This window comes from Apium graveolens, chromosome 4, assembly GCF_009905375.1.
Source record: "Apium graveolens cultivar Ventura chromosome 4, ASM990537v1, whole genome shotgun sequence".
Taxonomy (NCBI): Eukaryota; Viridiplantae; Streptophyta; class Magnoliopsida; order Apiales; family Apiaceae; genus Apium; species Apium graveolens.
In genome coordinates, this window is record NC_133650.1 from 304,446,389 (window position 1) to 304,518,477 (window position 72,089).

General features: G+C 34.9%; 3 protein-coding genes across 7 annotated transcripts; all 3 read right to left on the reverse strand.

Moving 5' to 3' along the window:
* Positions 1 to 4,746: 4,746 nt before the first annotated feature.
* LOC141721500 (uncharacterized) lies at positions 4,747 to 7,003 on the reverse strand. 2 transcript variants are annotated; one of them, XM_074524444.1, is made up of 5 exons: positions 6,984 to 7,003; positions 6,794 to 6,878; positions 5,551 to 5,724; positions 5,271 to 5,339; positions 4,747 to 5,064 (listed from the first exon to the last, which is right to left on the reverse strand). In XM_074524444.1, the coding sequence occupies exons 1-5, from the start codon at positions 6,986 to 6,988 to the stop codon at positions 4,948 to 4,950; spliced, it is 450 nt and encodes a 149-aa protein (XP_074380545.1). In that variant the 5' UTR covers positions 6,989 to 7,003; the 3' UTR covers positions 4,747 to 4,947. The 2 variants fall into 2 exon arrangements, 1 of the variants encoding a protein (XP_074380545.1); XR_012574759.1 differs by lacking the exons at positions 6,794 to 6,878; positions 6,984 to 7,003 and adding an exon at positions 5,803 to 5,944.
* Positions 7,004 to 8,235: 1,232 nt separating this feature from the next.
* On the reverse strand, positions 8,236 to 33,059 carry LOC141721501 (uncharacterized). 4 transcript variants are annotated; one of them, XR_012574760.1, is made up of 12 exons: positions 32,891 to 33,059; positions 31,395 to 31,676; positions 30,715 to 30,874; positions 30,450 to 30,614; positions 27,190 to 27,257; positions 26,974 to 27,058; positions 25,815 to 25,997; positions 25,540 to 25,614; positions 25,239 to 25,342; positions 22,937 to 23,154; positions 8,961 to 9,120; positions 8,236 to 8,870 (listed from the first exon to the last, which is right to left on the reverse strand). XR_012574760.1 is itself a non-coding variant. In XM_074524445.1 (10 exons), the coding sequence occupies exons 2-10, from the start codon at positions 31,628 to 31,630 to the stop codon at positions 23,016 to 23,018; spliced, it is 1,215 nt and encodes a 404-aa protein (XP_074380546.1). In that variant the 5' UTR covers positions 31,631 to 31,676; positions 32,891 to 33,059; the 3' UTR covers positions 22,932 to 23,015. The 4 variants fall into 4 exon arrangements, 3 of the variants coding, with proteins under 3 accessions (XP_074380548.1, XP_074380547.1, XP_074380546.1); XM_074524445.1 differs by lacking the exons at positions 8,236 to 8,870; positions 8,961 to 9,120 and having other exon boundaries at positions 22,932 to 23,154; XM_074524447.1 differs by lacking the exons at positions 8,236 to 8,870; positions 8,961 to 9,120; positions 25,540 to 25,614; ... (5 more) ...; positions 31,395 to 31,676; positions 32,891 to 33,059 and adding exons at positions 18,319 to 18,660; positions 18,915 to 18,983; positions 19,190 to 19,363; ... (2 more) ...; positions 22,163 to 22,327; positions 22,418 to 22,577.
* On the reverse strand, positions 15,745 to 16,972 carry LOC141719999 (uncharacterized). The gene is made up of 3 exons (XM_074522361.1): positions 16,881 to 16,972; positions 16,618 to 16,774; positions 15,745 to 16,410 (listed from the first exon to the last, which is right to left on the reverse strand). The coding sequence occupies exons 1-3, from the start codon at positions 16,970 to 16,972 to the stop codon at positions 15,745 to 15,747; spliced, it is 915 nt and encodes a 304-aa protein (XP_074378462.1).
* Positions 33,060 to 72,089: the final 39,030 nt, after the last annotated feature.

Genomic DNA, 72,089 nt, shown 5'->3' on the forward strand with positions numbered 1-72,089 from the left:
GACACATGTAGAAACACACGCACACACACATCAACATTATGAGCAGTTAAAGTGAAATTTTTTTAGGGGATTCAAATGAAATTTATACTTTTCCATGAAAACTTTCATGAATATCGTTCTTGTATCAGCAAATTCAACCATTAGTTAAACCAACGAATTTGAAAAGGAACGTTCAATTTCCATACTACTCAATTTCTTCACAAATATTATCATAAAAATTTGCACTCTCTCATTCCTTTTAACTTTTCTCTCCCACCTCAATTTTTTCTTCAATTTTATTTGCGAAGATTTCATTCCATTACATTCTTGGTTCTCCTCAACCAAACGGAGCATACATTTTTCACCGCATAGTACAGAGCTATGTAAAACTTAAAAGCCTAAGTATGCTTGTAATTGTGTAGCAAAGACAACTAAAATAAGGAACAAATTAAATGAATCAACAATTAAGCCAGATGCTCAACTAACTTTATTATTAATTGCAGGAGTCTTCTTTATTTCGTCCTAAGTACATTTATAATAATCCTAAGTTCGTATTAAGTATTTGCTTAGTTAAAAATTAAAGTTTCCTAAAATGTACCTGAGCGGTGATTAATAGAGAAGTTCGCGAGCGAACTGAGCCGTTCACGAAAAGCTCGAGCTCGGCTCGTTAAGAGCTCGGTTCGGCTCGGTTCGTTAAGGGCTCGAGCTCGAACACAAAAATGTGTTCGTTAAGAAAATGAGCTCGAACCGAGTTTTTGGCATGTTCGGCTCGAGCTCGACTCGGCTCGGTTCGGCTCGAGTGCTGCTCGGTTCGACTCGAAAAAAATCAAAAAAATATATTTTAATTTTTATATATTTGATTATTATGAATTTTATTCATATTTTTTATAAATATTTTTAAATTATTGAACCATATGAATTTCAGAATATATATTTTAGTAATTTGAAAAAAATTCAGATATTAAAAATAAATTTTTAATTTGATATTTTAATAATTAACAAGTAATTTTACTACTAGTTTTTATTCCCTAATTGGTGTTTCAATTTTTTGAAAAATATTTATGAATGATCCAACCGTACAGATGTTAAGATCTATATATTTTAGTGATATGACAAAAATTTTAGAAAAAAATAACATTAATTAATTTTTTATTTTAATAGTCAACTGTTGTTTTGACATGTACTTGTAACTAGTGTTTAGTCTCGTATTATTGTTTTGATTTCTTTAAAATTATTTATGAATGATCCAACCGTACGGATGTTAAGATCTATATATTTTAGTGATATGACAAAAAATTTAGAAAAAATTAAAAGTATTTAATTTGTTATTTTAATAGTCAACCGATGTTTTGACCAGTACTTGTAACTAGTGTTTAGTCTCGTATAAATGTTTCGATTTTTTAAAAATTATTTATGAATGATCCAACCGTACGGATGTTATATTTTAGTGATATGATAAAAGTTTTAGAAAAAAAATTATTTTGTTTATTATTTTGACAATTAACCAATAGTTTGAATAGTACTTGTATCTAGTGTTTAGTCTCACATTAATGTTTCGTTTTTTTAAAAAAATATTAATGAATGATCTAACCGTACGGATGTTAAGATCTATATATTTTAGTAATATGACAAAAGTTTTAGAAAAAAATAAATTTATTTTGTTTGTTATTTTGACAATCAACCAATGGTTTGAACAGTACTTGTAACTAGTGTTTAGTTTCACATTAATATTTCATTTTTTTAAAAAAATATTTAAGAATGATCCATTCGTACGGATGTTAAGATCTATATATTTTAGTGATATGACAAAAGTTTTAGAAAACAATAAATGTATTTGGTTTGTTATTTTAACAGTCAACCAGTGTTTTGACCGATACCTGTAACTAGTGTTTAGTCTCGTATTAATGTTTGAAATTTTTTAAAAATATTTATAAATGATTAAGATCTATATATTTTAGTGATATAACAATTTTTTTTGGAAAAAAATAAATTTATTTTGTTTATTATTTTGACAATCAACCCATGGTTTGAATAGTATTTGTAATTGGTGTTTAGTTTCATATTAATATTTATATTTTTTTAAAAAATATTTATAAATGATCCAACCATACGGATGTTAAGATCTGTATATTTTAGTGATATCACAAAAATTTTAGAAAAAAATAGAAGTATTTAATTTGTTATTTTAATAGCCAACCGGTGTTTTGACCTATACTTGTAACTAGTGTTTAGTCACGTATAAATGTTTTGATTTTTTTAAAATTATTTATGAATGATCCAACCGTACAGATGTTAAGATCTATATATTTTAATGATATGATAAAAGTTTTAGAAAAAATATATTCATTTTGTTTGTTATTTTTACAATCAACCAATGGTTTTAAAAGTACTTGTGTAACGACCCGCACTTCCGGACCATTAATTCTAAATCAAAACTAATACAAAATACAATTTACTAATACGAAAATCTATTACAAAGGTGTCTATTACAAAAGCGCAGCTAACGGAAGCCCAAAATTTAATATACTCCAATCCTAAGTCCTCGAACTCCAATGCTATCCAACTTGAAACTTAGACGAAACCTGAAATTGTAAGAATGAGCTATACAGCCCAGCAAGAAACCAATCGATCCAACTAGTAGGCCAAGCAACTTATACATATATAACAAAATACGATATTTTATACGATACGATATACGAAACACACACTTTCGCGATATATTCTTATTCTTATTCTTATTCGATACACACAATACACATACCACATAAACAACAATAATTCAAAATCCTTAATCCATGCCACGACCACTACAACCCGGTGATAACGGTCCTAAATTTTCATAAAACTGTCACTACAATCCGGTGACTGCGGTCCTAAGTTCTTATTCGATATTTTCACAAACCATGGCACAAATCAGAGATCCAAAATTATCGTCTAGACATCACACATATACACAATAATACATATACCGTAACACATCATACTTTCAAATATATAATCACTTAGCCCAAATTTTGATAATCAAATATAAACACGTAACATATAATTTTGAAAACACTAGTAAGACCGATCGAAAACTTACTTCAAAACCTGACCAGATCTGAATTTAGCCTTTTTGACCCTCTAAACGACGTTATCTTGAAAAATACGAAACACGAAAGTTCTAGAGAACGAAAAGATCTTTCCGAAAAGTCCAGGATCACTGAATTCTGACTCACGATGAATTTTCTACAAATTTTACAAGACTGCTGATTTATGCTGAGGAGAGCCCTACGAATTTTTATATTAAAAACGAGGAAGACGAATATGGTGTATTTATAACGATACCAAACCCTATATCTTTATCTACAAGTTATCCATAATAGAATTGGATCCAAATTTTAGGCCCATTAGTCTAATCCAATTTTAAATCCTAGTCCTTTTCTAATTTTAATATATTTTTTTCTATTATTCTATTATTGATCGAATTCTAAAAATTACGGGATATTACAACTTGTAACTAGTGTTTAGTCTCATATTAATATTTGGATTTTTTTAAAATATTTATGAATGATCCAATCGTACAGATGTTAAGATCTATATATTTTAGTGATATGACAATTTTTTTAGAAAAAAATAAAAGTATTTGGTTTGTTAATTTAACAGTGAATCGGTGTTTTGACCATAATTTTTTACTTGAGCTCGGCTCGACTCGACTCGTCTCGGCTCATGTTCGGCTCGTGTTCGCCTCGGCTCGATTTTGTTCGATAAAAGCTTGTGTTCGGCTCGTTCGTTAACGAGCTCGAGCTCGAACACGGTTTTCTTTTCGCTAAGAAAGCTCGGCTATGCTTGGCTCGTCAGAAAAAAATTAAAGTTCGGCTTGGTTTGATCAAAACTCGGCTCGGCTCGATTCTTGAACATCTCTAATTGATTAATGTGCTCTAAGGGTCTAGAGTTCTCTTCATTACTCAACTTCACACGCACAATGTGTATAACTAGTAACAGTATAATTTCTTGATAATCACAAAAGTGTGTATATTAGCATGACAAGCATGTATATGTAAAGAGAGGGGAGAGGTGCGCGTGAGAGAGATACTTACATCACATAATAAAATTAATGTTTATGAGAGAGAGGGGGGGCGAGAGAGAGACTAATGCTCATCGGCGTCAATTAGCTTATAGAAACTGATCGGCGGCAGCCGGAGAAGAATGCAACAAGTAGAGTGTCAGCTTTTAACCGGCCAAAGAAAACTATTTTCATGGAAATAAATTATTTGTGATACTGAATTGGGACTTTTAACATTACAAATAGGAAATAAATTTCACCTCACTCTCCTCAGTTCACATACAATAAAATGTTTTGATAAAAATTCCTCTATTTTGATATTGAATTCAAAGTGTCCTTCCATAGTTAATTAACATTAACAAGAAGAATATATAGAATATGTTCGAATTTTCGATAACGATAAGGATGAGCTTAAGGTAATCAAATATCACCACTGAATTTCATTCCCTTAAATCTTAGAAAGACAGAATCATTTGGATGGATCTTAGAAGTAGTATATGTGTTTTAAAACATGATTTATAATTTCCTATCGAAGATATGTCGAAAATTAGAGACTGTTCCGCAAGACGTAAGTATATAGTTGGCAGAAGAGAAAAACATTTAATATGCCAAATAAAACAATCAATTCCGAAAGTACTTCGATTTCAGGATGGCATAGTAGAAATGCGATTTATTTAAAGAAACATAAACAAAGAACAATAAAATATGAAGATGGCAGGATATAAAGGTCACACAACAGTCTGTTATTATTATAGGCAAATTCAGCAGCAAGGACTTGAGAGTTCAGTCTCTCAGACACAACAAACAGTCATTTAGGAACACATAAACATTGTAACGCAACAGTTGGAGGTTACTTAACAAAGAACAAAAGGAAAAGGAACAGCTGGAGGTTCGCAGTAACATAGCAAGAGTTACACAGACGACTAGTTCACACACTTAAAACGAAGAACAAATTTGACATTCCCGGGAGCAGCTTGTTCATTTGGGATATAGCTCCATGCCCCTGACACACAGTAGCGACCCACCACAGCACGAAAGCTCTGGAAAACAAATGTTAGTTTATTAAGCATCTGGGTAAGAGACTAAACCACAATCATCCTCCCCTTTTAATCCCCCTACCCAATCATATTAAACTGACGATTGATATGCAAGATAAACCAAAACAAAAATCCTAAGCAAGCTGATGTGTTTAAATATAAGTTTAGTTTATAGAAATTTAGTTCCTCGTAAAGAAATGTAAGATTACCTGCGGAAGGAAGGCAGGGACAACAGCGGTTGGCGACTCTTGGGATCCTTGAAGCACCAGCTTGATGTCCTGCAAAAGCCACGCATTGCATTTTTATTATATGTTTTAGACTTTTAGCATCTCCACAAGCTATTTGACAAAACATCCATCAAACTACAAGAACACGGAAAACCCAAACCTTAAATTATGCATCATCTGAAACTTAGTACTTTCATTTATATACTGATGCATCTATCCATCTAATATGAAGTAGTATTAATCAATTTACTGATTGCTGTACCTTGAGTGAGCAGCATAGTATAAACTCCTGATTCTTACGCAGAAGATCCAGAGGTCCGTGTGGTATGATTGCTGCCTTTACAAATGATAGCACGTCAGGGACATCAACATTGACCGGGAAGTTAGACAAATCCGAGCAGGTGATTAGAGGGATCTCCTTGAATCCTCCAGATAACTGCAACGCATTTGATTAAGTGGATACATATCATCCCATGTATATATAAGGAACAAAAGCTTAATGGACTCCCATTACCTTCCATTCAATTCTGACATGCTAAAGGGACAAATCAGCAAGTAGATGGAATTTAAATACTAGACAGAGGAGTACAATTTTGACCATTCATTTGGGACATGCCAAGTTGCGAACTTCTTCAGAAGTTAGAAGTAAGACTATAAAAAAATATTGCCCAATTATGTGCCTATGATCTAAATACAATTTTATTCTCCTTTTATTCCGTAGGTGATGAGGTGATGATGACGTTACATTAAACTCGATTGGAAAATGTATTATATGAGTATGAAAATTAATGCATAAAGTGATGGTGTATTTGTTTCTTATGTAAAATTATATTTTTATTTTTTTTTAATTTCCCTTCAGATATTGCTAGGCCAATTTCTGCGGCAGATTTCATTGAATTTTTTCTATCTACTTTGCAGGAAAGATGAAAAATTACCATATCTTTTAATAGCCTCTTAACAGAAAAAATGAATGAAAATAATGGGATTTGGTAGGTCATATTACAGCATCTAATAGTTAGAATTCTACACTTCATAAATATATCCTATGGTATGCATAAAGGGTGCAAGGAACACAACGCCTCCACATATATGTACATACGAGAGTAAGGTGCTAAAATACATAAAGCTATTGCTAAATTATGAAATCAAAGAGTGATTTTTGTTGTTAAAATAGAACTTGTGATCCGATGCATGATTTTAAAATGACACCAAATATATCTAAATAGGTATATTTCATTTGACTAATCTTTAATTGCACTATTTTATTTTTCACTTCACTTAAAATTCTCATCTATTTCCACTTTCCCACTTGCATGCTTATGTGGCAAAGATAGCAACATCTATACTTGATTTTATATTTAGCACCAAGTATAGCATTTTGCTATTTTGCATCCATGTTTAGCCACTCATTGGAGTGAGCATTTTTCTTGGATGCTATATTATAGAAATAGTACCACTATTGGCCTCGCTCTAATAGAATGTGATAACAGTACGGAACTTAATACCTTCATCCTTGGGATAGAGACACAGTTGATTTTACTTGATGTTTTAAGGGGCAACTTGGCTATGGTCCCAGAAATGAAAGGCGGCCTAGATGAATAAATAAAAAGAGATTAGTGGCCGAGTCAAAATTGGTATCATAAACATATTGAAGACCTGGTTAGCAAAAAAAACATATTGAAAATTTGTTCTTACTTCATTAGCTCAGAAGAGTACCCCTTGGAACTACGAGCAGAAGCAGACCAAGACAGGTAAGAGTTGACTATAGACTCACTGTTTGACAGCAGCAACAAATTCTCACCCAAATAAAGACTACATTAGAAAGTGTCGATTTTGTACGTCTTGTAAATCTATCAACAAGTGTGCTTACCGGAGTAATTTGGATGTTTCATATCGTGAGAAAACAAAATTTTGTACATACATAATATTATTCATGGAACACATTTTTCAAGTTTTTTTTACTGTAATCTGCTTGTGTGCAAAATCATATAAAAGGACAGTCGTGCATTTGTCGGAGAAAGTATCTCACTAGGCATCTATTTTATGATTATAAATTTAAAACGTGAATAGACTAACAATATTAACTTGTGCAGTTGTGCTTTAAAGATTCAAATGTTCTGCCAACATGAACATTAATATAGAAAATGATTAAAAAATAAATGGATAGCAAAAATAATCACCAGTATAGAAAGTGAAATGATCAAAATATTAAATGAAGAATTGCATATCTAATAGAGGAGAGAAAATGCATTTAAATGAAGAAGAAAAACATAGGATAAATCTGGAATGACATACATATTAAAACGTGTCAACCCTGGGGAAACATAGAGATTCACTCCATTTATGATCTTCCTAAACAAGATAATGTTATGCACATGTTTCAACTTTAGTCTTCACTCTTGTAATGATGATGGACGAGACACAATATAATAGTTTCTGTTAATCTATTTATTCCATCTAAAAAACAAAATAAAGATATAAAAAATATGGCACAGTAACATAGAAATTAATCAATTAGACAAAAGCTAGCATTCATAATGTCGGGTGATATCAACCTGACAAAGAATGCGACATACATTAGCGGTCGTATGCCCTAGATTTTAAATATGACATTGGGAAGAAAATTCACACAAATATCATAATAAGTCAATGAACATGACAAAATTGAAAATTTGCAAAAAATAGTTCCAAATAATAAAGAAACTAATAAAACACATATAATTAGCAGTTGATTAACTTTTATAGTAACCAGAAATCACACGATTTGTTGTTTCTTACACTCTCCCACTGTAACTCATTTATAATGAAGTTACTAACTTCATTTATAATAGTAAATATATTTGATGATTCTTCGAAGTATATTTAGTGAAGGAATTTAATATAAATATTTTAGAAGAAAAAAAAACTTTTTGCTGCCTTCTATTTTTCTTCATCCTGATTATCAAAGGGATGCAGCATACTTATTTTTAATGTATACGAATTGTAGAAAATTCAAAATAATAGGTCAAAAATAAGAAAAAAGCTAGCATATAAATTCCCAGATGGTATCAAACTAACAAAAAATGCATGCCCTAAATTTTTAAAAATGACTGAGAAGAAAAAGCACACAAAGATCAGAATTATTTAATGAATCTAACAAAGTCTTGCAATCATCAGTATCTTGAAAATAGAAATTAACAAACCTTATTTATCAATAAAGCATTTGATAAATGTTAAAACAACCAAGAATCACACTGTTTCAGCACGAAGTCGACAAATTAACAAAAAGTCAGTATAAATATGCTATAATTGAAAATTAGTTATGGTAATTCTAATGAGACGAGTGGTAAATGGTAATAAATAAAACAGAAGTTAATGCAGGTGTATGATAAATCAAGTTATTAGAACAAGCGCTTGTATATTGGGAATAAGTCTTACATTTTCCAGTAGATTCCGGGAAAATTCCTTCTCCCTGTTCAACTGCTGAACCTCTGTACAAAAGTATTCATTCTGCAACAGAAGTAGCCTCCTTGTTGCAACCGTCTTCACATTATCAAAAACAGATCTTGGAACTTCCAAAGCCATAAAAGATACAAGTGAAGCCTGTATAAAAAAGGAAGCGCAGGTAAACAGTGAAGAACTATAAACTTAACTGTAATTGTAAGTACTTTTCTAGAATCTAAATATGCCTACATATTGCAGCAGCTCGCAAATAAACTCCTTCTCCTTCAGCAACAGCTGCACCTCACCATGAAGAACCTCATTCTGTAAAAGCAGCATCTTCCCAATTGCGACCAGCTTCTCATTTAATAAATTAAACACAAAGGCATCTTTTTTCTTTTTCTCATTTAACCTGTAGAAGGCAGAGGGAAAAGGGGCTACAATAAATCATTTAATCTTTTGGGTTGCCAATACTCTGAAAATGTACCAAGAACAGAAACAAGCGATAACAGTAATTTGTTGTTTGTTTGTGGGATGATTAGTCAGCATTACAAAAGTGATTTTGTCATTTGCTTTGGGACCCTGCTAGTATTCGACCACATTGGTTTCGTTTTTCAAACATATCTCAAAAATTTGAACAAAGTAACCTAGACTAGAACTACTTCAATTTCCATTCAACTAATAGGACACCTCTTCAATTTAACCTTTAACAACTACAGATAAAAACATATTTTAATCAGGCTTTCAGTAAATAACGAGGAAACACACACATACACATATCAATTTTGTGTGCAGTTGAAGCGAAAAAAATTTAGGGGAATAAAATGGAATTTATACTATTCCATGAAAACTTTCATGAATATCATTCTAGTAGCACCAAACTGAACTATTATTTAAACCTACAAATTTGAGAAGGAACATTCAATTTCCATACTACTCATTTTCTTCACAAACAGTATCCTAAAAATTTGCACTCTCTCATTCTTTTTAACTTTTCTTTTCTACCTCAATTTTTTTTTTCAAACTTTATTTGCGAATATTTCATTCCATTACAATCTTGGTTCTCCCCAAACCAAACAGAGCAAAAGTTTTTTCCCCAAACCAAACCGAGCAAAAGTTTTTCACCGCGTAGTACACATTTAGCTAAAAGCCTACAAATGCTTGTAATTGTGTAGCAAAGACAACTAAAATAAGGAACAAATTAAATGAATCAATATTTAAGCCAAACGCTCAACTAACTTTATTATTAATTGCAGGAGTCTTCTTTATTTCGTCTTAAGTATCCTAAGTTCGTCTTAAGTATTTGCTTAGTTAAAAATTAAAATTTCCTAAAATGTGCCTGAGCGGTGATTAATGAGGTCTCAGGGTCTAGATTTCTCTTTGTGATTTTTTTCACTAGTAACACTATAATTTCTTGATAATTACAAAAGAAGTGTGGTATATTTGCATGACAAGCGTGTATTGTATATGTATAGAGAGGGTATAGGTGCGTGTGAGAGAGAGCTACTTACATCACATTGTGTGTCACTTTACGAAGCTACTGTGGGTAGAAAAATGGATGAGAACAACATTTTGGACTGTCGTACATAAACATCCATATATTAAATGTAGAGATATACAGGAAGAGAGGAAGAGAGAGAGACTAAACCTCATGGACGTCAATTAGCTAACAAAAACGTAAATTATAATATAAATTATAATTTATATTATAATTATAATTATAATTTTCTAATTATAATTGGGAAAATAAATTGACAATTCCTAAATTATTCCGGTTTTATACGATAGGTCTATGAATAAAATATTTCGCAAATCGGATCCTTTAACTTTCAAACTTTTTGGGATCAGGTCCTTCCGTTAAAAAAATTCTGACGCCGTCAGAATCGGTCAGAATTGAGCATTCCCCTTTTTACATGTCATCAACTTATTTGTACACACAAACAAAGAGAGTTAAAAAATGAAAATAGAAAGAAAATAAATCAGAAAAGAGCCGATAACAAAGTTTAAATACATATATATATACACACAACTATCTCTATATGTTGTATTAGAGTTCATAACATAAATTGGGAAACACTTAATATAAGGCATGTTGCTGATTTCATTAGGGTTTTCGTGTGTATACTTGCATAGATTCGTTTGTGTAGTGTTGGATTCTACCATCTAACATTTGTATGTATATTTGCATGCATTCGTGATAATGGCAATGATTCGTGTGTATACTTGCATAGATATCAATAATTTTCCTTTAATTTCATAGATAAACTCTAACCCAATAAATAGATATATGTTATGTGTATGTATATGTATAGTGGATTATGTTACTGTCTATATATGAGCCAATATGTCTTTTTTTTTATTTAATAATATTTTTCTGTCAATTTACACGTCAGCTAACGAGGTTTTAAAGTTAACTGTCACGTCAGCAAGATTCTGACGTCGTCAGAATCTTTTTAACGAAAAGACCTGATCCAAAAAAGTTTGAAAGTTAAAGGACCCGATTTGTGGAATCTTTTGTTCAGGGACCTATCGCATAAAACCGGAAAGTTCAGGTACTTATCAATTTATTTCCCCCCAATTATAATTTAGTCAAATTCCTAGAATAGATGCTAATCGAAAATTTTATCAGTATTAAATAATTAAATATTTTGAATAATAGGAAAAGTTTTTTATTTAATATCCAATACAAAATGTCATACTATAAATTTTTAAAAAAACCGAAATTCAAGTAACACCGGTTTTTAAAACAAAAAACTATTGTGAATAACGTGTTGTAAATCTCGAATTACTGGATAATGTATAACTTAATAAATACACATAGAAAGAGTAGAAATTGAAGAGAGAGAATTGTTGTTCAATATGTTTTTCAGTGTATCTGATTTCAATAATTGAAGGTCCTATTTATACTTATAGAAAGATAGGATAAGATTACACGTATTACGAAAAGATAACATAGGATTGCACGTGCTATGAAAAGATAAGATAGGATTTCATGTGCTAAGAAAAGATAAGATAGGATTGCACGTGGTACGAAAGGATAAGATAGGATTTTAATCAAAATTCTTCCTTACTAAGTTTATTCTCTGAGAAGTTGTGCGAGTCTTCTTTAGTTAGTATTGCGAGTCTTCCTTAGTAAGATTTGACAATCATTATTATAACACTCCCCCTTGATTGTCAAATGTGAGTTATTGCAAAGATTAACTGCCTCGTTAAAACCTTGCAAGGAAAAACCTAGTAGGATAAAAATCTTGACGAAGGAAAAAGAGTACAGCCTCCCCATGAATAAAATGTCTCACATTTTGACATTTTAATGTAGCAAACTTTTTAACCTCCGCATACCCATATTATTTCTCAGCTTCTCAAATGTTGGTGTAGGTAGTGACTTTGTAAGTATATCCGCCAGATTATCGCATGAGCGAACTTGTTGGACATCAATATCACCATTTTCTTAAAGTTCATGAGTGTGGAAGAATTTTGGCAATATGTGTTTTGTTCGATCCCCTTTAATATATCCTTCCTTAAGTTGTTTGATGCAGGCCGAGTTATCCTCGAATAAAACTGTAGGACTGCCTGAAATACTTGATAATCCACATGATTCTCGAATATGTTGAATGACCGACCTTAGCCAAGTATATTCTCTGCTTGCTTCATGAATTTCTAGTAACTCTGCGTGGTTTGATGAAGTTATAGCCATAGTCGGTTTTGTAAACTTCCAAGAGATAGCAATATCACAATATGTAAATAGGTAACCTGTTTGGGATCACCCAAAGTGAGGATCTAACATGTATCCCGCATATGCATATCCAACTAGCCGTGATCTTGAATTGTTTGGGAAGAATAGTCCAAGATCGATTGTCCCTCGAAGATATCTGAATATATGTTTGATTCCATCCCAATGCCTTTTAGTAAGATTAAAACTAAATCTTCCCAACAGGTTCACTGCAAATGCAATATCAGGTCGTGTATTGTTTGCAAGATACATGAGAGCGCCAATTGCACTGAGATATGGAACTTCAGGTCCAAGAGCCTCTTCATCTTGTTTTCTAGGACGAAAAGGATCATTTTAAACCTCGAGTGATCGAACAACCATTGGTGTGGTTAGTGGATGAGCTTTTTCCATGTAGAACCGATCAAGAATCTTTTCAGTGTAGTTTGATTGATAAACAAATATTCCTGATGAGAAGTGCTCCACCTGTATACCTAAACAAAATCTTGTCCTTCCAAGATTTTTCATTTCAAACTCATTTTTCAAATAGTTAGCAGCATTAGTAATATCTTTGATAGTACCGATAATATTCAAATCATCCACATATACAACAATAATAACAAAATCAGTTGATGATCGTTTAATGAAAATGCAAGGACACACTTGATTATTAACATATCCATCATTCAATAAGTATTCACTAAGCCTGTTGTACTACATACGACCAGATTGTTTCAAACCATACAATGATCGTTGTAATTTAACATAATATAAATATCGAGGCTTAGTGTCCTCAATATTTAATCCTTTAGGAATTTTCATATAAATATCATTATCAAGTGATTCATATAGGTATGCTGTCACAACGTCCATCAAACGTGTTTCCAGTTTTTTTAATACAAGCCATACTCATTAGAAAACGAAAAGTAACTCCATCCATCACAGGAGAGTATGTTTCCTGGTAATCAAAACCAAGTCTTTGAGAAAATCCCTGGGCTACAAGCCGGGCTTTATATCTCACAATTTCATTTTTCTCATTTCGTTTTCGTACAAACACCCATCTATTCCCGATGGGGACTACAGGAGCTGGTGTTTGGACTGCAGGTCCAAATACATTTCTCTTGCGCAAGGTTTGCAATTCTTCTTGAATCGCAATTTTCTATTTTGGTCAATCATCTCGGCGTCGACACTCTTCCACACTTTGTGGTTCAGGATCGGAGTTCATAATAATATCAGATGCCACGGAAAAAACATATTTATCATCAAACTCAATACTCCCACGATCCAGTAAATTCACGTTATGAACATAATTCATTGAGATCTCATAATTTTCAGGTACCTTTGCTTCTGTGGAAGCATTTGCCACTTCTGGGGCATGTGCCACTTCTGGGGCAACATTCTCTTCTAGAGGTAATCCCACGTCTGGGAGTTTTGTTATAGCCACTTCAGGGGCTTGAACCTCTTCAGGAGGCAATACCACTTCTGGGGTATTTTCTGAAACTTTTGCCAATTCTAGGGCAATTCCAATTAATTTCTGTTTTCGTGGTACAATATCTTTTGCACCAATAGGTCTACCACGCTTCTGGCGTGGCTTTGAATCACCAATCAATTCTTCAGGAATTAATTTCTTAGTAGGGATTTCAACTCGTGCCGGAGCATTAACAGCAGGTATATGTGACCTCATAATATGTCTAGAGTCACTAAAAGCATCTGGCATTTGATTAGCAATATTTTGCATATGAATAATTCTTTGAACTTCATATTCACATTAACTAGTACGTGAATCAATAGAATTTAATCCTGATGCATTCCATGATATTTCGAATTTAATTTATGCAAATCATTATCTCCCCTAATTTAGGGAACATGGATTCATCAAAATCACAATCAGCATAGCGAGTAGTAAAAACATCACCAGTTAATGGTTCCAGATACCTTATAATAGACGGAGAATCAAAACCAACATATATACCAATTCTTCTTTGAGGTCCCATTTTAGTTCTTTGTGGTGGTGATACAGGAACATACACAGCACAACCAAATACTTTTAAATGAGATATATTAGGTACTTGATCAAGAACTAATTCTTGAGGGTATTATTTATGGTAAACAGAAGGCCTTATTCTAATTATATTTGCAGCATGAAGTATTGCATGACCCCAAACAAATATAGGTTACTTTGCTCTTAGGAGTAAGGGATGGGCAATAAGTTGAAGTCTTTTAATTAAGAATTCTGCTAAACCATTTTGTGTATGTACATGAGCTACCAGGTGTTCGACTGAGATTCCTACTGACATACAATAATCATTAAAAGTTGCAGATGTAAATTCAGTAGCATTATCTAGTCGGATTGATTTAATGGGATGGTTAGGAAATTGAGCTCGGAGTTTAATTATTTGGGCAAGTAATTTGGCAAAGGCTGTATTTCGGGTTGTAAGTAGACATACATGAGACCATCGAGTTGACGCATCAATTAAAACCATAAAGTACCTAAATGGGCCAGAAGATGGATGAATAGGACCATAAATGTCACTTTGAATTCTTTCTAAGAATTTCAGGGACTCGGTTTGAAGCTTAACTGGGGATGGTCGGATAATCAATTTTCCTAAGGAACATGCTGAACAATGAAGTTCATCTTGGGATATTATCTTTTGAGTTTTAAGAGGACGTCCCACATAATTTTCAATGATACGACACATCATAGATACTCCTGGATGACTGAGTCTTTCGTGCCAAATGGAAAGTAGTTTTGGGTCTATGACTTTGGGGATGTTAACACTATGAGATTCAAGAACTCGTATACTCGTAATATATAATCCTGAAGAAACCGAGTGGAATTTTTCTAAGACCCTTTTATTGTCAATGATGTTTGAGGTGATGAAAAGTTATTCTTTTTCATTCTCATTAGTAGTTTCAACGTGAAACCCATTAAGACGGATATCTTTAAAACTCAGTAGGTTTCTAGTTGACTTGCTAAAGTATAGAGCCTCATGTTATGTGTATGTGTGTCTTATTTGGTAGAAGAAAACTAACTTTCCCAAAACCTTCTATTATATTTGATGTACCCGATACCGTCCAGACATGTGAGTTGGTTTTAGTCAACTGTGAGAAGTATTTCTGACTCTATAAAATAGTGTGTGTGGTTGCGCAGTCAACAATGCATATATCTTCCATCTCTATACATATATAAATGAAAAATATTTTTATTAAAAACACACCGAGTACATAGAACAACAACATGAAACAAGTACATAATGGAAATAAGTAAAACACAAAGGAAATAAGTAAAACACAAAGGAAATAAGTAAAGCAAGACAATACATATGAAGTCTAGTCGTCTAAACCATAATAAAGATTAGCACCAGTGTTTATTTCATTTGAGGCCTTATTGATTGGTTCATTAACTGGATTATAATTAGCGAAGTTGGTTTCTACTTTCTTTCCATTATTCCTTTTGGATGACTCGTAGAGGTCAACAAGATGTTTGGGTGTGCGACAAGTACGTTGCCAGTGCCCCTCAGATCCGCACATATGACAGATACCTCGGTTCTCTCCTTCTTGGGGCGCTTTTGCTTTATTTGGCACTTCACGTTGCCATTTCTGGTGGCCAGAGTTGTAACCATCACGTTGCCACTTCAGGTGTCCAGAATGATATTGATTGCGAAACCGACCGCGGAAATTTCCACGTCCACGGTTTCGTCCATAACCTCGTTCTTCTCTATGCCCTTTCTCACGTTCATTCTTCAGGAATGACGTGTTATGTACTTCAAGTAACTGGGCAGAGCCTGTGGGACGTATCTGATGATTTTTCATTAACAACTCATTATTCTTTTCAGCCATAAGAAGGAGAGATATTTGCTCGCCATATTTCTGAAAATTCCGCTCCCTATATTGTTGAGTCATGATCATAGTGTTGGGGTGAAAGGTTGAGAGGGTCTTTTCAATCATTTCAGCATCAGTAATATTTTCACCACATAAAATTAATTTTAAGTTTATCTTGAAAAGAGCAAAATTATATTCAGATACAGATTTGAAATCCTGTAACCTCAAATTAATCCAGTCATACCGGGCAGATGGCAAGTGAACAAGTTTCTGCTAATCAAATCTATCCTTGAGATTATTCCAAAGGGTGAGTGGAATTTTGATAGTGAGGTATTCAGATTTTAGATCTTCGTGGATGTGATGCCTAAGAAAAATAATTACTTTTGCATTTTGTTCAACAGTTGGGATTTTTTCTGGGTCAATAGTATGTTTTAGGCCATTAGCACTAAGGTGTAATTCCGCATCAAGGACCCATGACAAATAATTATTCCCCGAAACATCCAAAGCAACAAACTCTAATTTTGCAAGATTCGTCATTCTGAATAGATTTTAAATAAGATTTAATATGTCACATAATATTTAAACAGGCAAGTTGAAATAATAACTTTATACAAAAGTTACGACGACATAGCCGGCCAAAAAACTTTTGATTATTACTTGACGACAGTGCCATCTTTATAGTAGTATTACTTGACGACAGAGCCATCTTCATAGTATTATTTGACGGCATAGCCATCTTTATAGATTTCAATCAGTAACATAAATAAATATGTAATAATAATTAGAATAAAATGAGTAAAAGAAATCGTATCTCTTTTATAAAATAGTTTTAGTTGATAGAGACTCGTGGGTCAGAATCAGTCGGAGTTCTTTCGAGAATAAAGTTTTAGTTGGCAGAGACTCGTGGGTCAGAATAAGTCGTAGCTCTTTCGAGAATAAAACTTCAGTTGGCAGAGACTCGTGCTGATAACGTATTGTGAATAACGTGTTGTAAATCTTAAATTACTGGATAATGTATGACTTAATAAATACACATAGAGAGAGTAGAAATTGAAGAGAGAGAATTGTTGTTAAATATGTTTTTCAGTGTATCTGATTTCAGTAATTGAAGGTCCTATTTATACTTGCAGAAAGATAGGATAAAATTACACGTATTACGAAAAGATAAGATAGGATTGCACGTGCTATGAAAAGATAAGATAGGATTGTACGTGTTACGAAAAGATAAGATAAGATTGCACGTGCTACAAAATGATAAGATAGGATTTTAATCAAAATTCTTCCTTACTAAGTTTTTTCTCTGAGAAGTTGTGCGAGTATTCTTTAGTAAGTATCACGAGTCTTCCTTAGTAAAATTTGACAATCATTATTATAATAAAAACAAATTTTTTAAAGTGATTGAACATGAGCACATTATCAGTTTTGATGCTGTCTTGTCCAACTCAAAAGATCAAAACATCCGATAACCCCTATTACAAGAATAAGATTTCTAAAATTAAATTTACGCAATTTCAAACAACAGATATAAATTTTTCACATAATGTCATTTAGGACCAACACCCAACAAGACAGCATCAACATCTCGAGTTTCATCATATTTGCAATTGATTTAATCCAAATCTCAGCAACATCAATATTAGTATATAATTCAAAATATAAAATGTTATCACCGTTTTGTGAACTTCTAACTTGAGCCAAAGTCAATTTTACTTAATAATTTTACTTAATATTTACAGGACAAACATATAATTTTACCTTTTTTCTCCCTAAAAAATGTTCGAATTTCCAATAATGATAAGGATCGGCTCAGGGTAATTCAGTACAAAATATTAGGCTGTTGAATTTCAGTCCTGGATATCTTAGAAAGACAGAATAATTTGGAAGGAACTAAGAACTAGTAATGTTTTTAAACATGATTTATACTACACCAATTACTACTCTGTTGATTTGAACATTTGCTATCATATCTTAAAATACCTTGGACACGTCAAATAATCCAATCAATTCAGAAAGTAATTCAATTTTTAGGATGGAATAGTAGTAGGAATGTGATATATGTAAAGAAACATGCACAAAGAACTATAAAATCTGAAGATCGCTGGAGATATAGATCACTCAACAGTCTACCACTATTACAGGCAAATTCAACAGCCAAGACTTCAGAGTTCAGTCTCTCAGACAAAACAAACAGTCATTAACGAACACATAAACCTAGTAACACAACAGTCTGAGGCTACTTAACAAAAGAGCAAAAGAAAAAGGAACAGTTGGAGGTTTGCAGTAACATAGCAAGAGTTACACGGATGACTAATTCATACACTTGAAACGAAGAACAAATTTGATATTCCCCGGAGCACCTTGTTCATTTGGAATATAGCTCCATGCCCCAGACACACAGTAGCGACCCACCACAGCACGAAATCTCTGGAAAACAAACATTAGTATATTAAGCATCTGAGCAAGAGACTAAACCACAATCATCCTCCCCTTTTAATCCCCCCCCCCATCATATAAAAGTTACGATTAATAATATGCAAGATAAATCAGAACAAAAATCCTTAGTAAGTTGATGTGTTTAAATCTAAGTTTAGTTTATACGAATTTATTCCTCGTAGAGCAAGTTTAAATCTAAGTTTAGTTTATACGAATTTATTCCTCGTAGAGCAATGTAACATTACCTGCGGCAGAAAGGCAGGGACAACAGCGGTGAGCGACTCTTGAGATCCTTGAAGAACTAGCTTGATGTCCTGCAAAAGCCACCCATTATTTTTATTATATGTTTCAGACTTTTAGTATCTCCCCGAGTTATTTGACAAAACAAACATCAAACTACGAAAACACAAAAACCCAAACCTTAACATTATGCATCATCTGGAACTTACTACTTTCATTTATATACTGATGCATCTTTTCATCTAATATGATATATTAATCAGTTTACTGATTCCTTTACCTTGAGTGAGCAGCATAGTATAAACTCCTGATTCTTACGCAGAAACTCCAGAGGTCCATGTGTTAAAATTGCTGCCTTCACAAACGATAGCACATCAGGGACATCAACACTACCCTGGAAGTTAGTCAAATCTGAGCAGGTGATTAGAGAGATCTCCTTGAGTCCTCCAGAAAACTGCAACGTATTTGATTATGTGGTTATATATCATCCCATGTATATATAAGGCACAAAAGCTTAATGGACTCCCATTACCTTCCATTCAATTCTGTCAGGCTAATAAAAGGGACAAATTTGCGAGTAGATGGAATTCTAAATACTATATTTTGACCATTCATTTGTGACATGCCAAGTTGGGAACTTCTTCTGAAGTTAGAAGTAAAGACTATACATATTGCCCAATTATGTGCCTACGATCTAAATACAATTTCATTCCCCTTTTTTCCCTAGGTGATAACGTTACATTAAACTCTATTAAAAAATATATGATATGAGTATGATAAAGCAGTAATGTTGTATTTGTTTCTTATGTAATTTTTTTTTAATTTTTTAATTCCCTTCCGAGATTGCTAGGCCAAGTTCTTTGGAGATTTTTTCTACCTGCTTTGCAGGAAAGCTGAAAATTACCGTATCTTTTAAAACCCTCCTAATAGAAAAAAATGAACGAAAAAATGGGATTTGGTAGGTCATATTACAGCATCCAATAGTTAGAATTCTACACTTCATAAATACATCCTATGATATGCATTAAGGGTGAAAGGAATATAATGCATCCAAATATATGTATATATAAGAGCAAGGCCAATGGTGGTGCTAAAATACATATATCCATTGCTCAATTATGAAATCAAAAAGTTATTTTTGATGTTAAAATAAAAGTTGTGATCCAATGCATGATTTTAAAATAGCACCAAATATATCTAAAAATAGGTATATTTCATTCGACTAATCTTTAAATGCACTATTTTATTTTTCATTTCACTTTAAATACTCATCTATCTCCACTTTCTCACTGGAAGATATAGTAACATCTATACTTGATTCAATATTTAGCATCAAGTATAGCATTTTACTATTTTGCATCCATGTTTAGCACCTCATTGGATTGAGCTATTTTCTTGGCTGCTGTGTTATAGAAATTGTACTACTATTGGCCTTGCTCTAATAGAATGTGATAACAGTACGGAATTTAAAACCTTCATCCTTGGAATGGAGACACAGTTGAGTTCAGTTGATGTTTTAAGGGGCAAATTGGCTATGGTCCCAGAAACGGAAGGCAGCCTAGATATACAAATAAAAAGAGATTAGTGGCCAAGTCAAAATTGGTATCATAACATATTGAAGATCTGATTAGCAAAACAAAATATATTGAAAATTTGTTCTTACTTCATTAGCTCAGAAGAGGACCCATTGGAACTACGAGCAGATGCAGACCAAGACAGGTAAGAGTTGACTATAGATTCACTGTTTGACAGCTGCAACAATTTCTCACCCAAATAAAGATAACATTAGAAAGTGCCTATTTTGTACATCTTGTACATCTATCAATAAGAGTTCTTACTTTATTAATTTGGTTGTTAGGTATTCTTAACATGTAAGAGAAACAAAAATTTACATATATAATACTATTCAAGGAACACATATTATAATTTTTTTTTACTGTAATCTGCTAGTGTGCAAAATCAATTTATGATTATCAGACAGTTGTGCATTTGTCAGACGAAGTATCTTTAGGCATCAATTTTATGATTATATATTTAAAAACATTAATAGACAAACAATGTTAACCTGTGCTTTAAAGATTCAAATGTTCTGCCAACATGAACATTAATATAGAAAATGATCAAAAATATAAAATGGATAGCAAAAATGATCACTAATATAGAAAGTGAAATGACCAAAATATTAAACGAAGAATTTCATATCTAATAGAGGAGACAAAATGCAGAAAGCGTTTGAATGAAAAAGAAAAATATAGGATAAATCTGGAATGACATCCAAATTCAAACGTGTCAACCCAGGGAAAACATAAAGATTTACTCCATTATGATCTTCCTAAACAGATAGTCTCACACTAATATTTCAACTTAATCTATTCACTCCATCATAAGTACAAAATAAAGATATTAAAAATATTGCATAGTAACACAAAAGTCAATCAATTAGACAAAAGCTAGCATTCATATTGCCGGGTGATATCAACCTGACAAATAATGCGACAAACATTAGGTATCGTATGCCCTAAATTGTAAAATTGACCTTGAGAAAATTCACACAAAGATCAAATGTAAGTCGATGAACATGACAAAATTTGCAAAAATAGTTCCCAATAATAGAGAAACTGATAAAACAAAAATCACACTCTTTGTTGTTTCTTACACTCAAACTGCAACTTTATTTACAAAAGTAAACATGTTTGCTGATTCTTCAAAGTATATTTAGTGAAGGAATTTAATATAAACATTTCAAAAGGAAAAAAAAACTTCTTGTTGCCTTTTCTTTTTCTTCATAATGGTGTGATCAAAGGGACACAACATATTACTTCTAATGTATATGAACTGTAGAAAACTCAAAATAACAGGTCAATATTCTGACAAAAGCTAGCAAATAAATTCCCAGATGGTATCAAACTGACAGAAAATAGGACTGCCCTAAACTATTAAAATGATTCTGAGAAAAAAAAGAGCACACGAAGATCATAATTATTTAATGAATCTGACAAAATCGAAATTAGAAAAGCTTATTTATCAAAATAGCATTTGATATATGATAAAATAACCAAGAATCACACTGTTTCAGGACGAAGTCGACAAATTAACCAAAAAAATCTGTATGAATATGCTATAACTGAAAATTGGTTATGGTAATTCTAATGAGATGAGTGGTAAATGGTAATAAATAAACCAGAAGTAAATGCATGTGTATGATAAATCTAGTTATTAAAACAAGCGCTTGTATATTGGGAATAAGTCATACATTTTCCAGTAGATTCCGGGAAAATTCCTTCTCCCTGTTCAACTGCTGAACCTCAGTATGAAGGTATTCATTCTGCAACAGAAGTAGCCTCCTTGTTGCAACCGTCTTCACATTATCAAAAACAGATCTTGGAACTTCTAAAGCCATAGAAGACTGAAGCGAAGCCTGTATAATAAAGGAAGCACAGGTAACCAGTGAAGAAGTATAAACCTAACTGTAAGTGGAAGTACTTTTCTAATATCTAAATATGCCTACATATTGAAGCATCTCGCAAATAAACTCCTTCTCCTTCAGCAACAGATGCACCTCACCATGAAGAACCTCATTCTGTAAAAGCAGCATCTTCCGAATTGCGGCAAGCTTCTCGTTTAATAAATTAAACACAAAGGCATCTTTTTTCTTTTTCTCATTCAACCTGTAGAATGCAGAGGGAAAGGAGCTACAAGAAATCATTTAATCTTTTGGGTTACCAATACTCTGAAAATGTACCAAGAACAGAAACAAGCGAGAACAGTAATTTTGAAATAAATCTTTACGTTACATAAAGAGATCAAGCTCATTTAAGCATGAAAATTGATCAAGTAATAAGAGAAATCCAACAGATGAACCTTACTAAAATGATTCACATAGACTTAGCAAATTATTAGTGAATAAACAAACTGAACAAATTATAAAGAGCAAGGATAGTCATTCCTGAACCAAAAAACTTAACCTAATTGAAGTGAATAAGATATACAAAGCAAGGATAGTCATTCCTGAACCAAAAAAATTTACCTGCGGTTTTCAAACCAAGCCTGGATCTGCTGAGAGTTTAGATTAGAAAGTACAGAATTCTCACGGATCATTGCAATCCTCATATCATGACTTGGCTTCTGACACTCCATAAAGACTTGCTCAAAAACCGTGATCTGATCAGCTGAGTACTGAATAAACTTATTCTCTCCATTTTCTTGAATGTCTCCATTGCATGTGCTATAATTTCCAAAACCCCCCTGCATCTCCATTTCAACCTTAAACTCAAATCTCACAGAAACAGAATTGGTGGTTATCTAGATCTTTAAAAACTTAAAACTGATGTGGTTAATTATAAACCAAGATGGTCTGTAATTAAACTGTCTCGTGGACTGGACAGCTGGAAAATTATAGTGAAACATAAAATGACAAGACCAATCTCAGTAAAAGAATGCAGAAACGGTGGGAGTTGGCTATGTTACAATTTGTAACGCTCACATTTTGTTGTTTGTTTGTGGGATGATTAGTCAGCATTACTAAATTTACTTTGTCATTTTCTTTGGGACCCCGCTAGTATTCGACTCTTTGGGACCCCGCTAGTATTTGACCACATTGGCTTCATTTTTCAAACAGATCTCAAAAATTTGAACAAAGTAACCTAGACTAGAACTACTTCAATTTCCATTCAACTAATAGGATATCTCTTCTATATAACCTTCAACTAAAAATAAAACCCTATTTTAATCAGGTTGTCAGTAATTAACAAGGAAACACGTAGAAACACACACACACACACTCATCAATATTGTGTGGAGTTGAAGCGAATAATATTTAGGGGTATGGAATGAAATTTGTAGTATTCCATGAAAACCTTCATGAGTATCATTTCCAGTAAATTGAATCATTATAAACCTACGAATTTGAGAAGGAACATAATTTTTATACTACTCAATTTCATCACAAACATTATCACAAAAATTTGCACTCTCTCATTCATTTTAACTTTTCTCTTCTACCTTAATTTTTTTCTCTATCAGTTTTGTAAGCGAATTTTCCATTCCATTACATTTTCCCCAACCAAACGAAGCATAAGTTTTACGCTTTGTTTCACCAAGCAGTACAGTTTTAGCTAAATGCCTAAAAACGCTTGTAATGTGTAGCAAAGTCAACGGAACAAATTAAATGAATCAATAATTAAGCCAAATGCTCAACTAACTTCTTATTATTGTAGGAGACTTCTTCTTTAATATAGTTTTAATAATTCTAAGTTCGTCTTAACTTGTTTGGTTAATAATTAAAATTTCCAAAATCAACAGAGTGTCTGAGAGGTGATAAATGTTCTATCAGTGTCTAGAGTTCGATTCTAACCTCCCCTTCCCGTAATAAAATAATACGAGGTGCGTGTGAGAGAGAATTACTTACATCATATTATGTGTCACTTATGAAGCTGCTGTGAGAGAGAGATTAGAACATTTTGGACTATCGTATATAGACATCTTATTAATTGTAGAAATATACAGAAAGGGACACAGAGAGAGAGAGAGAGAGAGAGAGAGAGGGGGGGGGGGTTCAAAAGATATTATTATAATTTTTAGATTTATAATTTAGTCAATCTCATGATTATTGTTAATCGAAATTTTAACAATATTATTTGGTTTGATTAATTTTTGGTTTGGATGTGTTTTAGCAATATCAAAGTTGTTTTAAGATATAATTACTTAATATTCATAAAACGAATGCGTAATTTTGCTTTTCTTCTCCATTTTCAATAATGATGAGAATCGGCCTAAGGTAATCAAGTATCAAAAATTAGGCCGCTGAATTTTAATCCTTGATATCTTAGAAAGACAGTCATTTAGAAGGATCTTAGTAGTATATGTTTTTTAAAGCATAATTATACTACTGCAGTTACTACAAATTTGCTATCATTATCTTAAAATGCCATTGACATGTCAAGAGAGTGTTCCATCAAGGCGTAAGTATATCTTACAAGAGAAAAATATCTAGTATGCCAAATAAAACAATCAAATTCAGAAAGTACTAAAATTTTAGGATGGAATAGTAGGAATACGATAAATGTGAAAAACCATGCACAAAGAACAATAAAACCAGAAGATAGCGGGAGATTTAGGTCACTCAACAGTCTACTAATATAACAGGCATATTTTAGCAGCCAAGACCTGAGAGTTCAGTCTCTCAGAGACAACATACATCACAGGTAAACATAAACATAGTAACACAACAGTTGGAGGTTCAGTCATGAGTACACATAAACATAGTAACGAAACAGTCTGGGGAGTTTGCAGTAACATGTAAGAGTTACACAAATGGCTAATTAACACACTTGAAATGCAGAACAAGTTTGACACTCCCGGAAGCAGCTTGTTCATTCCAGAAATAGCTCCATGCCCTTGACACACAGTAGCGACCCACCACAACATGAAAGCCCTGAAAACAAAGGTTAGCAAATGAAGCATCTAAGTGAGAGACCAAATCACAGCCATTCTCGTTTTCTCTCCATTATATAAAGTTACTATGTACAAGTAAGATAAAAACCTAAACAAAAACCTAAGCTAGTTGAAGTATTATAATATATACGTCGAATTTCTAGGAATTTAGTTCCTTGTAAAGAAATATTAGATTACCTGTGGCAGAAAGGCAGGGGTAGGTACAACAGCAGTTGGCGACTCTTGAAATCCTTGAAGAACCCTTTTGACATCCTGCAAAAGGAACCCATTGCATTCTTATTATATGTTCCAGTATCTCCGCAAGTTACTCAACAAACCAAGCATCCAAAGGCAAGAACATACGAAGCCCAAACCTTAACATTATGTATTCTCCTGGAACTAAATACTTCAAATTTTCTGATAGATCTTTTCCACATAATATGGTTTATTTGTCAATTTACTGATTGTTTTACCTTGAGTGAGCAGCATAGTATAAACTCCTGATTCTTACGCAGAAACTCCAGTGGTCGGCCTGGTACCATTGCTTCCTTTACGAAAGACAGTATGAAAGAGACATCATTTATATTGCCATTGACTGAAAAGTAAGTCAAATCTGAGAAAGTGTTTATAGATTTCCCCTTTAGTCCTCCAAAAAACTGCAACACATCCAATTACGTGGTTATATATCATGATCCATGTATATATTAAGAACAGAAACATAGTGGACTACCATTAACTTCCAATCAATTTTTTAACGCTAATGAAATGGACAAATTTCTCTGCAAGTAGATGGAATTTCAATACTGGACACTGGAGTATTATTTTGACCATTCATTTGGAACATGCCAAGTTGGGAATTCCATCCGAAGTTAGAAGTAAAGACTAGCATATGTTCTCCAATTATGTTATGTAAACATGACACCTAACTTAATGATTCGGTGTTATGCCCGAAAAGCTTTGACTTTGATTGTGAACTACCCAATAGAAAAATTGAAAGATATGTTAATAATTTACCAAGAAGGGTTATGATGGTGCATCTTGTTCCAAGCTTAAACTCCCAAAATTAAAGCTTATTCCAATGATTTTATAAATGACAGACTGCAATGAACTGAAGCCAAGAGAAGGAATGGGGAATTGTTTCACAGTGTTGTCTTTGGATGCATATAAGTCTAAATTTGTTTCACATGTTGTCTCTGCATGCATATTAAGTCTAAAATTAATTGCACTCCTTTTTTCCCTTGGCTATGACATTACATTACTCTATATGAAAAAATATTATTAATGATACAGGTAAGATTAAAATTAAAATTATATTTAAAGTGATAATGTTTAAATGCATAATATTTTTCTCGGAAATCTTTAATTCCCTTCAGAGCTGGCTAGGCCAAGATCTGCAGGAGATTTCCTTGAACTTTTTTATCTTCTTGTAGGAAACTTAAGAATTACCATATACTTTTATACTTTGTTAGTACAAATATTAAGAAAAAATGGGATATGGTAGGTCAAATTATAGCATCCAATAGTTAGAATTCTAATCTTCAGAAATATATTATATGGTATGCATAACAGGTTCAAGGAATACAACATATTTGTATCTGTAATAGAATGTGATAATAGTACACGATTTCAAACCTTCATCCTTGGGATAGAGAAGCAGTTGAGTTCACTTGGTATTTTAAGAGGGAACTTTGCTATGTTCCCCGAAAGCAACGGCAACCTATGATGAACAAAAAGAAAGAGAACAGTTGCCAAGTCAAATTAGTACCATAAACATATTGAAGATCTACTTAACAAAAAAAGAAAAACATAATAAAGATCTGTTCTTAGTTCATTAGCACAGAAGATTACCCCTTGGAACTATGAGCAGCAGCAAACCAAGACTGGTAAGAATTGACTATGGACTCACTTTTCGATAGCTGCAACAATTTGTCACACAAATTAAGATTATATAAGAGAGTGTCTAGTTTTTACATCTTGTTTGTCTAGCAACAAGAGTGCATACAGGATTAATTTAGATATTTGTTATTCTCAACATGTGAGAAACACAAAAATTTGTACAGAAATAATAATTTTTAAGGAACACATAAGTTTCAAATCTCTTTTCACTGTAATCTGCTTATGCGGAAAATTATGCAACATGGCAGCTGTGCATTTATTAGACAAAGCATCTCATTAGGCGTTTATTTTATGATTATAAATTTAGATACTAACAATATTAACTTGTCCTTTAAAGATTTAGAAGTTCTGCTAACAAGATCAGGCACAGACTCAAGGTAAACTATGACAAGAATTGTCTTTATATAGATGACTTTCTTTTGATAAATTAATACTCAATATAGAAGTCGTTATAGTTATAATTTGTGTGGAAAAATCAGTGGCTTTATTAAAGCTTTCAGAAATATGCCTAGTTGTGTCCACATTATTAGTATTGCTCAAAGTATTGAGGGTGTCGAAAACAAAGAAAACTACCTGGGAGCAGCTTCCCCTTTTTAAATAGCTAACTAAATACTAGATAATTTGATCCCATGTTTTTATCAGCATTACAAAACATAATATCCAGGGAAGGAATGAATTTAACTCATATTCTTCAGTCGAACTTTACTTGCCATGGAAGGGCCAATTTGTAGAGGGTAGGAATCTGAGATTACCCTATCCTGGGTCTGTTCTTGAAGCTGAAGGCATTGGAGTTAAAGAGGCCCTTACTTGGATGCTGATTAGGGGAGATAACTGTGAGTTAGTAGTGGAAACAGACTCACTTCTTACAGCGAGTGCTATCAATGGAACAAAGGAGTACAGGCTCGAGTTTGGTAATGTAGTAGATGAATGTAAGTCTATTCTCCAACAAGCCCCTTGGCTCAGTGATCACATATTCGCAAGCAAGCAAATCAGGTAGCTCATGGTCTACTAAATTGCTGCAATGTATCCCCCCCCCCCTTCAATTGGTGGAGAAGCCTATGTATGACATTTTGATGAAATGAAATTTGATGACATTGTGTCTTTCAGCCTAGTATGTAATATTCTTTTTCCTCTTGGGCTTTCCTTCTGCAAAATTTTAAATGTTAATTAGAGAATTCAACACAACAGTCAATACTTCATTAGGTTTTTTAGTTAATAATTTTAAGTTACTGACTTCCTATTTTTAAATTAGCTTCTACTATTCATTTTTTATTGGGATAGAAGGAGAATTACTTATTACGGAAAATGAGAACACTATATTTTCTTAGTTTCCTGGGTTAAAAATTGCCAAAAGGATTTCATGGGAGCATGAAACATTTACTCGCAATATCCTAATCAAGATACTAGGGCTTCCCTCTTAGAGCAACAATGATAATACACCCAAAATGTTTTGAAATTTATAAACGATATTCAGTTTCAGTATTATAATGTTTCCATTGTAAATCATAAGAGTGTTGTACTACCAAGAAAACTAAATTTTTTTTATATCACAATTGACAACCAAGGAGAGACCACAAACATAGAAAGTTGGCCAATAACCCATCATATCCAAAAGAATTAAATAAAAGTATAGTTCCTGGGTTTACACATGTGCTAAGGTGGCACTTGCAAAAAAAGGTGAACAGTAAGTTACAGTTTGCTGCCTCGGCGAGTATGGAGTCTACGGGCACTGGTCATCTTTACAGAAAACGGGAGTGGAAAATTACAAAATTTGCTGTAGATTGAACCTGACAAAAGGGAGAAAAGGATTTTTGGGCGATGGCTGTTCAGGGTCGGGATTTAGCAAATATAGAGTAATTTAGATTAGGAACCTACATAATGATGCAAAGCATATACTGGTTTTCTTTTTGGTTAACCCAGACAGCAAAAATGATTAATAGAGTATGGAGTCTACGGACACTGGTAAGCTTTACAGAAAACGAAGAATATAGAAGACAGAATGCAAAAAGAAGAAGAAAAATCTAGGATAAATCTGGAATGTCATACATATTCGAACGTATCAACCCTGGGAAAACATATAGATTCACTCTATTTATATTCTTCCCAAAAAGATAATTTTTACACTCATTGTTCAACTTCATCAACAATAGTAAATAAGTATGTGATTTAGTTAATGAAGGAATTAAATATAAACATTTCAAAGAAAAACTAAGTACTGTTGCCTTTTACTTTATTTTCGTGATGTTGACGGAATATACACAAAATAATAGTTTTATTTAATCTATTTATTCCCTTCATAAAGAAAAGATATAAATAATTGCAAAGTCAACATAAAAGCCAATCAATTAGACAAAAGCTAGCATTCATATTTTCGGGTGAAATCAACTTGACAAAGAATACGACAAATATTGGCAATCGTATGACCTAAATTATAATAATGACCTTGAGAAGAAAAACATATATGATGATCATAAGTTAGTATATAAACTTGACAAAGTTGGCAACCATTAGTTCCCAGTAACAGAGAAACTGACAAAACATATATAATTAGCAGTTGATGAATTTGTATAATAACCAAAAATCATGATGTTTACTGTTTCTTACAATCATATTGCAACTTCACTGACGATAGTAAACATATTTGCTATTACTTCAAAGCATATTTTGTGAAGGAAATTAATATTAGATTGTTCTAAAGAAATATAAACTTTTTGTTGCCTTTTATTTATCTTCATAATAATGATCATAGGACGCAAGATATATTTGAATTTAAAATTAAAGCAGAATAAAAGTCAATAATCCGACAATATTTCCGGATAATATCAACCTGACAGAGAATGCGTCAAACACGCCTGATCACATGCCCTAAATCATAAAAATGACGTTCAGAAGAAAAAGCAGGCAAATATCAAAATCATTCAATGATCTTGACAAAGTCTTGCAATTATTAGCTTCCTGTAATAGGTAGAAACCGAAAAAACTTACAAAATTAGCATAGGATACATTTTAAAATAACCCAGAATCACATTTTTTTCAGCATGATGTCAACAAATTGACAAAAAATTGAGTTAAAGTATGCTATTGAAAACTGATATTGGAGATTATAACGAGATGCGTGGTGCCCAAATGAAACAAAAGCAAAAGCAGATGCATATGTATGATATACTTATTTATAAAAGCAAGCACTTGCAATAATTGGGATCAAATCATACATTTTTCTGTAGATTCAGAATATATTCCCTCTCCCTCAGCATCTGCTGCACCTCATTATGAAGGTATTCATTCTGCAAAAGAAGTAGCCTCCTTGTTGCAACAGCCTTCACATTTTTAAAGACGGATCTTGGAACTTCTAAAGCCAGAAAAGACTCGAGCAAAGCCTGTATGATAAAGGAAGAAGCACAGGTATGAGGTAACAGGTGAAGTATTATAAACTAAAATGTAAGTTAAAGTACTTTACTAAAATCTAAATATGCATACATTTTGCAGCACCTCGCAAAAATACTCCTTCTCTCTTAGCAATTGCTGCACCTCACCATGAAGAATATCATTCTCTAAACACAGCACTCTCCCAATTGCAGTCATCTTCTCAAATAATAATTTAGACACAAAGGCGTCTTTCGTCTTTTCTTCAAGAAATCTGTAAAAGGTAGAGAAAAAAGGAAAAGCTATAATTAATCATTGAGTCCTTCGGGTCACCAAAATTCTGAAAAACATCAAGGAAAGAACCAAGCGAGAATAGTAAATTTGGATAATAAATAGTTCCATAAATTAAACAGATCAGGCTAAATTAAGAATAATAAATGACCAAGTAGACAGAGTCTTTCAATAGTTAATCTTGCTAAAATGATTGACACAAACTTTACATTGTATTTGTAAATAAATAAACTGAATAAAAAATAACAAATTTGGAAAATTAAAAGTTACATAAATTAAACAGATCAACATAAATTAAGCATGAAAATTGACTGTAGGAGTCATTCAACAGTTCAACCTTACTAAAAAGATCAACATACACTTGACACTTTATGAGTTAATAAACAAACTAAATAAAATTAAACAAAACAAGGATAGTCATTCCTGAACAAAAAACTTTATTTAAACAAAGTGAATAAAATATACAAAGCAAGATAGTCTTTCATGAACCAAAAAACTTTTACCTGCGTTTTTCAAACCAAGCCTGGATCTGCTGAGAGTTAAGGTTAGAAAGTACAGAATTCTCACAAATCATTGCAATCCTCATATCGTGACTTGGCTTCTGACACTCCACGAAAAATTGTTCAAGAAGCATGACCTGCTTAGCCGAGTACTGCACAAATTCATCCCCTTCAAATTCTTGAATGTCACCATTGCATATGCTATAGTTTCCAAAACCATGACCCCCCTGCATCTCCATTTTCAACCTCAAACTCAAATTTCACAGCAGCAAAATGGGTGGTTACCTAAAGGTTAAAACCTTAAAACTGACGTAGTTAATTATAAACCAAGCTGGTCTACAATTTAAATTGCCTTGTAGACTTTAGTGTTGGATAAATTATAGTGAAACATAGTTAAAGAATTTTAGAACAGTGGGAGTTGGCTACATTACAATTTGTAACGCTCACATTGTTTTGTTTTTTGTTTGTGGGATTACTCGGAACTACTAAAGTGGTTTTGTCTTTTTCTTTGGGACACTGCTATAGATAAACATACAAGGAGGCGTATATGATCACATTGTCTTCTTTGGAACATTTCACAATTTTGAACCAACCTAGACTAGAACCATTTCAATTTCCATTTAACTATTAAAATATTTCTTCCATATGTAATCAGGCTTTTAGTACTTAACAAGGAAACATGGAGCAAAACACACAACAAAAAGAAAACACTAATCGAGGGGAGTTAAATGAATTCTGTATCCTTTTTCCTTTAATTCTAACAATTTTTTCACTTGTCCCTCCTACCTTATCAGTTTCCCTTTGATTTTGTTCACATTTTTTTTTCTGTTCAATTCTCCAAAACCAGGAGCATTAATTTATATCTATCACATGACTTTACCGCATAGGATAGCTCAAAATGCTTGTAATAGGGTAGCGAGGACAACTAAATAAGGAATTAATTTAATGAAACAATAATGAAGCCAATTACTCAACTCTCTTATCACTTATTAAAGGAGACTTCCTTTAATGTGATCTGAATCCTAAGTCCATGCCTATAGTTCGCACTAAGTATTTCAAGTGCCCGAGCTGTGATAAATGTGTGCTCCCGGTTGTCAAGAGTTCGATTCTCACTTCCCTCGTCATAATTAAAAATATACTCATCAAAAAACAAAATTTGCATTAATTACACTACTTCATACACAATACACTGTACACCCCCATTATTTAGTAATCAATTGATCTAAAATCTTATTATTTCCTAAATCGGTACCATGTTAAGTGAATAATTTATCTAAAATCTTAAAGAAAGATCTTAGAATTTTCGACCTCTAATACCATGTCAAGTAAACGTATTATTCAACCAGAACATGTTACTTCTAAATTTTAAAATATAAAAGAATCGAAAGTTAACTACAAAAAAGAAAATGTGTGTACTAAGTTTATATATGACAATGACATACATAGATACATGCAAAGAGAGGGTCGGTTGAAGGTCGTGTGTGGAGAAAGATACTTACATCATATTGTGTGTCACTTTATAAAGCTGCTGTCCTGTATGTAGAGATATGGATTAGAACTTTAACAAAATGGCTTATGGGCGGCAACCGGAGCAGAGTGCAGTTCAGTTTTCCACCGGTCAAATAGGTTTATCTCGATTAATTTTGTTTTAAAAATGTCCATTTTTTTTAAACTAGAAAATGTTCATTTTTAAAAGTAGTTTATCTAGTTATCTACTTATCTAAGTCTATATATCTTTATTTATAAAAGTTGAATCTACCACACCAGATAGTTATTAGAGATTTTTTCATAATTTTCAACTAATTAGAAGTCACCATTTCAATAAAGTAGCATAATATGCATTAGCTTATATCATGCAAGTATAAATAATGTTGTTGTGAATATGTTGTATACTTGATGATCACTTAAACAAAACATCTAAGTAGATATTATTTAGTGAAATAATGTAGCACTCGACGGATAAGAATTATAGTCCCGACGAATGACTCATTATGGTCCCGACGGATGATTAACTTATTATCCATCGAGTGAGTAGCTTATGTAATAATAAGTTTGTAGCACAGTGATGTATGCACCTTTGTATAGAATCTGTAGTAGCATATAAGTCATGTTGACTTTAACTAGATATGCAGAATAGGTTGATTAAGTGTACATAAGTAATGTCTTGTAATTCTGTATAAGTGAAATGAAGTCAAGTGTCAAAATAGCTACCGACGGATGATTAACAAAGCCTTCGACGGATGATCAAATGACTATCAACGGATGTTTAACATAGCAGTCGACGGATGATCAATTAAGTCATCGACGGATGATCTGAAAGTCGACGGATGATCATATCAAGAATTCAAACATCAGTTGAACAGTGAAAGCTGACACACAGCCGTCGAGTTGTATACAAACACATTGTGGAAGCCCATTAACTGGGTAATAGAGGACGAAAAGCAGCAAAGATTAAGACTGTTAGATTTTATATTTGTTCAGTCTTTTTGACTTTGTAATCTTGGTATTATATAAACCAAGAGAGTAGCAAATAGAAAAATAACTGAGATAACTGAGAGAAAATACAAAAACAGAGAAATTTTTGTAAGCAGAATCTTTAGCATTTCCTGTAAACTCGGTAGTTTATTTGTAAGCAGCTGTGAGCATTTCTGCACACAGAGTCCTCTCGATATATTATATATATCTCTGGTGGAATTGTTTAAATCCACCAGAAAGTTTTTAAAGACTCTTGTTTTTAATTACTTATGTTTTGATTCATTTAAGTTTACATTCCGCATTGTGCTAATCAAAATAAATATATCTATAATCGAGTTGAACATTTTTATTTCAAGAAAAAGTTCAAGAATTCCATTCAACCCCCCTTCTGTAGTTCTTGCTATATTGTTAAGGGACTAACAAATGTTAGACATGATTTATTCAATCTCCAGATTTGATTTTATCTTTTCGTTTATTTAAAGTGTTAGGTATAATTATATACAATTATACGATTAACGTCAATCTTGCCTATAATTAAAGTCGTTATAGTTGTAAGATTGGACTGTATCTTTGCGTGTAATTAATGCTGACAACTAATTTTTATTTGTAAATAATTAATTCTTCACCATAATCAACTCAAATTAATTTGATATTTGAGATATTTCTGATTTCTGACCACTTACACCTGATTTATGTAATCTTATGATATTTGACACAAAACAAATTTAGTCGATCAAAAATAAATACTATTTTCAAAAATATAATAATTACAAATGTCCTCAACGTAATTTATGCATATAATTAATGCTGACCACTATATTATTCCTATCTAAAGACCTTTACACATATTTTCAACTCACATTCAAAAATTCTCCAAATAACAAACACTTTCGCTTACATATGCACAACGCAAGGTTCTCGTTTCAGTCGTATTGCTTCTTTGACAACCGATAAGACAAGTTGGAGAAACAGAGTACGCTTGAGTAGGATGTGGCCTGGATTCAACAGCACAACGGGTGACTTCAAAGGCCTGAATCTCATCTTCCTCGATGATGCCGTAAGTACTGATTCCCACTTATCGTGCACATAACTCATCACAATATACTATATCCATATGACGTACACCAGTTTAATTAATTGTGTTTGTCACATGCAGAAAACTCACATTCATGCTTATGCTGCTCCAGAATTTTGTAACGGTCAAGATGCGGAACCTATAGAAGGACATCTTTACTCCGTTTCCAATTATACTGTTGCGGAATCTGTTGTGCAAGACATGCCTGTACTATAACAAGACTAAGTCAAATTGGCAACCCGAAGTAAGTTTTATTGTAATCTAAGTTTGTATTTTGTGTTGTAACATTTAAGTCTGTAAAAATGTGAATAGACTAGATTGAAGTATTTTTCTGTAAACAGTCTCAAGCCTAAGAACAAGCTCTGGAAGAAGATCATGAAGATCATGCCTCAGAGAAAGTGTGAAGAAACTTAGAGTTAAATAAATCTGTTTTATGAAAAATATTCTAAGTCAAGAAGTCTATAAGTCACAGATTAAGTGTTATAGAGAAGTCATTCGAGAACTCCAGAATGACCTATCGAGAAGTCAAGGAAAGCCATTCAAGAACTCAGAGACCTCGAACAGTCAAACAACATTCGAGAACTCAGAGACCTTGAACAGCCAAACAGCATTCGAGAACTCAGAGACCTCGAACAGTCAAACAACATTCGAGAACTCAGAGATCTCGAACAGTCAAACAACATTCGAGAACTCAGAAACCTCGAACAGTCAAACAACATTCGAGAATTCATAGACCTCGAATAAGTCAAAGTCACTCGAGAACTCGAAGATCTCGATAAGTCAAAAATCATTAGAGAACTGTGAGACCTCGATAAGCCTTTATACTTATAGAGATGTCAGTTCTCTAACAGCTAACTGGAGACCTCTAATGAAATTCAAATGCAGAATACAATCAAGTTAAATATCCAAGATTATTAATCAACAAACAATCCAATCAGTTGGATTGACAAGTCTACAAAAAGCAGCTTGAAGAGTGCAAGATAAAGGGTAAAGATTAACTGACAAAGGAAGATCAAAGTTAACACAATATGGAAATATATGCTAAGTCAGAAATGGAAAGATTAGTGACAGGTTGCTAAAGTGATTAGCACTTCTTATTACATATTGTGTAAACCAGTGTTTAACTATTCTATAAAGTTAACACTGGTCCTTTGTTAGCTAAAACAATTTTAGATAAGAAATCTTGTATTCTCCCAAGGAAGAAGCTAAGCTCTTTATCAACAAAAAGCCTAAAATTTTTGTAGCAAAACATTATTAATTTTAATATAAAATTAAGTGAGTTTTAAAAGATTTGTGTTCACCGTTCTTACTTGTTTAAATTCAGTATTAACACATTTCACTACAAGATTTTAATTTACTTTGTTAATCACCATAAACACTTCAAGAAAAATAGAAAAACACCAAAACACATTCACCCCCTATGTGTGATTCATTACCTAACAAGTGGTATCAGAGCAAAATCTGAAAGTAAACAGATTTAAGATCTTGGAAGAATGAATACACAGAAAATCAGTAGCATCAAAATCCCTACTTTTGATAAGGCTAACTACACTCTATGGAAAAAGAAAATGTTGCTGTTTATCAGGATGGTCAACCCACTATACACCCAGATCCTCAAAAATGGGCATTTCACTCCTATGGTAAGAGTTGAGGAATCTACAGATAGGGACATGGTTATTTCAGCACATTATACTCCTAAAGATCCTTTAGAATATAATGAAACTGAAAAAAAAAGTCTCTCTTGACAGTGGCTTGCAACTAATTCTTATAGAGTCACTAGACAATATAATGTACAACAACATTTTTAACTGTGACACTGCTAAGTAGATCTGGGAGAAGATAGAGATACTTTGTGAAGGAACAGAGGAAGTTAGGTCAAATCAAAGAAGGATACTGATTTCACAGTATGAGGGTTTCATGGTTAAGCCAAAGGAAAGCATCACTGATATGTTTGAAAGGTTTAACAAGCTGATTAATGACTTGTAGTTGCATGATAAATATTATGAAGCTGAAGAAGTGAACTTGAAGTTTTTGCTCACACTCCCTGACCATTTGGAACAGAAAATCTCAGCAATCAGAGAAGGAAGAGACTTGAGCAGAATGACTCTGGAAGTTTTATATGGAATTTTAAAAACATATGAATTGGAAATTATTCAAAGGAAATCATTAAGAGCTGGTCAAGGGCATGTTGTAGATGGTCAAGTGCTCTAATTGTTAATGAAAACCTTATCTCTAATGATGAGCCAAAATTCCAGACTCCAGATGCCTTAACAAGTGAACAAAGAAACAATAATTCATAGGAGCAAGTCATACTGGAATTAGAAGAAGATGAGTTCTACACCCTGGAAGAACTTGATGAGCTAGATTAATCAATGGCCTATCTGGCAAGAAAGTTCTCTAACATTAGATTAAAGAAGCCAAGTTTCTTAAAGGGAAACGGACAATCACTCAATAAAGACAACAGTTGGAAAGGAAAAGGGAAGTACATACCTGATAGCAAAAATGGCTACAAAACAGGATCTGTTGACAGATCAAAGATAAAGTGCTATAACTGTGATGAGCTAGGCCATTTTGCTACAGAATGTAGGAAACCCAATAAAGCAAAGAAAGATAAAGCTTATCTTGAACTGGAAGCAAAGTATGAAGCTCTTCTGAAGAAACAACAAAGTAAAGCCTATATTGCAGAGGGAAAGAGTTGGGATGATTCTGATAATGATGAAGATGAGGAAGTTGGAAATTATGCATTTATGGCCTTGGAGCAAGGAGAGTCATTCTCATCAAAAGCATAGGTACCAACTCTTACCACCACTGATTTAAATGTGAGTCAATACAAGGAAACTGTTAAAAAGATGAGCACAGAAATGTTTCACATTCATACAAGTATAATTGCTGCTAGTGAGGAAGTTAGCAGACTAACAAAGATCAATGAGAAGATTGAAAATGAGAAACAAGAAACTGAATTGTTGTTGGTGGAGTTTGAAGCTGTGAAACAAGAAAATGCATATCTAAAGAACAAGGTCAAATGTGCAAATGAGATTGAAGCGGTGTTGAGGGAGAAGCTAAAAAAGAATGAAGTCAAGTTGAAATCCTTCAGGAATGCATCTGAGTTGATTGGACAATACCATGAGAAGAACAAGCCATGTGCTAATATAGCTACTGGTCTTGATTATGATATTTTAAACAGCAAGAAGAAAGAAATAGGTGGCAAAGGAAAAATAACAGAAAATGAAGATGTTCCAGCTATGCTGAAAAAAAAATTGGTTCACTTATGTTCAAGGCATGTGAAGTAGATTTCAGTAAAGAAGAGTTGATCATAAAGCAAGAAATTGTTGATGAAGACAATGAGAAGAAGAATGCAGAAACAACTCCAACTTCCACAGCTGCTCAGAAGCCCATGGTCAACCAAGATTCCAAGACACCTATCAGGGAAATGAAAACTGAAGATGCAAGAAAGAAAAATGAAAATGGAAAGATAGGGATAAACAAAAGCAACAACTTTGCTTATGTTGCAGATGCTCCAAGAAAACAATGTCAAAAATATGGCTCTATGAATCATCTAACTCACCTTTGTAAAAAGGCTGTTAGCAAGCCAGTAGAAGGAGCATGCAAGTACAATGAAGCAAATGCAAATGATCCCTACTCATTCTGTGATAAGTTTGATTGCATCCCTTGCAACTTGAAAGTGATGAAAAGTTGCCACAAGCTGAGAGTAGATCTCAAAGAAGTTAGTATTAGATCTATAGCTACAAGGGAAAATGCACAAACATCTATGAATATCATTCTTTGTGGAGACTTCTAACTCTACTTTTGCCAAATCAGTTAACAAGAAGAAAGTACCCAACATTGCTTGGGTTTCTAAACACACTTAATCCTTATTGTATGCAGGGAAAAATGAAGAAGGTCATATGGATCATAGACAATGGATGCTCCAGACATATGACAGGTGATAAGGCCCTGCTATCATAATTTGAGGAGAAGGCTGGCCCCTTGGTGATCTTTGAAGACAACAGCAAAGGATTCATAATGGGATATGGTAAGATTATCTCTGGAAATGTTGTCATTGATGATGTAGCATTGGTAGATGGCCTTGAAGTAAACCTTCTTAGTGTCAGCCAGTTTGCAGACAAAGATTTTAAAGTTCTTTTTGACAAAGAAGAATGTACCTTCATCAGCAAGAAAACCAATGAAGTTGCTCTAAAAGGAGCAAGAAAAGGAAGCTTGTTTGTTGCAGACTTGGACTCAACAAATAAGGATGGAATTTGTTGCTTCTACACCAAGTCATCTATAGAGCAAAGCAAGTTATGGCATAAGAAACTCTCACATCTGAACTACAAGGCAATCAACACTCTGGTCAAGAAAGAGTTAGTGAGAGACATGCCAAGATAGAGTTTGATCAAATTGAAGTCTGTGAAGCTTGTTAGAAAAGAAAAATGAAAAGATCAAGTCACAAGTCAAAAACTGTGCATTCCATAAGTGCACCTTTACAATTTATTCACATGGACCTATTTGGGCCAGTGAATGTCTTATCAATTTCAAGAAAGAAATATGCACTTGTGATGGTGGATGATTTCTCAAGGTACACTTGGGTAGAATTTATGCACTCCAAAGATGAGACTCCACACATCATAATTGAGCACATAAAGAAGATAGAAAAACAGGCTGAAGATCAAAACTGTGTGAAGAGATTGAGAAATGATAATGGGACAGAATTCAGAAATGCAACATTGAGTGAATTCTACAAAAACAAAGGCATTGTTCAAGAATTCTCAGCTGCTAGAACACCTCAACAAAATGGGGTAGTTGAGAAAAAGAACAGAACATTAGTATAGGTTGCTAGGACAATGCTGCAAGATGCCAAATTGCCAACTAGTTTTTGAGAAGAAGCTGTTAATACTGCATGCTACACTCAAAACAAATATTTTATTAACAAGAGTCATGGCAAATCACCTTACTCAATCATGTCTATGAGAAAGCCTACTGTAAAGCATCTTCATGTGTTTGGAAACAAGTGTTACATTTAAAAAGACAACTCTGAATATGTGGGAAAATTTGACTCAAAGGTTTTTGAAGCAATTTTTATGGGATATTCATTAGAGAGAACTACCTATAAGGTCTATGTAATTTATCAAAAGAAAATTATGGAGAGCACAGATGTGACCTTTGATGATGACAAGTGTCCATGCTTGGAATGCCTTGATGATAATGAAGCTGAAGCCCTTGCATTTGAAAACCTCAACATTGATAGTGATTCTGATAAAGAGGATGAAGTCAATGTACAACATATGATAAATGAAGAGACTACTGAACAAGAAAATCATGGAAATGGAAGCTCATTTCACACACCTATTTTTGATAGCACAAACTCAGGGGGGGAAAGGGAAGAAGGTTATACCAGTCATACCAATGATGGAGGAAATAATTAAAGCACCAGTCAACAAACTCACACCAAAAAATGGGACAGGAGTCACAATCCAAATGCAATAATTGGTGATCCCAATGCTGGTGTAAGGACTAGAAGTGCAACTGCTAATGAGTGCCTACATGCGTACTTTTTGTCTCAAGTAGAGCCTAAGAAAACTGAAGAAGCTCTAATAGACTCTGATTGGGTATCTGCTATGCAAGAAGAGCTTAATCAGTTTGAAAGAAACCAAGTTTGAGAGTTAGTTCATGCACTAAAGAATAGAAGTATAATTGGAACAAAATGGGTGTTCAGGAACAAGATGGATGAAAATGGTATAGTTACCAGAAACAAGGAAAGGTTAGTTGCAAAAGGCTATTCACGGGATGAAGGAATTGATTATGATGAAACTTTTGCTCCAGTAGCAAGACTTGAAGCAATAAATATTTTTCTGGCATTTGTTACACATTCAAATTTCAAAATGTATCAAATGGATGTCAAGAGTGTCTTCCTAAATGGTGAATTGGAAGAAGAAGTTTATGAGCAACAACCACGTGGCTTTGAAGATTCAGAATTTCCAGATTTTTTGTACAAGCTACTCAAGGCTCTATATGGACTAAAGCAGACACCTAGATCTTGGTATGATACATTGTATCAGCAATTAATGCTAGGAGTACAATTGCCAATCGCCCTGTTATGGGAGAGGCAAGTACAGCACATTTAAGTGACAGTGTGGTGCAAGACACACAAGGGTTTGAGGCTATTGTAAATGACAATAGCACAGTCAAATCTCCTCCAATTCAAATGTAGGTTCCCATAACTAGTGAGGAACAACACCTTGTCATAACCACAGTGCCTACTGTGAGTCAAACTGTGACTCCTGTCACAGGTGGTTCTGATACACTATCACCTTCTTACCTAACAAACCAGCCATCAACCTCTCAACCTCAACAACCTTATCTAATCTCTCAGCGGCTTCAGAAACTGAAGATCAACCTTCAACCATTGAAGATCTTATAGTTGAGCAGATTGGAGGCTTTGCACAAATCTCACAACAGCTACTCACCTCCAACATGTAAAATCAAGACTACCAAGCTATCATGCTCACCTAGCAGACAGATGTTGAAGAAAATCAAGCTAAAATTATAGATGAAGATGGTCAGGATGCAAACTGTGATGTTTGGCTAGATAAAGAATTTTATATTAAAATGGATGTTGTGCTAGCTAAGTTCAGGGAGGAGTATATCACTGTTCTTGGAAGCAATGCTAGATCTCTAACTCCTCAAGAAGTGTATGATGCCATCAATGATATATACAAGGCTCAAATCAAGGTTTTCCACAACTTTGGAAAAGCACATCAAATCACATTGACTGGACATCAAGATAAAATAATGAAGATGGTGAGGAAAAAGATGGATCATATCATTCCTTCTCAAACTGAGATCAAAAACAAATTTATAAACTTTGCTGACCAGATGTCAAGGTATGATCTCAGTGGAATGGAAACAAGTGTCAAGAATCTCAAGACCTCATTTGTGGCCCTGGATGAACAAGTTCAAAATCATATCATTTACTTTAATGACACAAGACTGAAGCTAGACCAAACGTACTCTAGCAGATACACTCCTTTAGCCTTGCTCATGGATGAAATCAAGAAGGTTGTACATGATACTTTTTGGGTTTCTACTTCCTCCACATCTCAATCCTCATCCACACTGCAAGTTCAAGAACTGCAACATCAAGTTTCTTCTCTCAAATCTTCCAATGACTCACTAATTGCACAATTTTAAGCTCTTACATCCTTGGTACAGAGTCAACAGACAGATATCAAAACCCTAGTGGACTCTCACAAACATCTTCAAATGCAGAATTATGTTGCTTTGGGAGCCATAATGGGGAAGCTCAACATAACACTGTCTTTACTACCTGAAGAAATAAGGCCAGAATTACTAACTCCCCTACTCATTCCTATTACCAAGCCTAATGGGGAGATTGAGGCTAGGATTCAACAATACATGGATGCTAAATCTAAATCTAAGGAGCTTATTCAGGTTGGCCAAAGTTCTTCACAAACTCAATAATTTCAAGATGTAGGAAAAGAAAGACTTATCAAGGCTACATAAGGACCAAATCAAGATCAAGAATTCAGTAAACTTCTTGTAGTCCTAAGGATGTCTCTTCAAAATAACTTCATCACATACAAAAGAGCATTGGCCAAAACAATCAACTCTATTAGGGCAGTAGTTGTGAATGTTGATAACTATCTACAGAAGAGGATTGTTGTTAACATCAATGATGGTGGTGTGGATAGATGCCTTCAAGTATATCTGTCAAATCTCAGAACACTAAGGGCATCTGAGCTAGATGCTGTGATTGACAAAGTGCATGTAGTCATCACAAAGGACACTCAGCTTCTTCATGAGCTTAAAAATGCACTGATAGCAGTTTTTCCTGAAGCCTATCTATATCCAAGCAAAGGGGTGTCCTACATCTGCCCATAGACCAAGAAGAACAAAATCTTTAATGTTCCCAAGAACTGTGTAAGAAGGAACTTGAGGCTGATCATGACTCTTCAATCTGATTTGAAGTATAAAAAGACCAGGAAAATTGAAGATGAAGAAATGATCAGAATTCTTGAAAGGTATCTTGTAAATGCAGACACCATGTTTCCATCTACTCAATTCAACTTAAAAGATGACAAGGATGATGATGAGCAGAAGGATGATAAACAAAAACCTTCTGGCTCAAATCCAAGTCAATCTTCAAGAGCAACTGGCAGCAAGGATAAAAAGAAGGATAAGGAGAAGGATGATGACAAGAAGAAAGGAGATGAAATAAGGAGGAAAAAGAAGGAAGACAATCCAGGACCACACCAACAAAACCCTACAAATCCAAATGACAAAATCTCAACCTACCAAATCTCTTAGCTCAAACACTCAACCAGTTCTCACCTCAAAGCCAAAATTTCTATACAAGCCAACTACAAACTCACTTCTCAAAATTCCAATCACTTCCGCTCAAACCAGCTTGAAGAAAATCACAACCCTACCTTCATATAAACCTCCAATCAAGACACATTTTAAATCAATTGGAAGAAAAACAAAGCAACTTCCAGTTACTGAGAGATAATTATGGAATTGCTATGATCAAACTGACTTTCTTCCACTAAATTGGTGCCTCACAGATGAAGAATATTTCAACAGCTAGCTGAAGAAATAGTCAGAGTCTGGGTTGAATCATATACAGAAGTCAAAATTTATTATGATGATGGTTATTTCACTCTACTTCACAGCAATCTAATGGACACACTTTCAACCACAGAGTTTAAAAGAGTGATCAGTCTGATGAAGGATAAGGATACTATTACAAGGTTCCGGAAAATTGTGTATTGTATGTAAAGTCTAAATTGTTCATTGAAGTTTGGGGTTAGTCTTGTTAACAAGCATGAATTTGTGATAAGCAATCTTCTCACAAATTAGGGGAGATTGTTGTGTAAGACATGCCTGTACTATAACAAGGCTAAGTCAAATTAGCAACCCTAAGTAAGTTGTATTATAATCTAAGTTTTTATTTTGTGTTGTAACATTTAAGTCTGTAAAAATGTGAATAGACTAGACTGGAGTATTTTTATGTAAACAATCTCAAGCCTAAGAACAAGCTCTGGAAGAAGATCATGAAGATCATGCCTCAGAGAAAGTGTGAAGAAGCTTGGAGTTGAATAAATCTGTTTTGTGAAAAATATTCTAAGTTAAGAAGTCTATAAGTCACAGATTAAGTGTTATAGAGAAGCCATTCGAGAACTCCAGAATGACCTATCGAGAAGTCAAGGAAAGTCATTCAAGAACTCAGAGACCTCGAATAGTCAAACATCATTCGAGAACTCAGAGACCTTGAACAGTTAAACATCATTCGAGAACTCAGAGACCTCGAACAGTCAAACAGCATTCGAGAACTCAGAGATCTTGAACAGTCAAACAGCATTCGAGAAATCAGAGACCTCGAACAACATTCAAGAACTCTGAGACCTCGAATAAGTCAAAGTCACTCGAGAACTCGAAGATCTCGATAAGTTAAAAATCATTATAGAACTGTGAGACCTCGATAAGCCTTTATACTTATCGAGATGTCAGTTCTCTAATAGCTAACTGGAGACCTCTAATGAAATTCAAATGTAGAATACAATCAAGTTAAATATCCAAGATTATCAATCAACAAACAATCCAATCAGTTGGATTGACAAGTCTACAAGAAGTAGTTTGAAGAGTGCAAGATAATGGGTAAAGATTAACTGACAAAGGAAGATCAAAGTTAACACAATATGAAAAGATATGCTAAGCAAGAAATGGAAAGATTAGTGACAGGTTGCAAAGGTGATTAGCACTTCTTATCACATGTTGTGTAAACCAGTGTTTAACTATTCTATAAATTTAACACCGATCCTTTATTAGCTGAAACAATTTTAGATAAGAAACCTTGTATTCTCTCAAGGAAGAAGCTAAGCTCTTTATCAACAAATAGCCTAGAAATTTTGTAGCAAAACATTCTTAATTTTAATATAAAATTAAGTGAGTTTTGAAATATCTGTGTTCGCTGTTCTTACTTGTTTAAATTCGGTATTAACACATTTCACTACAAGATTTTAATTTATTTTGTTCATCACCATAAACACTTCAAGAAAAATAAAAAAATACCAAAACACATTCACCCCCCCCCCCCTCTGTGTGATTCATTACTTAACATAATCTAGGCTCAACCATTAACCATTCCCCAGTTAGTAATAAAAAGTGTATATTTTTCCAAAAAGATACAAAGATGGAGCAGATAACAAAAGAGGATATATGATTCTCCGTCACAAGTTTGAATTCAGCGCTCTTGGATGTTTACACACACGAGTCGGTGAATCGAGGATTCTTACGGGTATATTTTTTTTAGTAATTAAATTATCTAAGTTTTATTTTATATTATTATAATTGAACATCTCATCTTTCTCCAAGCCAGATATTATTAGCGTTTTTGAGGGTCCAGGTACAACATCTTCGCGACACACCTAAAATGGAATAAATAATATCTTCATGTTTGACATTATTGATGACAGGTAAATATAAGATTAAATACGATTTTCCAACATCAAAAAATATTTTTACTTAAATTTTTTGATTAATTTTTAAATTTTTAGCTTGCGAGCTAGGGTCACAGTGTGGGACAAGCTTGCAGATAAATTACGTGCTGATGTAGAAAGTCTACAAGGTGATGCTCATATAATAATTATTACCGGATGCAAAATCACAACCTACAACAGTAAAAAATATGTATCTACATTCATATTTATCATTAGATATCCTATTAACAACTTATCAGCAACGATTCTATTTTTTTATCTTTAGGATATTTTTAAAAATATATGATGCAAATCAGTTCATATGGATTCTCGATATACTATATAGATTTAGACTATAAAGTTGTACATGATCTACGTCGAAAGTTTTCACTTGCACACAACGCAATTAATGAATCTGAATTTTTTGAAGTTAAATTCAAAGAAACCATTGAATCATACAAAGTTGGAGAAATCAGTAAGTTATAGATGAAAAATATGGATGAAGTTAGAAACAAAACTTTCACACGTAATTTTTTTGCACGTATAACTATGTAATAATTGTTCATATTCATGCTCATTATAGATGGAAGTAATGTATTTTTCTAAGATTGAAAAAATTGATGATTATGTGAAATGGTGGTATTACGATTGTGACATTTGTTCCTCCTTTTTAAAAATTTACAGTAGATTGACACTTGATCTACAGACTTTACATATTTTGCGTTGTATCGTGTTCTATACGTATCGTATACACAAAAGTTATGTACTATCATAACCATTTCTTTACACTTTCCTTTTTGGGATGTCCTTCAAATTTTTTTACATTTCAAAATTTTCCAAAAGTAATAAAGTTTTTATAATATAAAAATAAAACCCATCCACTACTTACCTCCACTATACCTACTTTATACATAAAATATTAATCGGTCCCACCACTTTACTCACATTTTTAACTTTCCACTACTACTTTATTATTTTTCTTAACCTCCGTGCCCAACCCAAATGTAAACAAATGGTTGGGACGGGGGGAGTATCTTTTTGCACTGAAAAGTTTGAAATGTGTGGATGAAATTCAATTGTAAATATACAAGCACGTAATACCTTTAATTTGAACTTTAGTTTGAATTTTGAATTTGAAATCTAATAATCTTTTTCTCTCTTTATATTTCAAATATAATTTCAAACTGATTCTTATTTATCACTATCATATTATATTTTTCTCTCTAATTTTTGTATCTTACTAAATTATATGAATTGTATCATATACTAACTATGAATTGTTTCATTGTTTCAGATGAATGGGATGAACAAATATAAAAAAAATAGCAGAAAGAGGAGAAATGTGTTGGAAATAGATGTTCTCGATTGCTCCCATTATTTAATTTGTAGTTGACCATCAACCTTATGGCGATTATAGTTGCCAAAGGTGTTACATTTCTCAAGAACATCAAAGGTAAACATGTATTATATAAGTGAATTTTGTGTTTTTTTTTAGAAATATGTGTTAGGTTTTGCTAAGCATACCTAACTCCACATTAGTATGATATTGTCCTCTTTGGTCCGAGCCCTCACGGATTTGTTTTTGGGTCACTCCCAAAAGCCACATACTAATTGGAGTTATCTGGATGCTTATATTCTAGCAATCTGCCCCTCCCAAAAACGATGTGGGACAACTCCTAACAATCTCCCCCTTCACACATCGAGCTCGACACATGCCGAATCAGTCATCTGATCTGCTCTCCCTGGACCCATACTGGAATCCTTCTGGCTTTCTGACTCCCCCTAGACCCATACTGGAAGACCCACTTGCCTTTTCCTCGAGCCCATACTGGGTAGCCCATCTGCCTCCTCCCAGGTCCATTTTGGAAGCTCAACTTAGATTGTTCTTGACCGTTACAACCTGGTTTTGATACCACTTGTTGGGCTTTGCTAAGCAGGCCTAACTCCACATTAGTATGATATTGTCCACTTTGGGTCGATCCCGCACGAGTTTATTTTTAGGGCACTCCCAAAAAGCCTCATACTAATGGAGTTATCTGGCTGCTTATATACTAGCATTTTTCCCCTCCCACAAACGATACGGGACAACTCCAAAGTAATAACAATCTCCCCCTTCACACATCGGTCCCAACACCTGTCGATCCTGCCTTCTTCAGTGTGACCGGGCTCCCCCTCGACCCATACTGGAAATCCATCTGCCAATCTGGCTCCCCTTTGAACTATACTGGAAGATCCATCTGCCTCCCCCTTCAGTCCATCCCGAGCCCATCCTGAGGTAGCCCATCTGCCGCTTCCTATATTCATTCTGGAGCCCACATGAGATTGTTATGGACCGCCATAACCTGGATCTGATACCACTTGTTGTGTTTGCTGTGCATGCCTAACTCTACATTAGTATGATATTGTCCGCTTTGGGCCAAGCCCGCACAGATTTGGTTTTGGGCGCATCCCAAAAGGCCTCATACTAATGGAGTTATTTGGCTGCTTATATTCTAGCATTCTACCCCTCCCACGAGCGATGTGGGACAACTCCTAACAATCTCTCTCTTCACATATCGGGCCCGACACCTGTCGATTCTGCCACCTGATTATGTGATCTGCTCCCCCGGACCCATACTGGAATCCTTCTGGCTTTTTGACTCCCCCTAGACCCATACTGGAAGGTCCACCTGCCTTTTCCTTGAGCTCATACTGGGTAGCCCATCTGCCTCCTCTCAAAGCCCAACAATATGCACCACATGTGTTTGATGTAAGTTCTCACCAAATTATTTTAGTGTTTTGTCTATATTTGTTCACTGGTTTATTGGTTTTGTGCTCATTACACTTAACAAAAGATACATCATGTCATATGTGGATTAATGAACTTTAGTTCTTGATCAGTTTCAATTTATATCATCAAAAGAAGGTGTGGATGGTTCTCTTTCAATGTATTGGTTAAAATTTAAATATTTATAATAATCGGTATAATGTAAAGATTATTTAACCATGAAAACATATAAGTTTTTTCACATCTCTTTTATTAAAAGTTGATTTATAAGAAAGTTATAATATTTTAGCATGGTTCCCTCTAGGTCACATTAGAGCTACATTAGGACCTTTTGAAGATATTTTGATGTTGATAGAAAACTCTATCCATTCTTTTTTCAATTTTCTGGATAGTTTTTTATTGTGATCTTAAAGTTAGTTTCAAGTTAGCATGTTCAAATGAATTTTCGGGTTAACTTTTTAACATTTGAACTACTAAAAGTTCTTTATTTTTAATATATTTGTATACATGAATTTTATGCAGGTTTCAGATTTTGTTGCAACTACTAATGGTTGATTATTTGATTAAAAGTCAAAAAATGGTATATAAACTTTTTTCCATTGGTTAGTTTTTAATTTTATGATTCTGATCCCATTATCTATTTCATAAAATGTTCAAGTGAATGGACTCCATGGATAAATATTAAGAAATTCTAAATTTATGTTGCTTGGTCTATGGTTAGTAGATGAGTGATATTTTGTTGAAGAAAGATGGTATATATATTGCAACATTATAGGATAAATATAAATTATAACAACTCAGATCGGTATTTGTCAGTTAGAAAATCCTGATATAGACATATCAGTATTTGCTGTGTTCAGCAAATCCTGATTCATGGAAATCCAGTCAATAGATCAGTATTTGCACATTCAGCAAATCGTGATTCTACAGCAGTCAGCAAATTCTGATGAATCGGGCTTTGATCAATATGAGTTTTTATTCATTTTGTCCTTATGCTTCTGATTATAGATGCTTATAAGGGTAGTTATCATTAATTATATAATTTCAAACTGATTCTTATTTATCAGTATCATATTATATCTTTCACTTTAATTTTTGTTTCTTACAAAATTATATGAATTGTATCAAACTAACTATGAATTGTTTGATTTTTTCAGATGAATGTGATGAACAATTATAAAAAAAATAGAAGAAAGAGGAGAAAAGTGTTGGAAATAGATGTTCTCGATTGCTCCGATTGTTTGATTTATAGTTGACAATCAAGCTCATGGCGATTATAGTTGCCAAAGGTGTTACATTTCTCAAGAACATCAAAGATAACATGTATTATATAAGTGAATTTTGTGTTTTTTTGGAAATATGTGTTAGGCTTTGCTAAGCAGGCCTAACTCCACATTAGTATGATATTGTCCGCTTTGGGCCGAGCCCTCACGGGTTTATTTTTGGGTCACTCCCAAAAGGCCTCATACTAATTGGAGTTATATGGCTGCTTATATTCTTAGAAAACTGCCCCTCCCATAAACGATGTGGGACAACTCCTAACAATCTCCCCCTTCACACATCGAGCTCGACACCTGCCGAATCTGCCATCTGATTGTTTAATCTGCTCTCCCTGGACCCATACTGGAATCCTTCTGGCTTTCTGACTCCCCTAGACCTTGCCTTTTCCTTGAGCCCATACTAGGTATCCCATCTGCCTCCTCCTAGGTCCATTCTGGAAGCCCAACTTAGATTATTCTGGACCGTTACAACCTGGTTCTGATACCACTTGTTGGGCTTTGCTAAGGAGGCCTAACTCCATATTAGTATGATATTGTCTGCTTTGGGCCGATCCCGCACAGGTTTATTTTTGGGTCACTCCTAAAAAGCCTCATACTAATGGAGTTATCTGGCTGCTTATATACTACCATTTTCCCCCTCCCACAAACGATATGGGATAACTCCTAACAATTTCCCCCTTCACACATCGGTCCCGACACCTGTCGATTCTGCCTTCTTCAGTGTGACCGCGCTCCCCCTCGACCCATACTGGAAATCCATCTGCCTATCTGGCTCCCCTTAGAACTATACTGGAAGGTCCATCTGCCTCCCCCTTCATCCCATCCCGAGCCCATCCTGAGGTAGCCCATCTGCCGCTTCGACAACTCCTAACAATCTCCCCTTCACACATCGGTCCCGACACCTGTCAATTCTGCCTTCTTCAGTGTGACCGGGCTCCCCCTCGACCCATACTAGAAATCCATCTGCCTATCTGGCTCCCCTTAGAACTATACTGGAAGGTCCATCTGCCTCCCCCTTCAGCCCATCCCAAGCCCATCCTGAGGTAGCCCATCTGCCGCTTCCTATGTTCATTCTGGAGTCCACATGAGATTGTTATGGACCATTATAACCTAGCTCTGATACCACTTGTTGGGTTTGTTGTGCATGCCTAACTCCACATTAGTATGATATTGTCTGATTTGGGCCAAGCCCGCATGGATTTTGTGGCGCCCTCTAAACCCGGGTCAGAAGTTTGGGGTCCACACACGCACTATTTATAACCTGCTTATAACAATAACAAAGATAATAATAATAATATGCAGTGACCCTACTTACCAACTACCACGGACCGTAACAGGTTAAAGTATACACACAAGCCAAACACACTTACTTATATTACAAACATTCGAATCCCAACTATTCCAACTCCGAGCTGAGTAATTAACAATATTACAAACTTTTACAAACTTAAATTATTCCAAAAGAAGCCTACTAGCTCAACTCGATCAACCTGAACCCCTAGCTCTCGCGCTGGACTGGGGATCCTCGGTACCAGCCGGTTTCTTCTTAACTGGAAAAGAACATAAACAACATCGCACAAATGAACTAACTAGCTCAGTAAGTCACAATGACAAAACTGAGAATAATGATCATCAGGTGAACATGGTTATGATGTCAAGTGAACAATAGATTATGATTTAGAATTGGATATTATATTTTCATTTTAAAAACCAAGGTTAGGCTGCTGATCAGCCACGAACTAACCCCGAGCAAAGCACACAGCACTGCTCTAACTACTGGATCCAAGCTACACATTGGCCTAACTTGACCATTATATGGTCTGACCATGAATCTGGTCCACAATTTTATAAAAATAATCCAATTCTAACATAATAACAGAATAAACAGTAATAAGCAATAAACAGAATCATTAACAACATTGGACGTTCAATAATGAAATTGGTTTCAATCTGCATAAGGATCAATATGGCATTTTCAAAGCATGGATGCTAGGTAGTGAAAGAATTGGATAACAAAGGAAACAATGTTTCAAAGTTTCAAGGATTTGGCCTTTCAAAGTATAAGATACAATGGTTTGAGTGTGTAAGCAATCTGGTTCAGTGTTTGATGTTTAGTTTGTATGTAATTGTGGAGTAGTATCGTATATTTGAAGTTCGTATTTGGGTATACAACAATCAATGGTCTAGAAAGAATTAGGTTTACGGCTCAAGATCAATAACTGGAATCAGGGTTTAGGGTTCAATGCTTCAAAGCACTTGCAATATAAAACAGGACTATCAATCACTATAATATCTCGAGAAAGTTCAGAACACTTGCCTGGTACTAGCTTACTATACTGCACTCGCTTTCAATCACCACTGTCTTACTCCTCGACTACCTGTTTTCCTTTTCTACGCCTTGCCTCTTCTGCTCACATATCATAAGCATCTATCAATATTCAACTCATACGATTCTATTCGACACATACTTCTATCTACCCTTCGTTTCACCCAAATCCGATTAACGGATTGAAAGTTACGCAATAAACAAGTAAACATCGAATAAATAGACTGGCAGTTAACCAATAGTCACATATAGCACATAACACGTCAAATAATCAATGATATATCATTTATAAGGAAGTCTCGGGTCATAAACAGGCTTTCGGGTATATGAAATGATTTTTAAAATATTTTTCGGAATTAAAACGGGTCGTTGGATCAATTTTGGAGTAATCAACAGGGTTCGGCTGGCCAATTCTGGCTTCGAAACAATTTTATAATAATTATCGAGCCTTGAAAATAATTTTAAATAATATTTTGAAGCTCGAAACTATTTTTCGGAATTTTTAAATCATTTTTAAATAATTAAATCTAATTAAATAATTAATTAAATCACTTAATAATTAATTAAATCAATTAATCAATTAATTTTCGAATTAATTGACCAATTAATCAATTAAAAATTAACTAAAATTAATTAACTAATTAATTCAGATTTATTTTTGAATTAAAAATAATTTTTGGAATTAAAATAATAATTTTGGAATTTTCAGAAATTAAAAATGAATTTTTATAATAAAAATAAATAGGGAATATGATTTTTGAATATTTTTAAAACAGGAATCCTATCTTTGAAAACTCTAGAAAGTTTAGGGACTGAACTTCATCGTTTTCAAAATTCAGGGTACCAAACTGCAATTTTTACACCCCCGTCGCCGGAAAATACAGGGGTGGCCGGAGAACTCGATTTCGGCACCCTCACCTCACCATCTGCTCCAGATTTACACTACACAACACCAGGAATCTATTCGTGCAATCAAAACACATCAATCATCCCTGTCCTGGCCGGAAATTGGCCAAGAACATCGCCGGTTTTCGGCGAAACATCGAAAACTTAAAAAGACAACTCCCTTCGATTCACTAATCCTTTGTTAGCGAGCTATATACCAATCGATTGCAAATTTCATAAGGAACACAACCCACTATAAATCAACAGCTAATAATACCTAAATCAAAAAGCCCCAAATTTCAATTGAAAACATTCATACGGGTTATAAACCCTAATTTCAAAATTCGAAAATTAAACCCACTTTTGAGCATGTTATTTGACTCCAAATCAGACGTATGACATATGAAAATCATCAGGAAAACAAGCTCTACAACATGCAATCATCAAATCATACAAACAATCATCCGAAAAAAATTTCATATTTTTAATAAAAATAATTCGAAAATAAACAAATTTCCAGAAAATAAACCTTGATTTCTGCAGGTGTATGGATCACGGAATCTGATAGAGCTCTTCAAGACCTTCAAATTGGTTACTCGAGCTTTCCAAACAAAGATCAATAACACCTCCAAAAGTTGGTTTGATTTTTAGAAGATTATATGAATATAAGTATTTTCTCTGGAAAATTATATTTTTAGCTTACTGCAAATGATTTTGATACGGAATAAAATACGGAAAAAGGCTATTTATATTTACGGAAATTAGTATCCCGTTGGATCATTCCGGATATAAAATGGTACGTTTATTTGTAAAAACCAATCCAAATGATATCGGTTTTCGGGATAATTATCCAAATCAGTACAATTTGTACTGCGGTCTTGGTCTCAGCGCCTGGTTACACGTACTACGAGGTGATAATTGTGATAGTTTAATAAAAAGCTCCCGTTTATCAAAAATACGAGTTTTATAGATTTACTGAAACGAATATTGTATCGAAAATGTTGTGCCGGGACCCGCGCAGGACAAACCGTACGCCGGATCGAAAAAGTCGAAACATGGAAAATACTCGGAATATTGCAATTAGGTTAGGACGGAGTTCTTGGAAGAGTTTCAGGTTCTAAAAACGAAAAAATGGATGACGTCGGTTGGTTCCCGTTTTTATAAAATAGATTTTAAATACCCGGAAAAAGATTTTATAAAATTCATATGATTCCTATAAATTCATAAATCAACATAAAAATAATTAGGAAAATATGACAATTATCTATATTTTATTTTGGACATATAAAAATTAAAATACTCAATTAATAATATTTTTAAACATCCAAACACATTTAACACTTAACAAATAATTCACAGAATAGATACTGAACACATATAATAATTATTTATTAGCAAATATAATTACACGATATATCCCGGATATTACAGATTTGGTTTTGGGCACATCCCAAAAGGCCTCATACTAATGGAGTTATTTGACTGCTTATATTCTAGCATTATACCCCTCCCACAAGCGATGTGGGACAACTCCTAACAATCTCTCTCTTCACACATTGGGCCCGACACCTGTCGATTCTGCCACCTGATTATGTGATCTTCTCCCCCTGGACCCATACAGGAATCCTTCTTGCTTTCTGACTCCCCCTAGACCCATACTGGATGGTCCACCTGCCTTTTCCTTGAGCTCATACTGGGTAGCCCATCTGCCTCCTCTCAAAGCCCAACAATATGCACCACATGTGTTTGATGTAAGTTCTCACCAAATTATTTTAGTGTTTTCTTTATATTTGTTCACTGGTTTATTTGTTTTGTGCTCGTTACACATAACAAAAGATACATCCTGTCACATGTGGATTAATGAACTTTAGTTCTTGATCAGTTTCAATTTATATCATCAAAATAAGGTGTGGATGGTTCTCTTTCAATGTATTGCTTAAAATTTAAATGTTTATAATAATCGGTATAATGTAAAGATTATTTAACCATGAAAACATATAAGTTTCTTCACATCTCTTTTATTAAAAGTTGATTTATAAGAAAGTTATAATATTTTAGCATGGTTCTCTCTAGGTCACATTAGAGCCACATTAGGACCTTTTGAAGATATTTTAGTGTTGATAGAAAACTCTATCCATTTTTTTTCAATTTTCTGTATAGTTTATTTATTGTGATCTTGAAGTTAGTTTCAAGTTAGCATGTTCAAATGAATTTTCGGGTTAACTTTTTAACTTTTGAACTACGAAAAGTTCTTTATTTTTAATATATTTGTATACATGAATTTTATATAGGTTTCAGATTTTGTTGCAACTACTAATGGTTGATTATTTGATTAAAAGTCGAAAAATGGTATATAAGCTTTTTTCCATTGGTTAGTTTTTAATTTTATGATTCTGATCCCATTATCTATTTCATAAAATGTTCAAGTGAATGGACTCCATTGATAAATATTAAGAAATTCTAAATTTATGATGCTTGGTCTATGGTTAGTAGATGAGTGAAATTGTGTTGTAGAAAGATAGTATATATATTGCAACATTATAGGATAAATATAAATTGTAACAGCTCAGATCAGTATTTGTCAGTTAGCAAATCCCGATATAGACATATCAGTATTTGTTGTGTTCAGCAAATCCAGATTCATGGAAATCCGGTCAATAGATCAGTATTTGCACATTCATCAAATCGTGATTCTACAACAGTCAGCAAATCCTGATGAATCGGGCTTTGATCAATACGAGTTTTGATCCATTTTGTCCCTATGCTTCTGATTATAGATGCTTATAAGGGTAGTTATCATTAATTATATAATTTCAAACTGATTCTTATTTATCAGTATCATATTATATCTTTCTCTATAATTTTTGTTTCTTACTAAATTATATAAATTGTATTAAACTAACTATTATTTGTTTGATATTTTCAGATGAATGTGATGAACAATTGTAAAAGTAATAGAAGAAAGAGGAGAAAAGTGTTGGAAATAGATGTTATCGATTGCTCCGATCGTTTGATTTGTAGTTGACAATCAAGCTTATGGCGATTATAGTTGCCAAATGTGTTACATTTCTCAAGAACATCAAAGGTAAACATGTATTGTATAAGTGGATTTTGTGTTTTTTTGAAATATGCACTGTATATGTTTGTTGTAAGTTCTCGCCCAATTACTTTAGTGTTTTGTCTATATTTGTTCAATGGTTTATTTGTTTTGTGCTCATTACACATAACAAAAGATACATCATGTCACATGTGGATTAATGGACTTTAGTTCTTGATCAGTTTCAATTTATATCATCAAAATAAGGTGTGGATGGTTCTTTTTCAATGTATTGGTTAAAATTTTAATATTTATAATAATTTTTATAATGTAAAGATTAATTAACCATGAAAATATATAAGTTTCTTCACATCTCTTTTAATAAAAGATGATTTATAAGCAAGTTATAATATTTCAACATGATTCCCTATATGACACATTAGAGCCACATTAGGACCTTTTGAAGATATTTTGATGTTGTCACGAAACTGATAGGGGATAAAAATAATCCTAACTGCATAATACATAAGCGTATTAATTATGCCTGATTTGGTCCAAATAGGAAGCCCAATTATAAGGCCCAATAATTAATATATCATTAATTGGGCTCAAATGACCTGCAAATCAGGGATTTATTATTAAATTCGTAGGCCTTGTATCAGCCCAAGTTGTGATTGAGAAAACAAGTTCAAATCAGAATCAAACTCTCAAAAGAGTAGTCCTCAAGCCAGACAGTCCTATAAGGAAGGAAATCCCTACATTATAGGACTCCAAAGTCTATTCTAAATCTGAGACTTGCCTACCAAGTCTCCTAACCCTAATCCGATTCAATGCATCCTATGCCTATATAAGGGGCCTCACCCTACAAATCAGAACTACGTTTTTTGTCTTGATCCTTGGCATAGAGCAAGGTACGTAGGCATCTTGTGAATGCATATTAAGTCACGAAGCATGAGAGCAGTCAAATAGAGTCTTGAAGCTCATGAACCCTAGTCTTAAATACATCATTAAATACACCCTAGTTTTTTACCTATAACATTTGGCACCGTCTGTGGGAATCCAACAACAAACATGGTGAACACACGGAGCAGAAACAACAACGGAACTGACATTTTTGTCACATCACAAATAATCTTATCGGTGATGGAGATACCCATGCACTAAACTTATGCCTCAACTCAAGTTTGGATCCCCGTAGGAGCATCTGAAGCCCATTCTGAAGGGACGAATCCCCCAATTCAAGATCCGCTCCAAGAGACGAATCCCCAAGCTCTTTAAGGGATGAATCCCACTTTCAGCAGCTACATGCGACCACCCCAGCCTATTAATTATGAGTACTCGATGGTTGTAACTCCTGGAACCACCAACCCACCTTATGGCATGCCTATATACCCCAAGGTTGGAGGAAGTGGACCCTCTAATCGAGGTGAAGGTCAAGGGTGGGCGCCCTTATACATCCTTGGTTTGGGACCTATTCTTGAGAATCGGGAATTCTCTGGACCTTACTCCGCTAGAGACTCTGACTCATCAGACAACGAAGTAGCTCTAAGGAGGAGGCATGCTGGTAAGGATCTGATGCCCAATGACCATCCCCAGAGCACTCAAGGGACGACTCTCCAAGAGGTGCAAGATAGTACAGGGCACATGAAGCTGAGATCCAAAGATTAAAGCATGATTTGAAGATACACCTGACATCGAGACATCCACCGATGGCAAGACAAAGGGATCTTCCTCCTATTATAGACCTAAACGTTCCGACATCAAGAAGGAGGGCTCCGGCCCCAAGGGCTGATCCAAGTGATCTGATGCCTCTAGGAGATCCAGATAATCCAAAACCACCATTCACTGAAGAGATAATGAATGCCCACATCTCAAGAAAGTTTAAGATGTCCACCATCAAAGCGTATGATGGTATTGGTGACCCGGTTAACCATGTCAGGACTTTCTCTAACGCCCTATTGCTACAGCCCGTGAATGATGCTATCAAGTGTCAGGCCTTTTCTCAAATCCTGTCGGGTATGGCTCAAAGGTGGTACAGCCGTCTACCCCCAAACTCGATTGGATCTTTCAAGAATTTGAGCCAAGCTTTCATCGAGCAATTTATTAGTGTCAGAGTGCATGAGAAAAGTTCAGCATCCCTCATGGGCATTGTGCAAGGAGCTAAGGAGTCCCTAAGAGACTACCTAAATTGTTTCACAAAAGAAGCCTTGAAGGTCCCGGATCTTGATGATAAAGTAGCTATGATATCACGGAAGCAAGGGATTAAAGATGAGTTCTTCAAGATGTCCCTAGCTATGCGCCCCCTGAAATCATGTTGCAGCTTCGGGATAGGGCCGGGAAATATATCAAGGTGGAGGAAAGTATGAAAAAGACTGGAGTAACAATATCATTCGATGATTTCGATTTGGAGGGGGTCAAACTTCCTCATGACGATACTTTAGTCATAACACCTATTATAGGAAACAACCTGGTGAAGAGAGACCTTGTAGACAATGGGACATCAATGGACATTTTACTCCATGACACTTTTATAAAAATGGGATACAACGACTATCAATTAACCCCGGCTGGTATGCCAATATATGGTTTCACTGGAGTCGAATTCCCCGTGGAAGGGATAATTAAGTTGCCTTTCACTATGGGACAGGAGCCAAGGCACCCAACACAGATATTGAACTTTGTAGTGGTTAAGGCATGGTCAACGTATAATGCGATCATAGGGAGAACAGGAAAACATGCCTTCAAGGCAATTCCCTTATCTTACCATTCTATGATAAAGTTTCCAACTAGGAATGGGATATGAGAGGAAAAAGGAGACCAGAAGATGGCAAGGAGTTGTTATGTGGCTTCATTAAAGGCAGATGAAGGCGGGGGTAGGTTCTGCCCATTGAGGATATGGATATCCGTGAGAATGATGAAAAACGTGGAAAACCAGCTGAGGATTTGGTTCCCATTCCCTTGATTTCCGAAGACCCTGAGAAGGTAACTTTCATTGGGGCATCATTGGAAGAACCCCTTAGAGGGAGGATAATAAGTTTCTTACAAGAAAATAATGATGTGTTTACATGGTCAGCAACAGATATGCCTGGGATTGATCATGAATTGATCACCCACAAGTTGAATGTGGATCCTAACCGGAAGACTGTAAAGCAAAATAAAAGGAGTTTCGCCTCTGAAAGGCAGGAAGCCATCAAACAAGAAGTTGAGAAGCTCTTAGAGGCTGGTTTTGTTGAGAAATACAGTTTCTCGAGTGGTTGGCAAACCCTGTGATGATGAATAAGGCTAACAGAAAATAGAGGATGAGTGTTGACTATATTGATCTAAATGATGCATGCCCAAGGGATTGTTTCCCGCTGCCAAGAATAGATACTTTGATAGATACAACTATGGGTCACGAGATGCTAAGATTTATAGTTGGATTCAGCGGTTACAATTAGATCAAGATGCGTAAGGATGACATCCCAAGGTATCATTCATCACTGATTTTGGTGTTTTTGTTATCTTGTTATGGAATTTGGTCTCAAGAATGCAGGAGCTACCTATCAAAGGTTGGTAAATAAGATCTTTAAAGATCTTATTGGGAAAAATATGGAAGTATACGTGGATGACATGACTGTCATATATTCCATTTGAGGGAAGTTTTTGAGGTCCTGAGATACCACAAAATGATGTTAAACTCTGCTAGGTGTTCAGAAACTTACTGGAAGGGTTGCGGCTTTGGGACGTCTTATCTCTAAGTCCGGGGACAAGTGCTTACCATTCTTCAAAGCTTTGAAGAAATTAAAAGATTTTGCATGGACTAATGAAAGTCAAGAGGCATTTGAGGAGTTGAAGAAATACATGGTTCAAGCTTCACTGTTGGCCAAACCAGTCCTAAATGAAATTTTGTACTTATATTTGGCTATTTCAGAAAATGCCTTGAGTGCTGTGTTGGTAAAGGAAGACATCAAAGTCCAGAAACCCGTATACTATGTCAGTAAAATTCTGCATGGAGCTGAGCTGAACTATTCCATTATAGAAAAATTTGCTTTAGTTTTGGTTATGGCTTTATGGAAGTTGCGTCCCTATTTCCAAGCCCATAAGATTGAGGTATTGACGAATCAGCCTCTGAGAAACATCATTCACAGTCCGAAAGCCAGCGAAAGGCTAATGAAATGGGCCATTGAGCTTGGGGAATTTGATATCAGATATAAGCCTCGAACGGCGATCAAAGCTCAGACTCTGGCTGACTTCGTGGTTGAATGTACCATTGACAAACAAGAAGTCTGGGGCAAGAAGATAAAGAAGATACAACCCAAGGAGAGGGAGGATATAAGAAGATCGAGAACAAGGAGTACTGGATTCTCTAATTTGATGGAGCATCAAAAACTAATTCGAGTGGAACTGGTTTAGTTTTACAAAGTCCCGATGGATTCCTTATTGAGTATGCCATGAAGTTAGATTTCCCCACTATAAACAACGAAGCAGAATACGAAGCCTTGATAGCTGGTTTGGGCCTTTCCGGAACATTGAGAGTTAAAAACTTGAAAGTTTATGGAGGTTCAAAGTTGGGGGTATCCCAAGTTAGTGGAGAATTTGAGGCTAGAGATGAAACCATGGCTAGATATGTACAAATTATGAGAGCTGTGATGACTCAGTTTGATGAATGTTATGTTGAATACATCCTGAGGGAGGAGAATTCTAAGGCATATGCATTATCCAAATTTGCCTCTTTTGAGATCGAGAACAGTTCTGGAAGTGTATACTTCCATATTTTAAAGAAATGAGCATTGATGTTAAGTTGGTTACCCCTATCAAGCTTGGAGAATCTTGGATAGATCCCATTAAAGCTCATCTACAAACCGGATTGCTTCCTAGCGATGCAGCGGAGGCGCATAAATTATTTGTACGAGCCCTGAGGTATTCTTTTATTGATGGGATTATTTATAAAAAATCCTTTGTAATTCTTATTTAAGGTGTCTTGGGCCTGATGAGGCCCAACTTGCTCTGGGAGAGGTACATGAAGGCATATGTGGCCAACACTTGGGGGCAGGGCTTTAGCTCACAAGATTACTCGTTTAGGCTTTTATTGGGTAGAGATGATGGCTGATGCCAAAGATTATGTGAAGAGATGTGATCACTATCAGAAACATGCCCCAGTGGTAAGGCAACCACTAGAAATGTTGACCTCCATAAACACCCCTATCCCGTTTTCTATGTGGGGGATGGATATTCTTGGACCGTTCCCAATGGCTACAGCCAAAAGGAAGTTTTTAATTGTAGCAATTGATTACTTTACTAAGTGGATCGAAGCCAAGCCATTGGCCAAGATTACAACCAAACAAGTTGCCCAATTCCTGTGAGAAAATATTATGTGTAGATATGGAATTCCCCGTATCTTGGTAACCGATAACGGAACACAATTGAACAACGAGGAGTTTAAAAAGTATTGTGAAGAGAATAAAATTGAGTTGCGGTACACTTCTGTCGCTCACCCTCCAGCCATGGCCAAGCAGAGGTTGCAAATCAGATTATTTTAGACGAATTGAAGAAAAGGATCGAGAAGTCTAGAAGCAATTGGGTAGACAAAGTATTCCCTATACTTTGGGCCTACAAGACCACATGTAGGGTTACAACTAGCGCAACCCCATTTATGCTGACATATGGATCTGAAGTTGTTGTTCCTGTGGAGATATCGCATTCATCCCCAAGGATTTAAGCTTATAACATAGAAGAAAATAAGGAAGGGCAGAGGCTAGTCTTGGACTTAATAGATGAAGTTCGGGATCAAGCTCATGTAAAGATCGTGGAATATCAGAAAAAAAAATTTATTATAATCTGAGGGTAAAAGAAAGGTTCTTTAAGCAAGGAGACCTAGTTCTAAGAAATGTTGAAGCATAAGGAGTTGGACAGAAAAGAAAGCTAGCCCCAAACTGGGAAGGGCCGTACAAAGTTAAAAACGTTCAAGGGCGAGGATCTTACAAGTTAGAGATAATGGAAGGAGAAGAAGTTCCAAAGACTTGGCATGCCCAGAACTTGAAAGTTTACTACATTTAGTTGCTATAATCAAGAAAGATATTGTGAGTAATAGGATCTATATCCCAGTTTATTAAGTTATTTCAGTTCTTTAGGATTTATATTTCAGTTTATGATTATCATGGTTGGACCCATCTTATGTAAGGTTTTGAAAGACCACGTTATGTTCTATAAGTTATAAATTTCTCAGTTTTAAAGACGAAGTTATGTTTTATTAAGCTTCGAAAGGCCAAATTCAAAAACTTAAACGAAATAGCAAGTAACTAAAACCAAAATCAAGAAATACTTCATAAAGCTTTAAAAGTAATTTACAAAGGAAAGAAATATAAAGTAAAGAAACTAAACATTTGACTTAGAAGGCTCAGACTTGTAAGAACCCTGATTTTTGTAATATTTTAAAACTTCAGTGAATAGTAACTGGAACTAGTTATGTAATACGTATGGAGTTCATCACAAATATAAATAGTGGAATTTTGGAAATCCGAGATCATATTCTTGTTTATCGAGAAAAATAAGTGAATGTAAAAGTCGTCGGAATTCGAAGATTCACGATTATTCTACGTGTTTTCGTATCCGTAAGGAATGGCGTAGAATCGGGAATACTACATGGAATAAACATTATATTAAGGTGTCTCTATGATCAAGAGAAAGGAATAGGATTGGTTAAAGGATAATAAGCGATAAAAGAATTCACTACGAAACGAAATGTTATGAGAGTAAACTATAGGAATGGAACGACAATCGCGTGTACGACAAATAATCGAATGATAAATTAATTCCATGCAAGTTGGCCATGCAAAACCAAGCTAACTAGTAGTTAAGAGATCTAACTAGGGAATTAGAAGCTAACTAGAATAGTTAGTGGATAGTAATTGGGAGACAAGAAGGTACAAGGCCATACCTCCCCATTTCTACTCATCTAAAATTGTCAACCAAGCCATTTCTTTTGCTGATTAATATTCCCATATATACACACTATCAAAGCCATCTTATACACTCCCACACGTCAACAAAAATCAAGCCAAACCCCCCCATCCCCCTTATTCTATCGGCTGTTTATGCAGAAAAGGAGGGAGAGCCCTCTTCCTCACTTCACTTCTCCATCATTCCCTCTATTAAAAATTCTACAAAACTTCACAAAGCTTCCTTACATCCTAGTAAAGGTATGTCTATGATTTCATGTCCAAATTCTTAATGGTTTGTGAGAAACAAATTCTTGAAGTTCAAGAACTTTATGGACTGTTTTGACTAACATGGTTTTTTGGTTTTGTTTCTTAAGGATCTAGCCCTTCTAAGTGTTTTTCAAGCAAACCAATCCCTAATAATCTTAGTACTAAACCTCCTAGTGCTCAAGAAGGTATAACTTCCAACTCTTTAAAGTTTTAAGGGTGGGTTTAAGAGTTATTTATGATGTAGTGTTAAGATCCAAAAGTTTGTGTATGTGTGAGGTTGATTTGCTCATATTCTTGCTAAGTACTTGAGTTTTTGAGTTTTGATGCTTGTATGTGATGCTAGATAAAGTATATAAGGTGTATGTGGGTGGATCTTGAGAAGTAAAAAGTGTTGTGTTGGTCATAAGTGGTGATTGTGTCAAGAACAAGTAGTAGAAATGAAATGTGGAGCATATTGCACTTGGTCTGCCTTCTGCAGTGTATTCGTCCATGTAAATGTTTGTAAGTTGTGAGTCACTGGCCATGACTAGGTAGATCTTGATTTGTAGTTTCTGTACATGTGTGGATCGTCGTGAGGGGATTTACGGTTTAGAAGTTATGACCGTTTTAGTGTAGAGCGTTCATACGAAAATTCAACTGCACATAGGCCACTTGCTTGATGATTTTGAAAGGCTAAAAATGATTTCGGAATCTTGGAAAAATCATGATAATTAAATAATGCAGCAAGGAAGACTGTCCAAAAATAATTTTAAGAAAATATTAATTTTTCGATTTTATAAAAATGTTTTAGTGAAGCGAATCGATAATCGCGTGCTAACTAAGATCGTTGGTTATTGATTTTAGATCGCCAACAAAAGCCCCGAGACCATACCACTTCTAGCACTCGAGGCAAGTTTACGAAACCCTATCACAAATTATCCATGCTTTATATACTGTTGTGATATTGATTCCATGATTTACAGTTTGAAAATATATGCTTGTCCGTGATATCAATACATTCAAATTATACGATTGTTTACGAAAACAAACTTCGTTTTATACGAGTATGAGAAATTGAAACGTAATTTTAGTATATTACAAGATAGTGGGAGTTAGAGATATTTTAAATCGATTCAATTCCGGAACGAGCCGGACGTGAAAGATTTCTATTTCAATAAACAAAGTACTTTTGCGTAACATACATATTAAGCGAACGATTGAGATTTGATTTATAACTATAAGAGATAATCGAATATTCACTCAAGGGATATCCCATTTGATTATTTATTTATAAGTAATACCTAAAGAGTTACTAAAATATCCGGAAAATACTTAAAGAGATATTGAAAAGTTTTTAAATCAATTCACTCTATTTAAAATGCATGTAACCATTCGAAGGATGATTATAAGATGTCAAATCCTGTCTTAAGTATTTATTTAAGATTTTTATCAATTCATTGAACCTTATTGAGAAACATTTTATACTTAAGGTTTTATCAATTCATTGAACCCTTCTTAAAAATATAATGAGACCGTAAATATTTAATATTACGAACCTCTAAAAATCATTTAAAAATAGACATAGTTTCCAAGGATACTTTCTAAATTACTCAAAATTCTCGGAAGAGATCAATCATCTGAAACTTATCAAAACCTTAGGGAACTTAGTCTAGAAGCATAAGGGTTTTGCTTCCTCGCTCAATGAAAAACAAGTGAACAATATTTATAAAACTCTACTACAGTCAAGGGTTTGAAAATGATTCTAAGCTCAAAACTCCGACAACTCTTAAGGATCAATTTGATTAAAAGTGATGAATTAATCATCTTATCTAAAGGTCAACTCAGAACGATCTATTACTTCGATATAGGATTTTATGTAAATGATATAATTGTTTTGGGACTGGAATGTGGCCTGCCCGGCACGGAGAGGTATCGGGTAGTGACCAAGCGCGGAGTGGCGCAATATACGGTTATATGGTCTCTGTGACCATTGACTTTCGGACTTGCACGGAAAATGGGCAACCATCGTGTAATGTCTTGATAAGCCCAAAGGCGTCTAGGTTTATAATCCTTCTACTAGTAGAGAAAATTTCTTATTCGGCTGATCACCGGTACATGGTTTATTCCAGTATAGTCCCTTTCCTCCACTTTGGATAAATTGTTGTGAAACCTACAGCAGAAGGCCGATAAGGCTGAGTTTTAAATAAGGATGTTGATGAATATATATCACATCCATTTGAGAATCTTGGTTCAAACATCATATTGAGATTTTGAGATGAAATGAGTACGAGTATAAACTGATTAACTGATACATTTAAAGTTGAGTTTTTCATAAAATTGACAAGCATATAAACTTTTAGAAACCTTGAATATACAATGCTAAAGGATTTTTATTCCCTATTTGATCATATTAAATATTGGATATCTATATCTTGCTGAGCGTTAGTGCTCACTCTTGCTTTTATAAATATCATATCACAACAGATTACCAGCATGGCCCGAACCAGGATGACTGCCCGCAAGCGGGTAGGGGACGCACGTGAGTACCGTAGACTGTTCGTCCGCCAGCCACCTTAGGTAGACGAGTAGAGATAGTTTTCTTTTGAGTACTTGAACCAAGACTATTTGTGACCCGAGCCAGTCTCATGTAGAGTTGTTCTCGGCGTTCACCCTTTTGAGATAATTTCCTTTGGTCTGTAATAACTTAAATACTTTAACGTTAATTTAGTAATGTTTCTGAGCATATAACCTGTGTGTGTGTGAGTTTGGTTAGAAGGTCGAGTAATGAGGTAAAAAGAGGATTAATTATTTATTAGACAATATTAAGTGATCGTAACAACCCGAATTCCCGACCTTGAATTTTGGGGTGTTATAAGACTCCTCGCCAGAGCCACTCTCAGAGCCGTCCTCGAAACCACTCTTTGAGGTTTCCTCAGAAGTTTCCTGAGTTGGTCCCTCAGAAGTCTCCACGGAGGCCTCCGCCGAAGTCTCCTCGGAGGTATCTTCGGACGCCCTTTGAGGTGCTAGCTTTAGAGGCTGTTCAACTCTGACTTTCTTCGTGACAGGCTCAAATTCTTCCTCAGAAGAAGATTCTTCTTCGCCAGAGCTAGATTCAGCCTCCTTCCTCTTTTGTGTTTGGCTCTCAACCGGCGCTTTAGACCTAGAGGCCCTTGGATTAGAAGAATGGATGGATTGTTCTTCTTCTCGAATAAGGTCCACTACCCTTTCCGTGACACCCCCAAGGTTTGGAATTTTGAGGGGCAAGGGAAGGATTTTTTCTCGAGCATCTTTGGGTATTCGGCTTGAATGGCCTCAACCGCAACGTCCCAGCCCTCCTTGTAGCTCATGGGGTGAGTAAGGGCATCATGATCCTCCATCAAATCTTTAAACTCCTGAGTATCCATCCAAGCATCAAACCTTTTTTCTTTTTTATCATTCAAAACGATGATCTTTGCCCGAGCAGTTTCTAAATCAGAAGTTGAGGAGGCAAACTGAGTCTTGAGGCTCGCGATCTGTTGATTGGCCTCCTCAAGCTTCTTGTTGGTGTCATCATAAGAAACCTTCCAAGCCATAGCTTGGTAAAGCGTCCCTTGAAAATGGGCATTTTCCTGAAAGGAAAGGAAAGAAAAGATAGAAAAATAAGTTTGGCCCAAGAAAGGGTAAGTAAATAAGTACGAAAAGTTTGGCAAAGACAAGTTACCGTCGCCAAGGCTTGAACGCCAAACAGCTCATTAGCTTCCAAGTCCTGTTGAAGGACAAAATCTTTGTAATCCACCGGGGAAATATACTGACTTGGCGTGCTTCGTGTTTCTGACTATAGTGTCTTATCCCCGGATTCCCCATGTCGGCTGAAAGAAGGCCCTTGGCTTCTGTTTTGTCTGAAGGGGCTGACCGGGGCCTTCCTCATCCCATTCTCCCGCCTGAAGCAGAAATTCAGGGAAGCGATTTACTAGGCGCGGGTCTTTGAAAAGCTTCCCCGCCCGCTTCATCCTAGTGGTTTCCAAGTCTTTGGGCTTGGTCACCTCAACTATTTTTTCATCCTCTGCATGAAGGGTTAAATAACAATTAAAACAGGAAAAATAGGCAAATCTAATTATGTAAAGGAAATAATACTAAACTTTGAATTTACTTTTTATAGAGACGGGAGAAAGCCCGCGCTCGACGAGAACCATAATATCCTTAATAAGGTCCCGGGAGTGAGACGTCCCGTTATCATGAGTAAGGAGATTGAATGCATTCGTCTCTTCTTCAGACAATAAAATGTCGTTGGGGCTCCCATCGACCACCTGCCCGAAAGATGAACGGAAGAGAGTGCTCCAATCACCTCCTTCCTAGACCAAGTAAACAAACTCCTTCTTCCAACCCAGGTTGTTGTCCGGGATAGACTTCCCATTGACTATGTGGGGGATTGTAGGGCGTTGATTCAAAGTAGCCCATCCTGGATTCTTATCAGGGCTATTTTTAAACTGAATTTTTTTCCTGAAAATAGCAACCGTTGGGGACACATTGTGTTTAGCGCATTGCGACAAAAAGCAAAGAATTAATCTCCAAGCGTTTGGAGGAAGTTGACAGGGATTGATCCCAACATTAGCGAGTAGAACGAGGATGAAAGGGTGAAAGGGGAACCCGATACCTGCCCTGATGGTATCCCTAAAAATGCAGAAGGCTTCTTTCTTCAAATGGCAAGCCCTATCAACAATACTCGCCAAAACTAGATTGTAGGGCTTTTGGATCTTGAACATAAGGTTCATTTTCTCCAGCTCCTTCGTATCATAAAATGTATTGACGTGATTAAACGCGTCCAAGTAAGCGTCAGATGGGTACTCATCCCCCCGAGTATTGATCATGTCAATCAAAGAAGAATACCTTGATCGAATGGGGAATTCACTTGACTTTCTAGCCATATTTATTTTAGCCAAGCGAGCTAATTTTTTGTGTACCATCTGAAAAGTGCAGAAAACGTACAAAAAAGCATGAATCTATGAGTTTATGCATGTAAAGTACAGAACAAACCCAGAAATTATGGTGATACTCATCCAAAAACTCAGAAATTATGAAGATATTCATATAAAGGCCCAAAAATTAAGCAAAAAACTGGAAAAACAAGAAGAGAATGGTGAATATATATGGAAAAGCTTGAAGATGTAAACATCTTTAATCGAAAAATTGGAGATTTAATTGCCGGAAAATGCTTAGGATCGCCAGGAAATGCTTAGAGCTTTTGAGAGACAACTTGCGAAATGAGAAGTGAGGAAGAGAATGATCTCACTCACTCTATTATATAGGTAAATTTAGGGAAGGTAAACACTCAAAGGCCCATAAACCTGAGGCCCAAAGACGAAAAGCCCAAATTCCAGAATATTCTTGAAATTTTTGAAGGAAATTAAAGGCCCATAGGCCCAATCCAATTAGGATTTAGAAATTAAAGGCCCATAGGCCCAATCCAATTAGGATTTGGAAATTAAAGGCCCATAGGACCAATCCAATTAGGATTTGAAAATTAAAGGCCCATAGGACCAATCCAATTAGGATTAGGGAATAAAAGGCCCATGGGCCCAATCCAATTAAGATTTGAAAATTAAAGGCCCAAAGACCCAAACCATTTGGAAAAGACCAGGATCAAGGTCGAAATCAAGGTCGTGGATTATGTTCGAACTACTACGAATAGAAGCCAGAAAATGGACCTTGGAAACGACCAGGATAGAGGTCGAAATCCAGGTTGTGGATTCTGTTCAAACTACTACGAATAGAAGCCTGAAAATGGACCTTGGAAATGACCAGGATCGAGGTCGAAATCCAGGTCGTGGATTTTGTTCGAACTACTACGAATAGAAGCATGAAAATGGACCTTGGAAATGACCAGGATCGAGGTTGAAATCTAGGTCGTGGATTATGTTCGAACTACTACGTGTAGAAGCCTGAAAGTGGACCGTTTCGACCAGGATTGAGGTCGAAATCCAAGTCATGGCTCCTGGTCGAATGACTTCGACTAGGATATAACAAATGACTGGAATTTTGATCAGGATCCTAATCGAATTCCAGGTCATGGATCTTGATCGAAAATTTTTGACTAGAGCACAAGAGCTGGCAAGAATTTCGAGTAGGATCCTGGTCGAAATTCCGACTAGGATCCTGGTCGAAAATAGCAGAAAATTTGAAAAAAATCTTAAAAAATTAAGGAATTAAAAGAGTAATTCTTGAAAATTACCAAAGGTCGGGAGCGTTGCCACTGAACCCCCGTCGGGGACCATATTGCATCCCCAAACCCCTAAACCAGGGCGCTTCGCCCCTGGATCCTAACTCGCTGACCGGGCAACGAGACCCCTAGAGTCCCAGCATTGGGGGCATTAACCGATTCAAGGAATATTCTAGCAGAGGAAGTATGGAAGGAAAATGAGTATGAAAAATTTCCAGAAAATAGTTTGAAGCCTCGATAATGGTAAATCGTTGTAAATGAGTAGGTCGCTCTACACTTTACGATAAAAACAATACCCTACAAGGGAAAAATTAAAACTCAACTTCTACGAAATCTTATATGTTTTCCTAGAAGTTGGGGGGAAAATGATAAGGGATAAAAATAATCCCAATTGCGTAATAAATAGCGCATTAATTAAGCCTGATTTGGTCCAAAGACGAAGCCCAGTTATAAGGCCCAATAATTAATATGTCATTAGATGGGCTCAAAGGACCCGCAAATCAGGGATTTATTATAAATTCGTAGGCCTTGTATCAGCCCAAGTTGTGATTGAGAAAACAAGTTCAAATCAGAATCAAACTCTCAAAAAAGCAGTCCTCAAGCCACACAGTCCTATAAGGAAGCAAATCCCTACATTTTAGGACTCCAAAGTCTGTTCTAAATCTGAGACTTGCCCACCAGGTTTCCTAACCCTAATCCGATTCAAGGCATTCTATGCCTATATAAGGGGCCTCACCCTACAAATCGGAACTACGTTTTTTATCTTGATCTTTGGCATAGAGCAAGGTACGTAGGCATCTTGTGAAGGCAGATTAAGTCACGAAGCACGGGAGCAGTCAAATAAAGTCTTGTAGCTCACGAACCCTAGTCTTAAATACAACATTAAATACACCCTAGTTTTTTACCTATAACAGAAACTCTATTCATTCTTTTTTCAATTTTCTGGATAGTTTTTTATGATAATAAAGTTAGTTTCAAGTTACCATGCTCAAATAAATTTCCGAGTTAACTTTATAACTTTGAACTACTAAAAGTTCTTTATCGCTGTTTTGAGAGTCGACTCTCTTACCCCCCGTTTTTTCTCTTCTCCCTCCTCCTTCCACTTCTTTTCTCTTCTTCTTTCAATCAGCCTTCTACCTTGAATCTTGAGCATTCTTGCTCTTAATTTCCTTTTTGTTCTTCTTCCTACTAGTTATGGAGCTCGCTTCATACTATTCGGTTCATTTTTTAGTTATTTAGTTGGGGGTTTTAACCCTTTTTTCGGAATTTGTCCTTCATGGGTTCGATTTTATCAAAAATATGATATTGTTCTTAGTTTTTACTGAGTTCAATCCATTGTTGGGTTTGTTTTCTAGATTTTAGGTTTGGTTCTCCAAATCTCAGATTTGGTTTTCAAATTTTGCCATTTTTGGTAGGCCGCCCTTTTGAAGCTTTCAAATTTCAAATTTTCTTTCCATTTTTAGGTCCCGCTCAATGAAATTTTCAAATTTCATTTCCCCCTCTCCAGTTTCAAATTTCCCCCTCTTTTCCCTTCTTCTTTTTCTTTTCCAGCCTTGTTCTTGGCTGTTCTCTGCACCTTCTAGGATCTAAATTACTTGGATCCTACTTCTTATCATCCTCCCTCTTTCACCTTGCTATCATCCTTTGATTTAAAATGAACAGTGCTTGAATGCTTAGTAGTTCTTAAAACTCTGGGTTATAGTTAGGCAGTAATCTGGGTTGTGAATGATTTGCAAGGATTGACTTCATGATTCTTTAAATTTCTTTGAGACAGAGGTATGGCCAGGAGCTGGGTTTTGGTTTATATGTTTGGGCTTGTTGTTGACCAAGTTTATTGTGATAGTGTTCTATTCTCCTTTGGATTCCTTCATGCTGCCTTTGTTAAAATCTCTTGGATGCAAGGAAAAGTGTTTGTATGCTTAGTATTTGTTGTTCCAACAGCCTATAACACTGGAGGGCTAATGGTTTGACAATTGTGTGCAGTGGAGTACTAGCTTGGGGTTCATGCTATAGGGCAGTGTTACTTCGCTCCTTCAGTTTGGGGCTCTCTTGCGGCAATAATGTCTGCCTATTCTTAGCCACGCAAGCTTGGGCAACTTGGTTGTTAGGAAGGGCCAATGTTGTTGTTGTTTCAAGTTTTCTAAAGACACGGTTCTCGGTCGCTGGGCAGTGGGCTGTGTTGGCCTGCTTAAATATCAATTCTGCTTGATTTATGGACACTCCCCTTCAAAGAAGAGTGCTTGGATGCTTAGTATTTGCTGGGAAGCTGTAACATTTTACTTGACAGCCTTAATCAATTGGAATTTGGTTGATTTTTTTCCAAACTTGGCTGCCTTCATTAAAGAGTGCTTGGATGCTTATTAAATGTTGGTTAGCTAGGCTTAACATTGGGTCGCCTTGTTGTTTTGGTTTTGGTTGCAGATTGATGGTTGTATATTCCCTCTTGAATTTGGTCACACGGAAATTTGGTATATTGGTAATAAGTCTTCTCTTGGTGATTTGTTTGTTTGCATCTTAGGCCCTGGATTGAAGCTAACATGGATAAGCTGTATGCTAGGGAGATGCCCTAGTCTGTGTCAAACTGCATGCTTCCGTTAGATTTGATTTGGCAGACCCTAGGTGTGATCTTGGTAGCCTAACATGCCAAGGAGATGTTTTGGTCTTTGATTAACTGTTAGAGCTTGCAAGTCGCCAAACGTGGAGGTTATGCGAATGTATAGCCTAATGGACTTCTTCACATTTATAATGTTTCGATAGGTTAGTTCATCTCCTGCGTGGGACTGATTATGTTTAGATAGGCTGTTATGCCCTTTGTGGGTTGATTATAACTAGTTCTACCTTGGTTCGCCAAGGGCATAGGGTGAATCCCTCAAAATCCCTGTAATCCAAATTTATTTTATATATACAAACAACAAACTTAGCAAAAAAAAGTTTTCTATTTTTAATAGATTTGTATATATAAATTTTATGCAGGTTTCAGATTTTGTTGCAACTA

What these genes read in the sequence shown, in the direction of transcription:
- LOC141721500 (XM_074524444.1), bottom strand. An exon ending in TACTATGCTGCTCACTCAAG is followed by an intron (nt 5,340 to 5,550) that starts GTACAGCAATCA and finishes TGGCTTTTGCAG; the next exon opens with GACATCAAGCTGGTGCTTCA. An exon ending in TCCCTGCCTTCCTTCCGCAG is followed by an intron (nt 5,065 to 5,270) that starts GTAATCTTACAT and finishes TTTGTTTTCCAG; the next exon opens with AGCTTTCGTGCTGTGGTGGG.
- LOC141719999 (XM_074522361.1), bottom strand. Translation starts at nt 16,972, where the DNA reads ATGGCTATGCCGTCAAATAATACTATGAAGATGGCTCTGTCGTCAAGT. An exon ending in TCGTCAAGTAATAATCAAAA is followed by an intron (nt 16,775 to 16,880) that starts GTTTTTTGGCCG and finishes AAATCTATTCAG; the next exon opens with AATGACGAATCTTGCAAAAT. An exon ending in CTGTTGAACAAAATGCAAAA is followed by an intron (nt 16,411 to 16,617) that starts GTAATTATTTTT and finishes GCTCTTTTCAAG; the next exon opens with ATAAACTTAAAATTAATTTT.
- LOC141721501 (XM_074524445.1), bottom strand. Translation starts at nt 31,630, where the DNA reads ATGGAGATGCAGGGGGGTCATGGTTTTGGAAACTATAGCATATGCAAT. An exon ending in GCTTGGTTTGAAAAACGCAG is followed by an intron (nt 30,875 to 31,394) that starts GTAAAAGTTTTT and finishes TACCTTTTACAG; the next exon opens with ATTTCTTGAAGAAAAGACGA. An exon ending in GCTGCTCATAGTTCCAAGGG is followed by an intron (nt 27,059 to 27,189) that starts GTAATCTTCTGT and finishes TGTTCATCATAG; the next exon opens with GTTGCCGTTGCTTTCGGGGA.